The sequence below is a fragment of the Pyxicephalus adspersus genome, chromosome 4 (assembly GCF_032062135.1).
Source record: "Pyxicephalus adspersus chromosome 4, UCB_Pads_2.0, whole genome shotgun sequence".
In the NCBI taxonomy this organism is placed as follows: domain Eukaryota; kingdom Metazoa; phylum Chordata; class Amphibia; order Anura; family Pyxicephalidae; genus Pyxicephalus; species Pyxicephalus adspersus.
The window spans coordinates 41,965,463-42,037,551 of record NC_092861.1 but is presented as its reverse complement, the minus strand read 5'-3'; the positions used below and the strand labels follow the sequence as shown (position 1 = coordinate 42,037,551).

The following is a 72,089-nucleotide window of genomic DNA, read 5'->3' as shown; positions in this document are numbered from 1 at the left end:
ATCATAAATAAATTCATCAATAATAAATAAAAACACACAACTCACTTGACCCAAGGCAGCATGGCTTTATTGAGGGAAGATCATATTAGACTAATCTAGCTGAATTTTCTCACTATGCCACAAATGTTTTGGATCAGGTTGATGTAGACAGCCTATCTTGATTTAGGGGAATTATCTGATGTGGTTACATAAATGATCTCATAAAAAGTTGTACATGCTAGGAGTTAACCTTTCAGTGGTTTAGTGAATACACAGTTGGTTAAAGGATAGAAATCAGAGTGTGGTTGTGAATCTGGTCTATTGAAAACAGAAAGCAGTCAGTGGTGGTGAACCACAAGGCTCTGTACTGGGTTCTATTCTATGTATATCACTGAAGGTTTGTTAGGCATGGTTTATATTTTGTATGATAACACAAAGGTATGTAATGGGAATATTTGATATTGCTGGTCAAAGCAGCCAAAATTTTATTTTAATAATCCAAATAGAATTTTTTCAGTGTATATTAATATAATAGTATTGAGGGATTCCCAAGAATAAAAAAGGAAAAAAGTTGGGGTGTTTATTTCAGATTATTGTAAAATATGAAAACAGTGTGGTCTAGCAGTAGGCAAGAGGAACGAAGATCCTAATTTCCCTACATAGATCAACAGCTAGACATTATTAAAATGCTGTGTCCAGTTTGTAAGATCTGAATAAGTCCAGAGATGGGCAGCAAAAATTTTACAGATGTTTAACACCATTTATTAGAATGTATTGCTTGCATAGCATCACAGGCACCACTGAACTAAATGTTCCCTAGTTTGATCACATCCCTGCTATTTATTGTTTACCTGAATAACATTTTTTTCTAGTGCACATCGTTATCTCACCTTTCTGAACAGAGCTGCACAATGTCTCTTATTATGCAGAATTTCTTGTAATAACATACCAAACACAAAAGAGTGTATTGTGAAATCTCAGATGCATTAAACTTGTAGGAGGTCAAGCTGGGAATTTTAAAACAAATCTCTTTTCATGTTTTATTTTTATCTCAAGATTAGAACTGGCGTACACTGTCAAAACATACTCTGCTGCGAGTCTCATTTTGTAAAACACTAAAAATTTTTGGAGACTTCAACATCCGGAATTCATTCTTTGTCTGCGACCTTTTATGACTTACACACCAATGTTGTATGGTGTAATAAAGACACCTAAACATAGCGAGACATTACAATGATCAAATCCACATGGGGAATGTTATTAGACATCTGTGTTTTTATTTCTATTTAAGGCTCCCCCATATAAAATATATTGGGTGCATAATATGCTAACATTTTCCTTTGTACTAAAACATTTTCCAGACTAGGGGGACACAATTTTTTTTTAAATATATTAGATTATGACCTTAAACAGTAGCTTATACGTGATCTTTAGTTTCAGCATTTGAAGATTGTATTTTTCTTGCAGAGAAATCCAGAACTAACTTTAAAGTTATACCATCATGTCTGATGCAACCTAGCCAGCTGTATTTCTTAATGGGAAACAAATGTTTTTCTGGAGATTAAAGCCTGATTTCAGTCAAAGATAAATAAGCAGTCCAATAGGCATCAGAGTTAGTTCTCTCAATGACATCCTTACCCCCTACAAGTCATAGACATTCATAAAGTACAATTCATATTAGGGGTTGATTTGGGGAAATTATGAGCTGTTCACTTAGCTTACCTCCTAATGAAAATGTTGACTCTTATTTAAAACACTTATTAAACAATTATTAAATTAAAAATACTTAGATTTAATTGCCTTGGTAAAAGCATATGTAAACCTAGAAAACAACTTCAAACCAAATTGTAAGTGTATGTTAACATTTACAAATCCCCCAAATTCCTCTTTTGAGCCACCCACTGAACTCCTAACACCTGTTAATCCTTCCATTTCTGATTTCCTGTATTTCTGTGGTGGGTCTGATACATTACAGGCTGACCCACAAATTGTATAGCCTTGCCGGAAGTGACCACAGCCCCCTACCCTTTGCATCGCCCTGTCAAGAGTGACTACCTTCCCATCAGCAGATATGCAATAATACTAGTATAGTCATGGGCAGGGGTGTAGTCGTAAAAAAAGAAGAGGGGGCACGGTACTGGTCACTGGGCACGCGGTCATGGCAAGCGTGCATGCGCATCATTGTTATGTAAATGTGCCCGCCCCACTACATCCCTGCCTATGTGTCATTCAAAGGGGAAGAAAATTCCCCCAGAGTGACGTCATGATACGAAAACTCGCCCAGAGTGGGTGGGTTGTGTTCAGAGAGACAACCAGCCCACCACCCTGAGCCTGCAATTCCATACGGGAGACATGGCCTGGGGCTCTGGGGCTCGGTGCACCCTCCCCAGCGGGGTCCTTCTACTGACCCCACAGGGAGGCAGATCGGCCAGAGCCACAGACCACTAAAGAATTCTTTGCAAAATAGGAGTGGGCACGCATACCCATTCCCGAAAAAAGTGAGGGCACAGTGTTCCCACGTGTGCCCGCCCCACCAAACCCCTGACCATGGGACCACTGAACAAACAAGTTAAAAAACGGTATGTGAAAAATTAAAAAAACAAGGCAAGTTACTGCTTATATAATGAAACCAATAGGATACCATGTGGTTAATAACTAATAATAATTAATATTTAAACCACAAAGCATTTCAACTAATTAAGACTAAAGTTAGACTGTTATTACATTAGTCAGAACCTGTAATCAATTTTTTAAAGTTTAGTATTTATCCTAAAACCCAACTTCACACCCTACTCCCTAAATACAGCAGTACCTTTCACCTTGCAGATGCTTACTTAGATATTACAAGAGTTTTTTTATTTGCTGAAATAATTCCAGATAGATAGATAGATCGATAGATAGATAGACAATATATTTTTTATTTTACTTTGTAAAATACTAGGCTTCCTAGATTAAAATCAGAGGAAATATCTAACAGCTGCAGTGCTAAGGGTCTGTGATCTGTACTGTTCAGTGTCCAGTCATGAAGGGACTGGATGACAAAGAAGCCTTTTTGGTGAATGTTGCATACACCACACTGTGGGGAACAAACAAAGCTTACTTCCATGATGAAAATAGTTTGGCATGCAAAGGAGAAAAAGCCATATGTGAAACCATAAAAAAGCTTTCTGAAACCACATCAAACACAAGGCAGGACTTTATAACACTGTAACTGTCACTTGTGTAAAAATATTAAAAGCCAAAAAGGATTCTCTAATGCAGGATGAAAGTTTAGGGTTCATTCATTATTCCTCCTAAAATTTTACTGTCCCTACCGAAATTTTTTTATAAAACCCAAGCATATCTAAATGGATGTCTCATATTTATATTTAGCAAGTGTCTTCACCTTTTAAATTCAGCATTACTAAAAGCTGAAACCTGTGTAGCAAAAAGTGCAAAGATTGTAAAGCTGAAACATGATCTGTGAATTGCAGTAACAATATACCTGCCAAAGGATTTCAATTTATTATAAGTCGAATTAATGTTGGCTGGTGTAGGTTATTTTACTGTTACCTATTGAATGTTGTGACATTGATAACATCAGAGGGATTTTGTCAAGCTGATTATGGATATTCTTAAAGTAAACTCATATCCAAAAAATGCACTCCAAAGTGAAAAGCGCTGTAGAGCAACCCCCATTTACATCTGTAGATTCTTTGTGGAGTAATTCATTCTTTGAGAATTAATTACTCCACAGTATCGGCAGCTGGAGAGGTCAGGGATGGCTCATTTTAAATATGCGTTCTTTGAACGTGATTGTAAATTATTGTCATGGACCATATTTGACATAGAGAGGAAATAGGATTACCAGCTTGACTTGTGCATGGTATCCTGTTCACGTATTTGCAAATATCTGAGACTATGTAATATGTTAGACTATATTACAAATATGAACTCCCCTCCTATTGTGTGTTACTTCACCCACCTCTTAGATTGTAAGCTCTTTTAGGCAGGATCCTCTCCTCCTCGTGTCACTGTCTGTATCTGTCTGTCATTTGCACCCCCTATTTATTGTACAGAGCTGCGTAATATGTTGGCGCTACATAAAACCTGTTTATTAATAATACAAATAATAATATTAATATTAATAATAAAAATGGCACTAAATGTCCATTATCTCTTTGGATGATTCTTCAGATATTGCAGGTTTATCACAAGGAAACTGATGAATGGTGTATTAATTACCTGTTAATGTGGCCATCACAACTACAAAATGTGGTTTATTGTGTATTAATGTGAACTTTGCAGTAAACAAAAAGATGTTTTTTCCCACTACAATTTCTCTTGAATTTCACTCGAATTTTCTTTACAGCCATCAAACCATCTTGGATTTAAAAAAAATGCGCCAAGACATGTATGATTCACTGTACAAAAAAAAAGAAAACAAGCCTGATTTCTCAGATGTTCACAGAAATATTGCAAAGTTTTCTCTTGAATCATTCATCCTAATAAAATGATTCCAGAAAAGTATGTCAATAGCAGAGATGTTGGGAATCCTGACCTGTGTAATTTTTGTAGAAATTCCTATTTATGATTTTGGTTGGCTGCAAAAATATTATTTCATTAGGTAGGTAGGTCATTAGTGCATGGTAATAATCTTCTCTCTAGAGTTGTTCTAAGGCTAGCCCTGACCTGAATGCAACAGTTTTTTTTACACTTTTCCGTGTTGATTGCTTAAGAGTGGGGGATTTTGAATGGAAGACAGTAAAGGGAACCTGTTCATGGTACACTGCTCTGTAGGAAGAGAAGGTTATTTAAGTTGGCTTCTGTTGGGTCATCCACTTTATAACATCTGAAGCAATGCTGCAGTTATAAATAGATGTTTAAGATATTGCAGGTATGCAAAGAGGTGTGTTTTTTTTCATTTTTTTTATAATTTATAACACATGGCCTGATTTATTGAGCAAATCCATTTCATATTTGCTGGATTACTCAGGTTCTACCATGAGAGTCTATCTTCTCCAGTCTTGGGGAACATGACCATGACAGTCTTGGGAGAGCAGACCAAAGCATGGCTAAGACTTACACAAGCTGTGGGCTCATAGTAAAAGGGGAAAGCCTTTTAATTTGATAGGCATTTATCTGGATTTAGGGATACTACGAGGCAGTAAATTAAAGGATTTTTGTCTTTCCCATGTTGCCCTTCAGACCACAAAACATGTTTCCTTCTCATTGCTGTACACATTTAATTTTAAATTAACTAAATGTTTGGATACAGGATATCACAAAGTCTAGATTTTTGGACCATTTCAGCTAAACAGTCCTGTTTTATTTTTCAAAGTTTTTGCTATTTTTAATCAAATATAATGCATTTAAAGTGAATAAACAATAATTCAAACCTCCACAGTAATATCCAACAAGAAAACATTTTCCTGGATAGTGCTGATCACAGCAGACTAACAGTTTTGGACTGGCATTGGTCAACCTGTTAGAAGGCTGGACATCCACAGAATTACATTCATTTTAATCCTTTACATTCATTTGTACTGCACAGCACATGAATCTAATGTAATTTACACCAGAGTTGTTTTGTTTGTTATTTAATCTTAGTTATGTAAAAAAAAACATATTTCTGGCAGATGTACTTAAATCTGGAGTACAATACCAGGAGTACTACATTGGAGTTGTACTTTACTACATAACAATAGGCCAATTCTAATATCATCCAGAGTACTGCATACTGCCAAATAGTATAGAAATAGGAACGTAAGCGAGATAACATTTGTCCCTAGATGAAAAACATAAATTTGTGTGACACTTCAATTGTCGAGACAACAGTGTGCCCACTGTTTTATTGTTCCCTTATAAAAGAAATTGTGTTTCTTGTTTTTTTCAACTAATGGGAAAAAATCCTGCTGGGTTACTAGGAGTAAATGATGACATCTAGAACCATCTATTCTTCTGTACTGCACATTGAGTGGCACTTGGATCTGAGATTATATATATATATATATATATATATATATATATATTGTAAATCAAAATTCTATTATTAGTACCGTCCTGAGTGTTTCTCACTGCATTTTCTAAAGATCAGCAGACCAAGGTATATGTGTTTCGCATTTAAATATGTTTTGAGTTTCTGTCTTTTTGTGCTTTGTAAACATCAATTTTCAGTTAAAACTTTATGTATTGATCTACTGTATTAGATTTGTACACAAATTCTATTGTATAATTATGATCTGGCTATTAACAACAAAAAGACATCAACAAATCATGCGTAGGCTCAAACTGTGAAGAGGCCTGCAGAATATTCTAATACTCATAAAACAATAAAAAACTTTTTCCTAAACTGACTAATAGATTAACATACAGTGACACCAACTTATATCCATCAAAACTAGTTTAGAGCCATTTACTAAAAGTTTAAGGCCCATGCACATGGATGTATAGCTGGCTATTTATATACATGGTACTGTTATTAGAGATGAGCGAATTTCTCGAAAAATTGGTTCGTCGAATTTCGTGGAGATGGCAGCAGCAGCATCACAAGACCACAAAGTGACCCAATGACAGAGTGGGGTGGTGGGTGGCAATACCAGTACCCGCTGACGAAGGTGGGTGAAAGAAGGAGCACTTGGCATCTGATGTGTGGCATCAGGTGGGTGGCAGCAGCAGAGTAGTAGCCAGAAGAAACTGGTCTCTTTTGTCAAGGTTTGGGTCAGGCAGCATGGATCATCTAATCAGACGCATCAGGCATTGGTGGGTGGAAATCCTGGCTGATCCACGCCTGATTCATCTTGACAAAGGTCAGTCTCTCCACATTTTGGGTGGACAGGCAAGTTCTTCTTGGGGTAACTATGGCCCCCGCCGCACTAAACACCCGCTCTGATACCACACTACTGGCCCGGCAGGACAGCTTTTCCAGGGCAAACTCGGCCAGTTGCAGCCACAAATCGAGTTTGGCTGCCCTGTAGGCCAGCGGATCTTCAATGACGGCTGGCAGGGTACACTCCAAGTATCCAAGTATGCCACAACCTGCTCTATGTCTAGCACTGGTCAGTAGTTTCTTCACTAAGCGGTTGAATAAAGCTGCTCATCAGCGACTCTAGACTCAGGATGCTGCTGATGGAGCTGTTACTGCTCCTGTCACCACACCCCTCCTCAGTACAAAGGATGTCTCTGTAGTAGTTCAGTTTGTCCTCCTTCTCAGCGGGTGTAAAAAAGGCCCCCATTTTGGATCGGTAGCGAGGGTCCAACAAGGTGGAGAGCCAGAAGTCATCCCTCTGCTGAATGGTGACAATTCGGCTGTCACTGCGCAAGCAAGTGAACATGCAGCGGGCCATTTCTGCAAGTGACTCGGAGGGACTCCCTGCTTCCATCTCCACTGCATACTGCCACATTGTGTCTGGGTCCTCTGCCTCGTCTTTCTCATCTCCCTATTGCTCCTCTGGCTGCTCCTGCTCCTCCTCTCCTGTCACCTAAGTAGAAAAACCACCCATTTCGCTATACATTGCCTTTGCTCCAATGTCTTCCTCCTCCTCCTCCAGTTCAGCCCCCACAGGGCTCTCGTGACCGTGAGATCTAGGCGCCACGTCTCCAGTCCCCTGACCAGCCAGATTTACCAGCATCTGTTCCACTCTTTCACCACAAATAACTGCAACAGTGAAGTGCGTATATATTTTTCTTTTTGTACTGAAATAGGCCACTAAACGCTTTCACCACAACAGTGGACTGCGTATAAATTTTTCTGGATATATAAATTGCTGGAATGACAGAGCTGTATAATGGCTATTTCGATCCCCAAAAAATCTTTCCCTGCACTTGTAAATCACTTTTCTAGCACTGTCCCTAGCGCCTTCTTAAGTCTCTCCCTGCACTAAGATGCTGTGAAATGATTCCTCCCTATCCTTTCCCTGCACCTATAAATTGTTTTTTGAGTTTTTCCTATCCTTTTAGGTTTTTCCTATCACTCTCCCCAGCGCCTGCACACGTCTCTCCTTGCACTCAGAACGCTGTAAACCCAGAACCCAGACAATTTTGTTCGACGTTAGTGTATGTCGTTATTGAAGAGAATTGGGGGGGATGATTCCTGGGTGACATCAGCGCTGCAACAGTCATGTAAGTTCTGCTCTAAAAGAGTCTTCATTGGTGTGCTGGAAAGTTTATCATCATTTATAATAAAATAAAATTGTGTCTTAAATTATAAGAGGTCACACAAAGAGTGAAGGAGGGCCATGCATTACAATTTATTTCAACCATGTGCCTGTCCATGCCTTGAGTGCCAAGGAGAAAAGAGTAATTTATCTTTAAGGTTTTAGAATTCTTTGTACAATCTGAACATAATAAAACAAGTCAAGGAAAGTGTGTATTTCTGCTTTCTGTAGTTATGTTATATAGATTTTACATCATAAACTCTAATGGTTTCACCAGACAGGTAGTGGGTAAACGCACTTAAAAGTAACACACACATAAATAAAATGATTATTTCTTTAGCAGAGTGGGGGAAGCCATGAACCCTTGTTAGATTTTTAATTCTGTACTGGATCATAAAGGAGCGAGAAAGAGGAAGAAAGTAAAGGGGAGAAATTAGAGTGGATAGGGCAGGACAGTGGCTCAGCGGTTAGTGCTAGTCCCAGGTTTGAATCTTGGCCAGTACTCTATGGAGTTTGCAGGTTGTCCCCGTCTTAACATGGGTTTCCTCCCACATTCCAAAAAACATTGCAGTTTTAACTCAGAAAAACTTACCTTAGACTATATTGAAAACATATAAATATGTTAGTAACATTAGATTGTGAACCCTTTTGAGGGACAAATAGTGGTATGACTATGGACTTTGTAAAGTGCTGCGTAATAAGTTGGTGCTACATAAATACTGGATAATATTATTAATTGTGGAGAGAAATGTAAAATTTTGCCGAATTGTATGTGTATATACTTCATAGATTGTTTAATCAACTTTGCTCATTCAGTACCAGGCTCAAGTAAATGTTCTCCAGTTTTAAAGCGCAATAATAATAATATTATTTATATAGTATTTATATAGCACCAACATATTATGCAGTGCTGTACAATCAATAGGGGTTGCAAATGACAGACAGATACAGACAGTGACATGAGTAGGAGAGGATCCTGCCCAAAAGAGCTTACAAATCTAAGAGGTGTGCATTAGTTACAAGCCTGTAGCCATTGGAAATATCTGTCTTGTATACATGTTGTCAAGGTAGACGTCAGTGCGCACACCTATTTGCTCATGGTTGTTGGGGGCTTTCTGAACTTCACTTCAGCTTCAGTTATTGAAGTAACAGTAAACCACTCAGAGCACTCTCCAGAAGTAATCCCCCATTATTGATATTCTTTGCTGTGCTCAACAATAGGACCCCCTGTGCTCCCATACTTTGTAACTGCGCATAGAGCAAACGACTGAAACTAAACAGACCCTCCAAAATTACCCACTCCTGAAGGTACAGAATGCTCTGCTACTAAACTTCTCACACCCGTTGTAATTACAATCATCTGGGTTTAGTCAGCATGCACTGATAAATGACTCATTTTAATGTCAGGTATCTGATCAGAATTGTGGACAGTAATTCAAGGGCAGAGTATCCTGTTCTTCATAAAATCGGTTATGTTAGGGAGGAGGGGAACAATACAGGATTGATTACAGGCACAATCTACTGTAATCAATCCTGTATTAGGACATGAAACTTTGGTAAGCGAATTGTTCTAAAACAATCTATTTGCAAGTATTACATGACTTTTAAAAAGGTACTATCCATTTACCACACATCCAAATAAACAGGGGATTCTCATTTCACATCTTGCTCTGTGACAAAAAACAGGATACGCAATAATACCGAACTTTACTAATGCAAAAAAATTACCACATCAATAATTACAGCACCAAACATATGAACAACGATTAGAAAGCAACACTGTACAAACAATCATGCAAAGGAGAAAGAACAGTACAAGAGCAAAGGGATTTGTACAAACTGCTATTAATCAAGATCAAAGGCTAGGCACTGATTTGTTGTTGCTACAAATCTTTTTCAATATTTTCTCTTATGATGTGCAGCTGGTTACAAGGTTGCAGCTGTAACTGACTACATTGATTGTTTATGCAGTATCAGATCACCTAAGATCACTGGTATTTTAAAGTGCAACTAGTATAAGTGATTACATGTCTGCTGTTTTTAGACCTTCCCTAATAATGGGGGAAAATAAAGCAATTCTCCTGGCCCCACCACTCTAGGAAGGCCCTAAAATATTCTAGACATCGTCACCACCATGCTACAAACAGATCCCTGCTTAGCTCACTTGCAAGGTAGGTGGCTTGTTAGCTACTTAAATGTTAAGTCTGTACTTTGTCTGCACAGAGAATTAAAGACTGTAAAGTAGCTTGCCGACATGTGCAGTAGGTATGTTGTCATTCTCTACCAGCTTACATAAAATGTGAAAAAAATTGGGTGTGTTTAGCTTCCACCCTTGGTGTAGTTGCCCCATAAGTATAGGAAGCCTTTTATTTTCTAATGTTATTGTAAATTTGTTGTGGAAGTGAGACCCATTTAGAACACTTGAGAGGCCAGGAAGAACATTTGATATGAAGCAAGGTTAATCATAATATCAGTAATGGCCGGTATGTGGGCTTTTTATAAAATAGTGCGGGAGGAACATTAGTAGCAAAATAATCAGTAAGAGCCATTCAAAGTGTGTTGGCAAGGTCAGAGTCCAAAACAATCTATATAAATGAAAATGAAATTATTTTGTTTAATGGTAGGTCGATTAATCCCAAAGAGTCAACTTTTGTTGCTACTGCTGTTGTAAGCAATATGATTTTTATTAAGGACAATATCCAATAAACTATGGATATTAATCCAATAATAATTCCTCCTGTAAGTTCTGAGGCGAACGTCAGCGAAGGAGAAAACACACAACAATTATGTATAAAAATGTTATATTGTTTACAGAATCATATATAGGGGGAAAGAGTTACATAACACAAATATAAATACAACACTTACAACAAATAATACCAATATTATAAACAAGGCCTACAAGCAATAGTTACCCTACTTTGATCAGAACCATTTTGTGTCCCTTCCCTGGGTCACACCTGTCTTCTGCTTCTCCCACACCCCTTCTGTGCTCTCCTCACCCCGTGTTCCAAACACTGTATTCTATCCTGGTTTTACAACCCCTCTTTGTTGTGTAATACATCTCCCTATTTTCATTTCTCTATTAATACAAACCATGAGTCCTTCACCTAGGCTACTATGGGTTTGACAACCCTGATGGCCATATCAAGATTCTTTATCCCAGGTATGATAATAAGATACTGGAATTCCAACTGTTCCCTCCAAATGTGGCATTTAACAAACACTGAATTTATTAGTTAGCTACCCATCAAATCATGTTTTTGTCATGATCACTAAGGCTCCGTACACACATTCAATAATTGTCGGATCTTTCATGATCCTTTCCAATGACAAAAGACTGAACAATGCATTAATGAGTGCTGTACATATTACGCCATTCTGCTCTATGGAGAGGGGAGGGGGAGACCAACAGAGCAACAGCCCGCTGCACTCTCTCCCCTTTACTTCCATTATGATGGTGGATCCATAAACGACAAGCCCTGTACACACACCAGATTCTCATTCGATATCAGCCCTAACGTCATTATCGGACGAGAATCACCTGTGTGTACGTAGCCTAAAACAGAAAGGCAGAAAAACCTTTTTGGATGCAAAGTATCTACAAACAAAAGATACAAACGCTGGTCAACACATTGGATACAGTATTACAAGACTGGTTATTCATAAACAAAGGGTATATAAAATTATATTACAAAGGTACATGATTTTTATATTTGGCTATACCCTGGAAATCTTACACTGTGGCAATATTGCCAAGTTTTTAATTCTCACAGAAGTAGTTGTTAAGAGTTCAGTTTCTATTGATGTAGTTATGCTCCCTTAAATTTATCTTGGGAGCTTTTTTTTTTCCTACATACAGTGAATGGCGAGGCTCTTGGGAGTTGAGGTAGTAGTATTGTTTTGCTGTAAAGGAAAGCAATGTGTTTTTAAGTACTTGCAGTGCAATATGATCAGATATATGTTTCAAATATTTTTATGAATAAAAAAACAGGAACAAAAAATAGTTCCAGCAGCTCCATAAGAAGCCTTTGGTTGCATCAAATTTTTATATTTTCAGAAGTATATTTAGTTTTATTTATTAAAGGAGATAATAAAAAACACTTGCTTTCCATCACTCAGCAGATGCAGTGAATTAATTCTGCAATCCTCTGCAATGGTTGTTTACTATTTGCTTCCAGTTTCCATTTAATTGCATATCATGTGTGTTTTATTGTATCTTAATCCTACTATAAACAATTTCTATCGACCCTCAGCTTTTATTTATTTCTAAAATATAAACACTGCAAGATCAAATATAGTAGAACTGGAAATACATGCATAAATTGTCTTGGCAAGAGAAATTTAAAGCAGCCCGTGCACTTAGTCTTGGGCAATTAAAACTAAGCATATTATGGCAAAATTTGTAGGCCAAGGTTACCTCCAGTTAAAACCACATTCTAATGCTCTGTGTGAAAGCCCAGTTTGGCCCCAACAACTCCCTGTATTCCCTGTTGGTCAATGAGGCTTATCAATCACTGTGATTGTCATCACAGTTCATACATTTTTAAAAAGTAAAAAAAGTAAGACATACAATCTTCCTGCATCCTCTATTGAATTACACATCCATTTGTGGTCATCTACCACCCATTTTAATCAAGTCCCACAGCCAGAGGGATCTGACAAAATCAGGACATTTCATAGCATTAACTTACTGTTTGTCCTATTGATTTGTTTTATTACATGTCTTTTCTTAAGATTTTCCAGTAAAACAACCCATACATTTATTTCAAGAGGTAAATTGTAATTTGAGCAATGTAAGACTGTTCCTAAAAATGACAATTTGCTTGTGTTCTCTGTTTTTTGCTTTATTTTCTCTAGGTGATGCTGTTCTCTGTGGTTTCTCACGTTTTTGTACATTACAAAAAGATATAACACATACAAATAGAAAAGTATAGTACTAAATAATGTAAAAGTGTTCCAAAAAGAGAAAAGAACAAAAACACTGGTCTGTATAATGCAAATCTTCCATAATGTAAGAATCACAAACATAAACAAGTGGTTGTCAACCCCACCTCATCCTTTTCTTCTTATTACTACACTGAAAATTAAATTCTTAGTATATAAGAAAGATAAGTTGTACCTCTTCCCTTTATGAAAAAAAATGAGAAAAAAAAACATGAGAGATTCCAGTCACCATTGTATTAGTAGATTAAAATAAATAAACTAAAATTAAATATAAACTCTTCTATTTGTGAAGTTTCTCGAAAATTAAAGGGGGAAGGTAAACTTTATATGGAGAACTCTCTTCCCAGCTGTTCACTTTGAGATCATTACAAAGAACAAGAGGGCCCTCCTTGCGTCTGGAGGAAAAGAAGTTTAAGCTCCCGATAGGGAAGTGATTCTACACTGTAAAGTCTGTGAAAATGTGGATTTGGCTCCCTCAGGAAGTAGTTTCAGCAAGTTCTATAGATTGCTTTAAAGTGAAGATAGCAGAGACTATGTTGATCCAGGGAACATCAGGGAACATTGCCTCATGGAATCAGGAAGGAATTTTTTTACCCTGTTGAAGCAAATTGTACCAGGGTTTTTTTGCCTTCCTCTGGATCAATGATGTCCTTAGGGTTTTATATCTGGGATATGTTTAATTCCCTAGTGGTTGAAATTGATAGACTTTTCTTTTTTCAACCTGACCTACTATGTAACTAAGACTCTCATACCACAATAGCAATTTATAGAGAACCATGTATAATCTCTATTTTTTTTATAGTGCTAGAAAGCATGCATGTGCTATTTTACCTTGGTTCTTGTTATTGACAAGGATCCTTGGTTTTCCAAGGACCTTTTTGCTGGATTTTCATATTTGCCTATGGTCAGTTTTATGGAATGTGGGAAATACTTCATGTATAAGGAGTATCTTCACCTGTTTCCTGTGTAATTAATGTCCAACTGAGAGAATATATAAACAATGCCTTTCAATTTGAGGATGTTTTACATACAAGGTTAAATGTTAGATTAAGGGTCAATCAAAAGGAGATATTTGAACTGGTATGCAGTATAAATACGGTATTTTCTGTCTAAAAACTTATATTTCATCTATATTATTTAAAATTAATATATTTATCTTTTCATCTAATGATAAATATAATAATAATTAGGTAATAGTTCCAAAAAGTTTACTAATGGAAATACAATAGATTACATTTTCTGTTGTGTTTATAACATATATTGAAATTGACAGATGAAAACTCAACTGTTGATGGGAAAAAAGTTACAAAAGATTTTTTTTTATGCATCTGCACGGCATCTGGACTGGATCTGCAGGAACACAGCACTGGACAACAAACAATGGTGCTATTTCTTAAACAGGAACTAGCATTACCATTAAGGGTCAAGCAAGAAACAAGTTTACAGCTGCTTATTATTGCCTGATTCAAAGGAAGGCTTGCTACAAAAAAATAAATAGAGGATAAGTTCCTGAACCAATCTAAAAATGTAAAAATGTTTGCAACATTTAAAGTATTTACACATGCATATATATATATATATATATATATATATATATTTATATTTATAAGCAAATATCTAATCAGTCAATCCCATGGTAGAAAATGAATGTGTTTAAGCATATAGACATTGTCAGGATTACCTGCTAAAGTTCAAACCGACCATCTGAATAGCGAGAAAAGGCATTTAGGTCATTGTGAACATGACATGGTTGATGGTGCTAGGCAGGCTAGACTAAGTATTTCAGAAACTACTGATCGACTTGAATTTTCACAACCATCTCTAGGGTTTATAAAATGGAAAATATTGGTGGTTCTCTGGGCAAAAATGCTTTTTATGATGCAGAAGTCAGAGGCGAATAGCGAGACTGCTTTGTGCTACCAAGGTATGTAGAAGAGTATCTCTGAATGCACAAGTCATTAATTTTTGAAGCTACAACAGCCACACAACAAGAGACCACACTAGGTGTCACTACTGTCAGTTAAGAACAGGCAACTCAGGCTATATTTTTCACGACTTGACCAAAATTGGACAAGAGAAGATTGGAAATGTAGCCTGGTTTAAAAAGTTTCAATCTGCTGCAATATTATGGTAGATGGTAGTGTCAAAATGTGTCATCAGTAACATGAAAGCATGGATCTAATCTGCATTGTGTAAATTGTTCAAGCTGTGGCATATTGCTGTAAGGGATATTTTCTTGCCACACTTTGGGCACCTTGCCACACTTTGGGTACCAAATGAGCCTTGTTTAAATGCCACAACTTATCTTAGTATTTTTTCTGATCACGTTCCTTTATGACCGTAGTGTACCCATCTAACGGTTACTTCCAGCAGCATTACTTGCTTGGGAAGTTCAGAATCATATTGTGTTAATATTCACCTAAAGTGTCCATCAATTCAATATTCCATTCTTGTCCAAATGTACTTGTATGCAAGAGTTATCTTTCCCGAGGTCATGTCATGGTTGCTGCCGTTTAGTGTAATAAGCACAGCATTCAGTCCCCTGACTGTGCATTGCCCGCTCTTGTTACAGCAGATTATATATGAGAGCTGCAGCTAATATTTGGAGACATAGGGCCTGTTTTTTATAAAGCTCTCCAAGGCTGGAAAGGATAGACTTTCATCAGTGAAGCTGAGTGATCCAGCAAACCTGAAATGGATCTGGTCCAGGATTTAAATCATTTCCTAACAAATAGCAAATGACTTTTAGGATATCCATTCTGTTTGCTGGAACACCCATAGAGTCCCCATAGAGGCCCATAGAGTGTCATTAACACATACATATGTGTATACATATGTAGACTTTGTCTACATATAACACATACGCCTTGTATTCTGTAAATACAATACAGCAAAAAGTAAAAGGTAATTCAATGTTTAAAGGGAAAGTGATATGTCCTGAGGTATTGGGTCATTGTTGGATAGGAAGGACCGGCTGAAATCTTCTCCCCAACTTGACTAAAGTGTTGTTATAGCATGCACAAGGTGAAAATGAATTTCCCTTCTCTACAAAGAAAAAACGTATAGTTCACAAACAACAGTGTAGACCTGAGGCATGTAGCAAACCAAAGTTGTGATAAACTCATACGTCATTTTAGTGTACATCTTAAAGAGTACTAGAAGTCTTGGCCTAATTTATTTCACATTGTATCAAACAAGTATAAGAATATTTTTTAAAAATGGAGCATGAGATTTTAAAAACAAGACAGATTTAAAGAAAAGAAAATATGATATTTTTCTTGCACATGATTCGAATGGTGAAGAGGTTCACCCTATTTACTTACCATTGTGAATTGCATTCTTGCAGAATGACTTTGCTAAGTGAACAGCCTAAATCCTAAGCAAAATAAATTCTGCAAAAAACATGTTTTTTTTTTATTCTTGTTAAAAAAAAGCGAAATTAAACTCACTTCTCTGCGCTTCATTACAGGGGTTGGTATCCAGGTTCAGAATCTTCAGCCATCTTCACTGGCCAGGCTGTAATGATGTAATTCCAGGTTAGCCAGCTATGTCTGAATTGTTCACAGAGATGAGCTGCTCAGTGAATGTTCAATAGAAGATTGCGAACAGACAGACAGATAATTTTGTTTTATTGCAGAAGAGACATAGCCTGTCCGTTGTTCAATAAATAGCTGCCTGTTGGGCCTGCTCATTTTTTTTTTTTGGTTTTGAAGTTGGAATTGAAAGAAAAAAAAAATGAAAAATGAAATAAAACATATATAAAATACCAACCTACTTACTTGCTACCTAATAACTTTAACTTTCTTGCTACTAATTAAACCCATTAGTCAATATTTTCAGCTTGTTTGTGCCGAGTCACCTGTTTTCCTCATATGGCTATTATATAACAAAGGCTTGTATCATAGTCTGCTGTCCTAAAAACAGGAATATGTGAAACCACAGATTCCTGACACCCTGCTTTAGGGAAAAGAGTAGTAAAGTTTTAGACATACCCAATTGACCCCTTATGATCTCATGTTTTATGTCCAATAGAATATAGGAAAATAAGAGTTTATTCTGCACAGTGTGCTGGTTCATTCTTGTTTATATTATAGCAGTGTTTCTTAACCAGGGTTCCTCCAGACGTTGCAAGGGGTTCCTTGAGCAATGAGCAATTTGTGATTCTCAGGTCAGCCTAATAAACTCAAATAATATCTTTGGTCATCTGAATGGGTGACTTTCTTCCTCCTGGCCAGTAATGTAAGATACATTCTACCTACAGACCACCACACTAATGTACTGTGAGCTGTGGATTTAGTAATTATAGAAGGGTATCCCTGAAAGTTATTTCAAGGGTTGCCCCATGTAAAATAGGTTAAGAAACCCTGATCTAGAATAATGAAATATGTAAAGAGCTCTTTGGTTGTTTTGGATACCTGGTCCCCTGCTGCTGATGTGGGTAATTCCATCAGTCCCAAAATTAATACTGTTTCTTGTAGTGGCTTGGGGATGTTGGACAGAACAGAGAGCAGTAGGGAAACTTTTGCAGGAGGGTGAATTTGGAAGAACCGGTCTCTTCCTTGCAGTGTATTGGCAGCACTAACAGGTAGGAATGATTTGCTTGCTTTGAAGGATTTCCCCCTTTAAAAAAATCTACAATTGCTATAACAGCAGTAAACCGGATCTATTTTTTTTTAACAAGCCACTTATAAAAAAAGATTGTAAAAGGTCTTCTGTTCTGTGCTGGTAAATGAGAAAATAGCTAGACAGCTGCCAGTGCAGCACTTAGTAGCCATTATCACAGTCAAAATCATTTCATAGCTTTTCAGTGATTTACAACAGCACAAGGAGGTCTGGGACCACCAAGAGGACAGTCAGCTACTTCTGTATTTTCAGACCCTGTTGGGAATGTGGCCATATAGCACAGCACACAAGCTACACACACATCTGAAAACAGCAATATTATGTATATACTATACTCCAATAGTCCTAATGTATATACATATATTCCAGACAAGTACGTTTAAATGGTCGAAAATAGAAGTGGTTTATTTGGAACTTCTGACATTTAGAATGGTGCATACATTGTGTTACCAAAAATACAGTAAGGGTATCGGATGTCAATGACATCAAGTCCTGTACTAAATGTGTTCCTTTCCAGATATGCTGGGAGAAGATGCTGTACAGCAGCCCAGTCTACACCCTTGTTCTCCTTCTCTCCAGTGCTCAGGAAAACTGCAGGGGGCAGACACAGACAGATGAATCAAGAAAGGAATTCCAAAAATATATGAAGAGATAGAAAGCCAGCTACTTCTGCTTTTACTGGGAACAGATGGAAAGAGACCTGTGAGGAGTATAAGTGCAGCTCATGAAAGGACCTTGCAGATCACAAAGGCTCTTTATGGAAAGGAAAGAAGTGATGGGCTCCATACAATAAAATCCTTGATTAGGTCCACACTACACATGGACAGAAATCACTATGAGGATGTTTGAACTTTTCAATGCAAAGAAAGCCAGCTGAATTTTGAAGTGGTGCTATTCAATCTGATTTATATGACTGGGACCATCTACAGTACCTTGCAAGCTATATCAGTCCTTACTCAGAACAATCCAACCACATCCAGGATCACCAGGTACCATGCTGTCTGTGTGTGTGCATGCAGAAACAAAAAAACTCATTAGATTACAGTAGTTCATTGAGCTGATTGGTTACATTTATATTTATAATTGTTTGATATGAATTATTGCACTTTGCATTCCCTTTATGTACTGATTAAAGGTGTACCTAATACCATTTTTGGATTTAGTTGGGTGGAATAAGACCCCCTGTAAGGTTTTAATTTATGTATGTGTCCACACTGGAGAGATCCAATCTTTCATGTGATCCTAGAGCTGCAAGTGAAAAATCTAAAAGTTTTTTTTTATCACTGGAACAATGGTGAAATTTTGCCACTGGGGACTTTTGTGATAATAACTAAGAAAGGATTTCCCTTACTGTAGAAGTTTCCTTTCATTTCCTGATGAGTCTATGGGATTGGCAGTAACAAAAAAATCTTCCTACTGTCACCGATGGCAAAAATAAAAAAATTAAAAAAATCTTTAAAGTGCATTAATCCCTTCTCTTTGTCCTGGTTATTCAGTAATACATAAAGTCAAGGCAAATCCAACATTTTGACTTGCCAGAAGGAAATTCTCCAGTGGGGACATCTGTTTCTGGGATAGACCTTTTTTACTTTGTAGAGATTTCCTCCTATTTCCTGTTGTGTCTTTAGAATTAGAAGTACAAGGAAGCCCTTCTTATGGGGTGCAGGCAGCAAAACATAACCCAATTGGGGTTTTAACTTTTCCTTTTTACATACAAAATGTAAAAAATTAAACATACTTTAACCCTTTCCTATGCAATCGACAGTTTTAGTTTGTGAGGTTTAATTTAATAAATTCCCTCTACATGTGCACTGTGTAAGAAACAGTTTGTAAAAATAAATGAGGATGAAAATGTATTGCATACAATGTAAAATAATCTGGAGCTCCATTCACAAAACAGTAGCAGTGTGGTCGAGTAACTTGAGACAACCAATCACAAATCAATGTTAAAAGTTTTTTGTTGCTTATGGTTATTGGTTGCCTTTGTTCTAAGTGGTGCTAGATATATGCTATATATAGATATTCTGTGCAGTGTAAATTGTTATAGATAACAGTATTACATGGTAATTTTTTCTAATGTGTGAATGTATCAAGGCATTCCAGTGCATACAGCCCCATAGCTGTACATCTGCTGCCTAAGACTCTAATGTCTCAGAGGATTTGGTGAGGTTGCTACTGAACTGCTTAATGTTTTCCTTACTGGAGGCTCTGGAAGAAAAACCCTCCACACAGAGATGGAGTACAGAACAAGGCACAATAGGTGCAAAATATGGAATGATTAACTGCATGGAGAGCACGGGCATGAAATACTTTCTAACTTTTGCAGATTTGGAAGAGGGACACTGTTTAGCTCAAAGTATGTGTTAAAATGAGATACCCCTGCCATGCCCCCATTTTGCTGACTATAAAAAAAAATAATGTTTGCAACAAAATCATTGGGTAAACCAAAAAATGTTTTTTACAGTTATGTTTCCTGAAAGCCACAAACTGCTGTAATTTATGAGGCACAAACCCTCCCACAAATGGGAGTATTTTAGTGTTCCTGTAGTATAACAAATATTTTGCCTTAATATTCAGTGACACAGTAAGACAATGCTTGTGCACGGTGAATGTTACAGTTATACATTTTGATTTCCAGGTATTTTGTAATTACAGAGATATCTTAAAGTCTAACTTTTAAAAAGCGCATTATGTGTATACTACAAGCTGAATTAGGCATCTTAGAGATTAAATCTGTTGCCATAACCATTAACAGCAGATAGAACAACTGGAAAATGTATATAACATACTGTAAATCCTTAACACAGAATGTATGGAAAGCCTAAATATGGCTGTGTGCCATTATTCCACTTAATACACTCCAGCAGGAAGACCTCCGTACATACAGAGGCGTCATGTTTCATCTACAACACTGAAAACAACTAGTGTTACCCACGTTTTGCAGAGGAGGGAAACGGCTTTAATTCAATCATATCAGCAAATTTTTTTTTCCTAGAATTTCACTTTGCAGACACTATCCATCTTATGTAAACCATTCATTGTTTTTGGAAAGGGTATTTGGCATCTAGAGAGGTGACGTGTTTTCTGGAACTGGCCAATTCACAGGCAGTTTAGGAAGGTTGTTTAAGGATGAAATGTGTTTTGTAGGACACAACAATCCATAGTATGATTACTCTGGAGTCATTCAGGTTTAAGAATAATGGCAGACAACAACCAGAGAGATATGAGGTAGAAAAAGTCAATTGTACCAAAAAAGGAAAAATGATTAATAAAACCCTACAGCAGATTAGATAATTACTCAATTTTCATTTCCTGCATTCATTCATAGATGGGACTACAATGACCATCATAAATTCATAGCAACATCTCCTTTTAGGCATTCTATGTTTTCATTTTGATGGTTTTAGACACTTTGGTTATGGTCTTCACATTGACATAACACCTATAGTGTCATTTAAAAGTGGAGCAAGACTAAGCCAACCTCATAAAGCAGCAATGGTTTAAAGAGCCTGTTCACCAATGCTAGAAGTCTAGCAAACAAGATAGGGGAGTTGGAAGCATTATTGAATGAGGAGGATTTTGACTTAGTTGGTATTGCTGAATCCTGGCTTTGTTCTTGGCATGACTGGGCTGTCAATATTCCTGGGTATACTCTCTTTCGTAAAGACAGAGTCAAACGAAAGGGTGGTAGTGTCTGTCTGTGTGTGAGAAAAGTGAATGTGAAAGAAGAAATTGCGGATGGAACAAGCGATGAGGTTGAGGCATTATGGGTTAAGTTGAATAACACACAATTAATTATTGGGGTCTTCTATAGGCCACCCAGTGCTAAGGAAGAAAAAGAAAATCAACTTCTAGCACAGATACAAAAAGTAGCAAAAAGTAGAAGTGTTTTAATCATGGGAGATTTCAACTACCCTGACATTGACTGGAGTAATGCCACTACAGGAACAGCAAAGGGAGGAAATTTGTGAATTTAATACAAGATAATTTTATGGTACAGTTTATAGAAGCCCCAACTAGAAATTATACTCTGCTGGACCTAGTTCTTTCTAACAATGCAGAGCTTATAACACATGTGCAAATAAAAGGGAATCGAGGTAGCAGTGACCATAATATGATTTCATTAATTATAAGCTGTAAACAGAAAACAAAAACAGGAATGATAAAAACATTTAATTTTAAGAGAGCAAATTTCCCATTATTAAGGACAGCTCTCTGTGACTTAGACGGGGAGACAATATTGTCCTCAAAGAACACAGAACAGAAATGGGAATGTTTCAAGTGTGCTCCACAAAGGCAAACCGAAAAATATATTTCAATGGGTAAAAAGTTTAAGAGGCTAAAATTAAAACCTTTAGGGCTCACAGTTGATGTTAAAAAAGCCATAAGTAACATGAAAATGGCATTCCAAAAATATAAAAATGAAGAATCACCTTCATCATTTGAAACCTTTAAAGAATATAACAAAAGATGTAAAGAGGGGATAAAATGTGCAAAACTTTAAAATGAAAGACAGATTGCAAAGGAACGTAAGGCAAACCCCCAAAAATTTTTCAAATATATCAATAGCAAAAAGATTAGATCTGAGCATGTAGGCCCCTTAAAGGATGTCGCTGGGTCGCAGATTTACAAAACACTTTTTTTTATTTCTGTGTAGACAAAGGAAAATGGCAGAGCTCAAGTCCAAATTCATAATAGCAATGTCACTGCCTTAAATGAGTCACAATGGCTCAATGGCTCAGAATTTATATGATAGAGAAACAGCTGGGAAAAATTAAGGTTGACAAAGCACCAGGACCTGATGGATTACATCCACGTGTCGTCAAAGAGCTGAGCTCTGTAATTTCAAAGCCATTATTTCTAATTTTTAGATACTCTTTAGTCACTGGCAAGGTACCGATGGATTGGCCAATGTGGTTCCTATCTTCAAAAGAGGAGCAAAGTCATTACCAGGTAACTACAGACCCGTTAGTTTAACGTCTATATTTGGAAAGGTCTTAGAGAGTTTGATAAAGAACCACATAGAGGAGTTTCTGCTAAAAGATATTATTATAAGTGATAGTCAGCATGGCTTCAAGAAAGACCGAAGTTGTCAAACAAATTTACTCTCTTTTTATGAAGTAAGTAAACAGGTAGACAGTGGAACAGCAGTTGATATAGTGTACTTGGACTTTGCTAAAGCATTTGACACAGTACCCCACAGACTGTTAATATGCAAGTTAGGGTCTATAGGTTTAGAAAAGTGAATCTGTAAATGGATAGAGAACTGGCTTAAAGATCGCATCAAGAGAGTTGTAATTAATGATTCATACTCTCAATGGTCTAAGGCAGGGGTAGGCAAACTCCGGCCTTTAGGCTGGATACGCCCTATCTAGTATTCCAGTCCGGCCTAACGCCCTCCTAGTTATTTATTGTTGGATCCGGCCTAATTGAATTGTCGAGTTATCATGAGTTCCCGCAATATCATCGAGTTCCCGCACAGTAACCCAAATTACTATGCCTAAAGAGCAGAAGCAACGCACAGCTACCAGTCTCCAGAAGGTTGACCTCGAACGTCGTGTTGTCAACCCCAAATAGACTGAGGAATTATTCTTTGTCCCACGTGGCAACAACGCCCTGTGTTTAGTGTGCAACGACACCAACAGCACTTTCAAGCGGTCAAATCTCAAGGAGCATTTCGATGTCAAAACACACGTACAGAGACTACACCGCTGATGAGCAGTAGACTGAGGCTGCTCACTTGCAGTCACGGTTGGAAAAAAACTATCCTTGGACACTTTGTTTCTTTGGCCTAGTGTGCCTTCTTGAACTTCTGAAACATCTTAGTAGTCCAAAAAGTTTGCTGACCCCTGGTCTAAGGTTATTAGTAGTGTACCCCAGGGTTCAGTGTTGGGACCTTTAATGTTTAAAATCTTTATAAATGATATAGAGTTTGGGAGTAAAAGTACTATTTCTGTGTTTGCAGATGACACCAATCTATGTAATGGAATTAAGTCTATACAGGATGTCCATAATCTACAAGCAGACCTGGATGTACTGTTTGATTGGGCAGCCAAGTGGCAAATGACATTTAATATAGATAAAATGTAAAATTATGCACTTGGGAGCTAACAACATACATGCTTCATACTGTCTAGGGGGAATACATTTGGGGGAGTCAGAAATGGAAAAGGATCTGGGGGTTCTGGTAGATCATAAACTTAATAAAAGCATGCAATGCCAAGCTGCAATATCTAAAGCTAGTAAAGTACTTTCTTGTATTAAAAGAGAATAGACTGCAGAGATGGAGACATTATCCTGCCCCTGTACAAAGCATTGGTGAGACCACATCTGCAATATGCAGTCCAGTTTTGGGCACCAGTTCACAAAAAGGACATTGTGGAATTGAAAAGAGTGCAGAGAAGGGCAACTAAATTAATAAAAGGAATAGAGGAGCTCAGCTATGAGGAGAGATTAGCCGAACTGAATCTATTCTCCCTTGAGAAGAGACATTTAAGGCGGAATATGATCAACCTGTATAAATATTATAATGCTCCATATAGTTAACTCTTTTCCCCATTATTCACTTTGAGATCATTACAAAGAACAAGAGCGCACTTTTTGCGTCTGGAGGAAAAGAAGTTTAAGCTCCGGATAAGGAAGGGATTGTTCACTGTGAGGTCTGTGAAAATGTGGAATCGGCTCCCTCAGGAAGTAGTTTCAGCAACTACTATAGATTTCTTTGAGAAAAAGCTGGATGTTTTTCTAGAAGCACAGAATACAACTGGGTATTAAGGCTTTAAAGTAAAAATAACAGAGAGCGTTGATCCAGGGAACATCTGATTGACTCATGGAATCAGGAAAGAATTTTTTTCCCCTGTTGAAGCAAATTCTACCAGAGTTTTTTTGCCTTCCTCTGGAACAACCATGTCCTATAGGGTTTTATATCTGGGATATGTTTATTTCCCGCGTGGTTGAACTTGATGGACTTTTTTCAACCTAACCTAACCTACTATGTAACTAGTGAATCAAGTCAATGTTAACTCACTCTAGGCCCTAGGCCCAATATATCATCTATTCCAGAACCATGTATGGCTGCAAGCCAGCTACCATATCGGAAGAGAAGTTTATCATTGACAGCTCTTCCAGTTCCTTGACACCTCCCGACTGGTGATGCCATCAGTGAAATCCAGCAAGAAGGAGGAGTGGCTTGGATATTCCTCTTGCACAATGGGGCTTATTTACTAAAAAAATGAAGAATGTTCACTCTGCGAGGAAGACTTCATTTAGCTTGGTGATAGTGGTGACAGATCACTTTGCAAGGAAAACCCAATAATGTTCAATGAAATCTAACAGGCAAGGATTTTCCTGTGCACAATCATAAGTGAAATATCTCTTATTAGGGGAATGGGCTGTGCAATGTGAACAGCCTTTATTCCTAAAAAAAAATAGAGCCTATATTTTTTATCCTGTCATCAGTCTGGAGCTTTTATCCTGTGGCAACGGGCCTTCAACTAAATAATAAAACATCCAGTTGACTACTTTTGAGACAAACATTGGAAATCAAACCCCAAAGCCTTAATAGACACTGATAGTTGGCTATTTCGAACTTTATTATTCAATGTGTTTTCCAATAGATATTATCGACTGACACAATTCTGAGTTCTCCCTGAGGAAGCCCTACATGGGCGAAACGTGTTGGAAACTGGGAATAATCATTTGATGTATATCTGTCCATTTGTGCACAGCAATTATTTTGACCACTAAGTTACACTATAGCGTAGGAGGACTACGTTAGCAGAGGTTCTACCAGAGCAGAGCTATGTTTAGTTTAGACCACAACTATTATCACTGAATAAACATTTGTATATTTTTATGCTAAACCTGTGTCTATAAAAGCCTGTCTTTCTTTCTCTACTTTTACCTCTAATATATCAACATTTGCCTATGTGAGACAGGCCTTCAAATGTTTAGAAGTTACCCTGGGTTCCTTTGTAACCTCTCAAACTTTTACACACCTTGCAATTTGAGTTATCTTTGATGTCAACCATTCTGGGAAGGATAACAACAGTGTTGAATTTCCTCTATTTGTACACAGTCTGTCTTACTGTTGATTGGTGGAGTTCATATTCTTTATAGATGGACTTGTATCCTTGTAAACTTTGCCAGTTTTTGTGCCTCAACAACTCTTTCTCGAAGGTCCTTAGATACCTCCTTTGTTGAAGCCATCATACACATCCACAAATGTGTTATACGATTTGGCTTTGCTAGATCCCCATTCTTTTTAAAAACAGAGGATTTCTCACTAACACTGGATTGTCATTCTATTGATTGAAAAGCCCAGACTCTGATTTTACCTTGAACTTATCTGATAATCTAAAGGATTCACTTACTTATGCTTCACATAGATATGATATTGGATAATTTTTTTCCACAAACACATGACCAAATATAACAACTTTTGTTTCATTTGTTTAAGTATTTTTTATAAATCTTTTAGGACATTTAAGACGTTTTGGACTTGGACTTTTTAGGACTTTAGGACTTGTTTGAGAATCAGATGATGGTTAAGATCACATTTATAAAAAAAAAATAAAAAATTCTGAACATTTTAAAGAGTTCACAAACTTTTAAGCACCACTGCACACCTTTGTGTTTCAATACTGCTTAGATCAAGAAAATCTAGGTAGATCCAGGAAAGCTTGGCCTGGAAATGTATCTGTTAGTGCATATGAAAAAAGAATCATGGACCATACTTAATTCTGATCATTGTCTGACTACTGGAAAGTTGTATAAGTCTAAATGTTTTTGGCTGTTTGACACAATTGCATTTTTCTCACAAAAGCAGGCCTGATGTAGTCCAGGTTTTAGAACCCACACTTAGGAATTGGTTAACCTAGACTTCTGGCAATTAGTCTGACACATCTAAATTACATATGAAAACCACATTCTGAATTTTGGCTAAATCTTTGTGGTAACCTGAACCGAAATTCCATTAACCTGTTTACAAAGTGTCAGTCACTTGAGACATAGATTTGGGGTGAAGGCTTAGATGTCATTTTGTGTTCCTTCCTTTATGTTCAGTATAAGTCTTTTGGTATTTAGCCATTACAGTTGTGGTTTTGTCTCATAGAAAACAGATGCTAATAATAAAATTCTATGTGCTTTTTTTTGTTTTCTTAGGGTAATGCTGCTGTAGGATAACCATAATGATGCAGACGACAGGCCAACGTCATTCGTGCTTACCTGGCTATCTTTTCATCTTCTTGATCCTGGTTCTTCCTGGTAGTAGCTGGGGATGCCCTAAACCATGCGCTTGTTATGTAAAGACAGAAGTCCACTGCACTTTTAGGTACCTCCATGCCATTCCTAAACAGATTCAAGCTGATGTGGAGCGCATCAATTTAGGGTAAGTTTAATATTCACATTTTGTTCTGATGTATTCAACAAACATTGTTTTTAATGAAGCTCATAGAGCCTTCCTAAAGCACAGGTTTCCCTTGTATTACAAATCCCCAATAATTAGGTTTATTCTAGGTTTATCATGTTCATGTTTATTTAATGTTCATTGGTCAATTGTGCATCCAAAACAGCTGGTTTGTAGTACAGACTGTGCCTAATATTATAAAGCAACTAATTCCAAACTTCAGATGTTTCACTCTTGTTAGTCATCATGAGTGTCATGTAAACAAATAATGGCTTCCATCAGCAGCAGGTTGAAACCCTAAAGATTTTTCACATACCAAAAGCACCTTGGGAGTCCTAAACCATAGGCCACTCTTTTGTGCAAATCTTTATAATTTTTGGGGGTTTAGAGCTTAGGCATAGCCTTTGTCATTTTTTTGTTTTTACCAGTTGGGAAGTAAGAAAGGCTGGGTGATTGAAGTGATGCCCCATACCTTTGACCTCCTATCCATTTAATTCAATCCATTTTCAAAAGAGTTTTGTCTAATTAAATAGCAATAATTTTGCAACACATAAAATTTCCCTACCAGGGAATTTAATTCTTGCTACAAACCACTATTATAGAAACGTGGAGATCCACCACAGGGATTTCTAACACCACTGTGTGTTCCAAACTGATCTCACATGTTTATTCCCAAACATTATATACTGTTCTAGCTGTGCTTTGTGTGAACTGCTTTTCCCCAGCTACAGTAATCAGTTACAGACAGCAGAGAAATATAGATCAAGAACAATTTACTTGTGCAGGTGTGAAAAGTTTCCTGCTAAGCCTATCCTAATAATAATGGGTCTGTGTTCCTAACCTATGCATACCGTTCATGTATCCCACCATTCTGGCACCACACTTAGCTGGTAGCAATGAACCATAGCAGTTACCTCATCTATTTATTTTCCTTAACAACGCATAAGAAAATATGAGCATATATAATAGGGGGGAATGTTTCTGAAACAGCCATGGTCTTGCTCATACTTTGCAACTTGAAAGACAACCTCCTCTTGAGAAATAAACAAATAAAAGCTGGACAATGAGGCCAATAGAGAAAAATCTAAAAGTAGCTAACGATTTACAGATGTCCGTAGCTTCTTTCCCTAGTGATCTGCCCGTGTAGCAGTTGTGTGTGATAGGTCATATGTATTTTATTTTCTAATTAGTATTAGACATATGAGCTTTGGTGCATTATACAAAGTGAAAAGTGCAGGTGTATTTACCAACACAGTTCAAAGGGTCTTATTGACATGTAAAATTTAGTAGCCAACAGTAACCTGTGTGACCGTCAGATTTCACCTTTTTTTAACCTTTGACCATTGCACTTTTGCTTATTAAATGGTCTTCATGTCTTTCAACAACATTATTTAAAAATACAGAGTGCTATATGTAGTTACCAAAATTAAAAACATATTTTATCTTTGGTCTGCTAAGAACATTTCCCAAGTTTTGTAAACAAGAAAAAAAGGACACTTTTTAACTCAAAGCATGTAAGCAAATCATAAACACATTGAATAGTTGAGAGACTGGATAAAAGGGTAAATATAATAATAACAAAAATATGAATACATTTTATAGAGGCGTATGTACTAACCAAAAAGAAGGACAACTGTGGAGACTGAATGAGTGACAGTCCCTCCAAATCAGCGACAGTTGGGAGATATGGTGTATTCTTGAACATTTCAAGGAAAATCATCATCATAATATTCATTAATAAAGAAGGGTTTAGTATGACAAACATATAAAAAACCAAACCTTTAAAATTACAATTGTTTTGACTTAAAGAATTATTTAAAAGCAGTCTTATTTTTTGCAGCACAATTGGCTCAGTGGTTAGCACTCTGACCTTTGCAATGCTGGGTCCCAGGTTTCTTTCTACACCCCAAAAACATGTAGTTAGGTTTATTGACTTCTCCTTATAACTGCTTTTAGACTGTATTAATGACATGAGCCGCTTTGAAGGACAGCTGGTGACATGACTATGGGCTTTGTAAAGTGCTGTGTAATATATCGGTAAGTGAACAATAATCTTGCTCATGTCTCTGATTATGTACGTTTACAGTAAACAAAGCCTGCAAACAAAACAAAAACAAAAAAAAAGATTTGTTTTGTTTGTAGTTTATTAGTTTATTGACTGGTGTGCACTTTTATTTTATTTTAGCACCTATTATTTTTCATGATAAAGAAATAAGTAAAAAAGAAAAAAGTGAAAGTATTAGATAGTAACTAAGGCTACTTTTATTTTTAGGGGGATGATGTTGGGCATACTGAAAACACTCAATTACAGTTAGATCTAAAAACACTAAATAAAGGTTTTAGTAAAATAAATGCATTAGTAAAGCAGAAACATCATCTTCAGAAGGATTAAACTATGTCTAGTATATTTGTGTAGATGGCAGTTTTCTCCTATACTGTCTAATAATATTTATTTTTAAAATACAAATAAAGGTTCCTTTATGAAAAACTAAACAAGTACCAAATTCAATTTCCATGTAATGTATAGGCGTGAAAGTAAACACAATAGTGGTATACATTCCCACGCTGAGCTAAATCCTTCACAATTTGTACCTCACATCCTCCTCCAGACACTACAACTCACAATTGAATGTTCCGGCAACAGAAGTAGTATAGCAATTGCAGAAAGCAGTGAGTGGATCAAGTTGTGTCTAGGTGATGATTGACAAGATGCAGACTTGTGATTCACCAGAGACAATGCTAATAGCCAGCCGCAGGCAAAATTTTATTTCATACTACTTAATGGAAAGCAGACACAAGCTACATGAAACTGACAATGCTGCTTTGAATTCAGGAGCAGTGCAGCACTGTTGCCACCCCATCACAGGAAGTTGCATTAGGTGGACTTCACTATAGGATGAACAGGAAATTATGGGACTATGTGGTGGCGGTGGTGGTGTTGTTGGGCGTGGCGGGGGGGGGGATTGTTGCAAAGAAAACTGTAAGTGCAGAAGCACCTATATTTGAAGTAATATAATGCCAAAGTTCTACCTAATAACTATTATACCCAGCTTGCTAAGTAATAAAATGCATGTACAAGCAAGCCATAAAAAGGCATTCTATATTGTAAAAAAGGTAAAGTACGTACATGTATTTATTGTATTTTTCTTTGTGGTTTTTATTGTGCGCACCTATGTATGTAATTCTATGTGCCAGCTAGTGTTTGAATTTTTGCTCTTATGCACATGCACAATGCCTCAAGTTCACAAAAGGTTTTATTATATGCTTTTTTTCAGTCTACTTTAATGATAGCCGTACACTCTTAATGTGGTTTTACGCATAGATAGTATAAGCATTTAAAGAAGAACTGCAGTAAAACAAGCCTAATAACTATCAAATAATAAAAAACATTTTTGCTGCAAAACTTACCTTTAATTTTGAGCTGTTACCCACAGAACTTCTTTGTACTGAGTCCAGGTCAACTGTTAAGCAACTTCCAAATGAACTTAGGGTATTTTCCAAAAATATGTTCCTGTAAGGTATTTTCAGCAGGTTCAGCATCACACCAAAGGCAGTGTGCATGCAAATGCAATCCAGACTGATACCCACCCATTTTGATATTTAAATGGTGACTGCCAATAGCCAGCCTGCAGGGGTCATGAAAGGAGTACAAAGGCTGGGTGCAATGATGTTTTCAGGAAGCTATGTACATCACCTATGGGCCTACATTGCATACAGAAGCAGAAAGGTGCAGTGATAAACTCAATACAACTAAAATAAAGTATATCATGAAAATGTATTACTTACAAATGTCATTACCAGGATACACTTCAGCTTTAAATGATGTTCATTCTGTACAGAATAAGGCATAATTCCCCATTTTCCACAAACCTTTTTTTGTTTCATTATTTCATTTAAAAGTAGACTTGTAAGAATTGAAAAAAAAAGGTTGAACATTTATCTGATTTTATGGAAAAAGCTATTGAATCAAAGGCTTTGGCAAGAGAGATAATGGGGCCCAATTTCAGATTGGCACTAGGGAAGAGTGTATGTAAGTATAGTCACTCCGGGTATAACACCTTTTAATACTCTAGCAGACATGTTAGTTACCATGGGCATGTATATTCAATTGTGGCAATGCACGCCTATAGCGTGTGAAAGGATTCATCAGTAATTTGGAACAGAATATAAACTGTGGAGCAATAAAAACTTACAGGCTAAACTCCAAAGAATAAAATGAACTGTAGTAAAAAATGTAGTGTATGAAATTTCCCAGAAATGCTATGATGTGAATTTCTAGGCAGGGGACCTCTCCAAGGTATATTTCATGAATGATCTCATTTCACTAGAGATAAAACATGTTTATTCCTTATGTACTTCAAGTATATAAGTTTTTATCTGTATAAGTATGATCATGAATGTTCTATACGTTTTTTTATCTCCTGTATAAATCACATTATGTATGTATGACTCCTATATTATATTTCTGTCTACAGCTACAACAGCATAATCAGACTAACAGAGACCGACTTCTCTGGCTTGCAAAAGCTGGAGCTGCTGATGTTACATAGCAACGAGATACAGACAATACATGAAGATGCTTTTAATGACTTATCCTCATTACAGGTAAACAAAATAATAATTTAAAGAAAAAAAACAAACCAGTAAGTTACATACTATAAACACATTACTGCAAAGGCTTTATTTAGAAATGTTGGTGCATCTCAGAAGAATAAAGTTCTTTTAAGAAATAACTTATGAGCCAGGTTGTGATGGACCTATGCCTAAGATTTAGTTATGCCTCTTTTCTTTTTTGTCTAGGTATTAAAAATGAGTTATAATAAAGTGAAAACACTACACAGGAACACATTCCGTGGGCTGAAAAGTCTGGTCAGATTACATATGGATCATAAAAAACTGGAATTTCTGGCTCCAGAATCCTTTTACGGCCTCACTTCTCTGAAACTGGTTCACCTGGAGGGAAATGTATTACGGCAGCTGCACACAGACACCTTTGTCACTCTGCGTTATATCCAGATATTTAAAACATCGTCTATAAAGCATATTTCTCTGTCTGACAATCTGTTATCCACACTGCCTAAGGAAATGTTCCTGTACCTGAATGAATTAGAAGGAATTTATCTTCATGGCAACCCGTGGTCATGTGACTGTAACCTGCTATGGCTCGCTGAGTGGGGACCGCAATCCAAAGGTATTACCTTTTCCACTCTGGACATGCATTAGATATATGTTGTTAGTATATATCGAACAAAAAGTCTCTCTTTCTGAGCAAAATATGAGTACTAAAGAGATAGGACCAGATACATTATGAGAAACAGCTGCTAAAAACATCAACAAAGAAATGTATAAAAGTAGTCACACCTGTAAAGAAACTGTAGGGTAGAAGTTTTCTGTGCAGTCTTTTTTGGCATGAGTTATATGTTGGCTTATTTTTTGTTAAAAAAATAGTAAAATGTTAAATAAAGAAACTTTGTATCTAGTGTTATATATGTTTAGAGACAAACTGAACTTTTTTGCTAGTTTTGAGCCAGTTTTTTTTACTTTTTTTAGATTAAATTTGGCAACTTCACTGGGTTTACTAGACAGAATGTCTGTAAAGTTTTGGAAAATTGCTCCATGTTGGACTGTTTAAAAAATGTTTTGTTTGTTTAGTTTCTTCAAAGTCCTATAAAATCATCCATTAATGTTATTGTAAAGCATTCTGATGTGATTTTAATGGAATTGGAATACTTTTGTAATCACATAAAATAATATAGCCACAACTCTGCCAATAGTCATGTATAGAGAGTTAGATAAAAGAGAGTTTAACTTTTAGTGAAAACATGGACAGTCTCTCCATTTTGTGGACGAATGCAGGGTTTATACTTCTTGAGGAATTATAACATGCTTCAGCTGCATTTGAGGCGACACTAAACATAAATCAAAGTAATATGGCTTAAAAAATAACCATTTCTTTTATTTGTGTTTTTATAGAATTGATCAAGTGCAAAAAGGATCGATCAGGCCAGCAGTGCCCACTTTGTTCTACTCCTCAAAAGAATAAGGGAAAATCATTAAATGAACTAACATCTGAAGATCTAACTTGTGCAAAGCCAACTATAGGGAACATTTACAAACTAAAAAATGTGACCACTCCAGAAGATGGAAGTTTTACTGTTATATCAGCCAAAGATTTTGTGGCACCAATGGGATCTCTTATTCTAAATATGACAGATCAATCTGGAAATGAGGCAAATCTGGCTTGCAACGTTCAAAGACCAACCAAAATGTCTCAGATAACATTGGATAGAAAGGAGGAATATACAATAATGAGGACTACATTTTCTTCCTTTTTGGTGTGCAACATAGACTACGATCATATCCAAAAGCTATGGGGGATATTAGCAATGTACAGTGACTCCCCAATGAAACTTAAGAGAGATCTTTTGCTTACAAAGACTCCTTTCATTAGCTATAAATACAAACAACTCGGGTCTGGTGATGATGTGTTCACAGACATCGAGGCAGACCTTCGAGCAGAGCCAAATTGGTTAATGCAAGACATAGTGACATTACAGTTAGACAGGTCAGCTACGACCCTCAGCATGCTCCATATTCAGTACTTAACTGATGTCTATGTCACCCTTCCAAATTCTGTTCACAATCCAGTGAAAAACAGCTGGGTCATGATTAATAAAAGCAATACGACACAAACAGAGTATGTTGCAATAATTGGTGGAACTGTAGAGTTGAACTGTCAAGTTGATGGTGAACCTACGCCAAACATTGAATGGGTTCTTCCTGATGGAAGTAAGATCAGAGCCCCATATTTAAGTGAAGAGGGTAGGATAACAATAACAAGAGATGGAAAGTTTACCCTAAAACCCGCAGACAGCTTTGACACAGGTGTTTATCACTGTATAGCAACAAACTATGCAGAGGCAGATGTACTTACCTTTAGAATCACAGTTGTAAGTGCAGACGTGGAGGAGGAAGCTGTTAATGGAGTTGAGCTTTCAGTTACTAATGGGGACGTGATGTATCTTCCCTGTGGATCAAATGGAGTTCCTGATGCATCAGTGAGTTGGATTTTACCTGACCATTCTGTGCTACAAGAGACATCCAGGAACAAAGTTATTTTCCCCAATGGGACACTTAAAATTGAACGCATGACTCAAAGAGACAGAGGACATTTTAGATGTATAGCAGCTAATCAGTATGGTCTTGACATTTTGACACACAAAGTTTTTGTGAACGAGAAGAAACTTGAGTTTACCAATAAAAAAATACAGTTGGACCAAACTGAAAATGAGACTGATGAAGGATCAGGCACTGAAGAAGTTAAAGAAAATAACTACTTGGCCACAGGAAAAGTAATAACACACCGAAGATTCCCAACCAGACGCATCAATACCAAGCCAAATGGGCAAGGAAATTTAAACAGTAAAGTTCACAGCAGGAATAGAATAAACCAACGCTTTAGAGGATATCGAAGGCAATTTACACAAAACACAAGGAGGATCGATCCTCAACGCTGGACAGAGATCTTAGCAAAGACAAAAAAGGGTTCACTGAACAGTCAAACACCAATGAAAGTCACAGAAAGTTTAGCTAAAGAAGAAAATATCACAGAAATTGTATCCGGTGAGCCAGATGAAGCATCTGGTGAAGAATTCCTTCCAGTGGCTGAAAAGTTTCTCATAGTACCCGAAAAACACTCAACACAGTACAGCACAACTACAGTGCCAGCAGATACACAACCAAACACATCTTCATGGTTTACAGAAAAAACAATGGCAACATCAAAGTATGCAACAATTCATCAAGACAATTTAGACACAGCAACAATAAACTGGAAAATCACAGCCACACCACTATCCACAAAGGATTCTACTATGTTAGAATATTTACCTAAAAGTACTGGAAGTCCTGAATATATTGATACATTTACAAAATCTACAGTCAGCTTTAACAATGAGCATATGACCACTGTAAGCATCTTAAACACCACATTAGTGGCAGCAATGACTGCACCAGAAGTTACTACAGGAGTACCACATATGACATCAAAAGAAGCCACAACCAGCCCTTTACTAAAATCTTTCCCTCTTACCAGTGCGGAGAATCTTGAAGGAGAAAGACAAGACATTTCTACTGCATTCTACTCATTAACTGAAACACCAAAAATAATGATTACTAGACCACCAACTACTAGCAGCTTTTCTTACACTACAACGCATGAGGCGATAACAGCATCACCAATTGCAGCCAGTGACCTCCATACTGCAACTCAACACAATATAATAAAACCAACTATTAGGGATAATGAACTACAAGTTACAACTCATGATATCAGCAGCTCCATTACTACATCTGGCTATTTAAATAACCTTTCAAATGATGTTGTTACTAGCCCACCACTAGAAATCAGCTATATTACAACAAAATCTCCAGATACTATTACTAACCCAGCCATGTTATCCTATGCCCTCCCCACGGGCAATGCTGTCAGGGATGAAACAACCACTTCTAGTTTTTTGCTTAACTCTTTTGAAAATGTTCTTGTTACATCCCAAAGCATTGATAACTCCTCCTATATAGCTATGAGTACTACTCAGAGTCCACTGGGTGCTACAAATATGAAAATAGTTACAGAACCAGGACCATCCAGTATGCACACATCAACCACCACAAATATACAAACCACTTCTAAACAAGACAGTTCTAATTTACATATATCAGTTACCACCCAAAACACTAAAAGTAATATTGCCCAACAAACTATCACTTTCACACCAAAAACAGAAAATGCTGCATCTGAGCAAGGGTCTGAAAAGTTGACCAATTCTAAAGACAGCAAGTCATTTCAACCAAGTGTTTACAGCACAAGGATTTCACAATATCCTGAAAGAAAAAATGAGTTAGAAAAAGAAAATGTTTTTAGCATTGATTCTTCAACAAAGTCAACCACAAAACTCCTTATATCTCAAACAGATATTGGGCCCATTTACATTCACAGCACTCAGAAAATAATTACACCAAAACTGTCAGCTGGTTCCACAATCATTTCCCATCAGCAGATTCAAATAGTTAAAGACGTTACTCCACTAATGCCAACACAAAGACGTTATGGTCGCAAGAGGATTCCTGGAAGGAGACGTATTGTAAGACCAGGTCGTTATCAAAACATTAAAATCCATCAGTTTGGGAAGTTTGGCAGGCCAGGTTTAAAGGAACTTTCTACAGCTACAACACCTCACGCCATAGTTTCTGATACCAGTGAACAAAATCAGTTGCCATACAGCCTTGAATCTTCAAGTACATATGTTTCTTTACCAACTGAACAGTCTAATATAAGAGCTTTAGAGGCTGATCATGAAGAAGAAACCACTACTCAAGCTAATTCAGGAATAAAATACAGTGATCTTTCAAAAAGTATTGACACAATGTCTTCACATACCATTACTAATACAGTTTCCAAGGAAATTACTTTAAGTATGTTGACTCCTGACAGTACACACATGGCTATAACACATACGCAAGCTGTAACTACAGATATTCCAACAAGATTGTCCTTCACAGAAAGTGAGGTCTTGCTAAAAACTACTTCTGCTCAAGTCACTACCAGACCTAGAGTTACCTCTAAAGTAATCAGAAGGAAAATTCCCTGGCATAGATTTTTTGGTAACAGCCAGATAAATCAAAGAGAGATACTGAGGAAGCTAAGAAAAAATTATAATGTTATATCTGTAAATACAACCCATACTCCAGCATCCAGTATCCCATTACCCAAAAAGGCTACAACTGTCACATCAGCTCAGCCTACTGCAAGCAGTTCAAGCACATTTCCAGCTACATCTTTGGTAATAACAGAAAGCAAAAGACCACAGTACTCCAAAAGTGTAAATGCTATAAAATCTGTAGTTTATTCAAATATTCCTGGCATAGTAACATCCAGCACAGTTCAGTCAACTGCTCCTACGGCATCTACAAGTGCGATAAATTTTGTTACAAGCCATACAACGCCAACCTCAGTTTTCTCAACTAGCTCACAAACCAAAGCCATTTCTGAGCCAACCATCTCCACACCAGTAACAACTCCACTTCATCTTTCTAGTCTGTCTCCTGAACTTGCTAATGTTTATTCAAGCAGCATAAAATCAGTTACCGACGTTGTTTATCAAGCAAAGCCAGGTCATACAAAAATAGTCATTCCAACAACTAGTTTCAGTAAATCATGGTCCAAGTCTTATTCTACCAGTACGCTTGCAAATACCACACCTAAAGATGTGAAGTTTTTTTCTCCTAAAGGCGATATGTCTACTACAATAACCCCAGTAACATCTGCCTTTGTTGATAGTACAACAAAACGATTACTGAGACGAAAAAGACCACGGAAAAAACACCCTTATAGCATCTTTACACACCACAATCACCAGAAGTCATCAACAAGCTCAAAGAAGCCAGCCACTTCTCAAGAAGAAACCACCAAATCTTACAAAATAACTTCCCCTTCAGACTTTTCATCTAAAACTGTTACTGAAGCACATATGCTTACTACAAACAACGATAGTCCTCTAACTTCTGTTAGGAGACATTTCTTGACCAGTACTTCAAAGGCTCCTAGATTATTCCTGCAGCCATCACCTATGCTAAATGACACCAAGACATCACCAAATCAAAATGTGGAACCATCTGATAATAATTTTGCTTCAACATTTGACCAAGTGTTAAATCACAAAAAAAGTAAATATACAACTGTAAACACATCAAAACCAAAAGTCACAACATTAAACCAAAAAGATATGATAACCAGCACTGTTTATCCACTCTCAGTGACAGCTAGAATTATTAGCAGTCTAACTGATCCATCACCCATACTAGGTCCAACCATAACCCAACCAACAGTCGTATCTGGAAAGAAGGTCTCTACCACTAATGTAATAATCAAACCTGATTTAAAAACTTCAGAGAGGAAAGTACACATAATAGCACATATTCCTGGTGTCTTGAAAAAACCTGTGCAGCTTAACCCCTCCTCCCCCACAGCAGAAGAAACAGATAAGAAAACATCTATCAACAAGATGGAAGGAGGTCCATCAAGTAATGACCACTCTAAGCCACGCATTACAGGAGGCAAAACTGCAAGCTTCACTGTTCTTGCACACTCTGATGCTTTCATTCCATGTGAAGCTACTGGAAATCCAACACCCACCATTCTGTGGACTAAAGTGTCTTCAGGTGAGCTATTTCAGTTCTTACTGCATTTGTGGAAATAACTGCATAATATTTTTGTAGATGGGCAGCATGGTGGCTCAGCGCTTAGCACTCTGGTCTTTGCAATGCTAGGTCCCAAGTTCAAATCTCAGCCAGGACACCATCTGCATGGAGTTTTCAGGTTCTCCCCGTGTCTGCGTGAGTTTCTTCCCACATTCCAAAAAACATGCAGTTAGGTTAATTGGCTTTCCCCTAAATTGACCTTAGACTGTATTAAAGGCATATGACTATGGTAGGGACATTAGATTGTGAGCCATATAAAATATGTATAGCAAAATAGTAAGTAAAATATGTATTAAAATGGTAAGAAAATGTAAAATAAAATCCCTCCTAAAATTCAAAAATAATTTTTTTTTTTTTTTTTAAGGAACCTTTGTATCAAAGACAAGACGTGGAAACAGGATGGAAGTTTTTCCAAATGGCACATTGGCTATTTCTAGTGTGGGCGTTCAGGACCGAGGTCAATATCTTTGTGTAGCTACAAATCAGTATGGCTCAGACCGGTTACTCATCACACTGTCTGTTATAACATATCCTCCCAGGATTCTACAAGGCAAATCAAGGGAGATTACAGTGCACTCTGGTAGTGCGATTACCTTAAAATGCCAGGCAGAAGGAAGACCTTTCCCCACAATTACCTGGATACTGGCCAATGAAACTATTGCGTCTGAGAAGTCTGCCCACAATCACAAGGTTTTTGTACAATCTGATGGGACCCTAATTATTACAGAAGTGTCCATTTATGATCGAGGGATTTATAAGTGCTTAGCTACTAATATAGCTGGGGCAGATACCTTTACAGCAAAAGTACAAGTGATTGCGGCTCCACCTGTTATTCTGGAAGATAAAAGACAGACAGTTTTAGCACTTTCAGGTGAGAATGTGAAACTTCATTGCTCTGCAAAAGGAAATCCTCAGCCTAGTGTTCACTGGGTAGCATTTGATGGCACAAAAGTAAAACCATTACAGTATGTTAATCCAAAACTATTCCTTTTTTCCAATGGAACACTCTACATGAGAAATGTAGAACCCACCGATAGTGGCAATTATGAGTGTATAGCTACAAGCTCCACTGGATCTGAGAGAAGAGTGGTCAGTCTCCGTGTGGAGCAAACTGAGAGAATTCCAAAGATTTTTCATGCATCTCCAAAATCCACAGAAATTATTTATGGGGACAAACTGATGCTAAACTGTTCAGCAACTGGAGAACCAACCCCAAGGATATTATGGAGACTGCCATCAAAAGCAGTGGTAGACCAGTGGCACAGGTAAGAAACAAAATATACTTTTTTTGTAATTTTAAATGTTTGTGTGTGTTTTTCAGGCCTAAATTACCCATTAGGTACAGTAGACCTGTGACCTTGGGAGACAAAATTAAAGAGGCAGCTTTTCTTTGTTTTCTTATTGGCTATATTATTATTAGAAAGCCATTATCAAAAGACAAAATGGGATTCTATGTAAACACCTGAACAAATTGCATATTGGGCCTGATTTATTAAGGCTCGCCAAGACCCTAAATTCAATAGTCTATTCTTTCAAAAGGATCATAAAGGTTTCATCCACATCAACCAAACATTCAGATTATTTTACTGAACATAATTAATATTACGTGTTTTACAAAGCAACATCTGCTTCCTTAGACATAACATTCTATAAAGTCTCTATAAATAAAAGTAGCAGAAATACATTCTAATGGCATATTTGCACATTGTCACAATACTATAAACCAGGTTATGACTAGTAAAACAACTAAGTGTTCTGTATAAAAAGTTCTAATAAATTAAACATTTTTCAGAAGAATTGGCTTACATTTACAGCCAATAAACACTGCTGATTACTTTGATATATATACAGTTAAAGGAGGGGGAGAACCTTGTCCTAAACACTGCTTACTGGAAGATACAGAGACAAAACTCCCATGTTAACTCTTTGCTATGCTTCATGAGACCTTGCAAGAAGGAAATTAGTTTAACAGTAGCAAGAGTAGGTACAGTATACTTTCAGGACAAATCAGTTTGGGGGGTGCACATTATCTGCCTGCAGTCTGTTTGGATGGCCATCCCCTCCCCCCTGGCTTGCATTGTTAGGCATCACCTTAACTCAGGACCAGTGAATCACATGATCCATTCTTCCTATTTAATAGCAATGTTGGGGTGTATTCCTTTCACAAAGGGCTTTTTCCCACTGACTATCAATTAAGTGTTTTGTTACACTAATCAACCTCAGTAATCAACTTCCATGCATTGCCCACCATTGTAAGATGTCCCTCTATCATTGGCCACTTCCTTAAGATGCCCATCTACCACTGAATGCCAATGTCAAGGGGTGCTTTCTCCCACTGTTAAAGGGGAGTTTCTGCCACTGGTACCAATATAAAAGGACACCCCGCATCAACACAGTGTAAAGGAAAACTTCTCCCAGTGACTAGCAAAATATGGAAGTTCTTTTCCCTTTCTCTCACTGACTACCAATGTTGGCTAAACAATCCCCAGCATGTTACATACATACATCACAATTGATTTAGCAAACATTTTTTGAGCAAACTCATACCTTTATCCTTTCTAATCCTTCTGAACATCAGCTTTTATTATCATCACCTAGTGCAATAATATTATTGAGACAGGCTCTGATGTCTACATCCCTTTAGGCAAGGAATATTCTTAAAAATGATTACAGTAAAAATAAAACTTTTGAAAGGGACAACTGAATCTGACTTGGAAGGCTTCTAGGAAAAACAGCAAAGCAATTACACAAGTAGGATTTCTGGTGTACTGTACACAATTACTGTAATGATATTTCCTAGTTTCCCATATTACTAGGAAATTTTTTAATTTATCAATTTTATTAAAAAAAAACAGCATACGGAAACACAAAGTACTGTAATATGTAAAATGTAATGTAAACATTATTTCATATTGCATCATTTTTACAGTGAAATTGGTATTTTGCCCTTCCCTTGCTATGTAGAGCAGGAGTCCTGGTAGCAAACCTTCAAATTGCCATAACAGAAGTAGCAGTTGGAGCAGAGTCATTAGTGAACAAAAATATATTCAAAGCAGGTGCTGACTGCAATATCTCCAAAGTAAGGATGATGTTCGTAGATAATCTGCTGTGTGCAAACTATATTTTGGTCTGGAATTTGGACTAAACAAAACAAATCTACTTTTTTTAGGTAAAGGCTTGGCACTCTAAAAGTACTACAAACTATTTCAAATCCAATTACCTTAAGCTAGAAGTTTGACATTTCTGTGATAGTAGGAGAAATGTTATCCAGCACAGCTGTCATGTTTGGTTTTATTGCTAGACTAACATGGGCTAAATCAAATTCTCAAGCACTGGCTGGTGTAGTCAGCAAAATGAAACCCACAAGAACATGTAAAAAATAGACCGCATGTGGTATATTACTCTCCATACAAGAAGGCTTTCATTCTATGTGATAAGTTTCAGCACTGTGTACTCAACAAATCTACAAACCTTTACCCAGTAGTTTTTTTTCTGCAGGACATTCCTCTGTTGCACAGTATTGGAAATATTTAACTTAAACAGTTTTTTTGCTGCCTTTAGGTAAAAACTCTAAATGATCTAAATTTTTTTAATCAGTTTAGTGAAATTGGTTTAGATTTAATCACTAGTAACAACAGTACCCAGACCCTAGCTGTTGTTAACCAGTCCTTAGCTGCCCAAAGCACATTTAATGCAGCATCTTATTGCAGTCTGCCTATCAAACCTCTTCTTTAGAATTCCGACTTCTTCAACAAATGAATGCAAATGCTTTAAGAACTTTAGTTTGCAGGTAGCTTGGTAATTGTCAGTCCCACCTGTCAGATACCCAAATATGTAACCTTGAGAAGCCCTTCAAATGTTATAGAGCCATACAAATGTTCATCTACTGTACCTGGGTCATTATCAGAATCTGAATGTCCAGTTTGAAAAGTGCTGATCCAACAATCACATTTCTGTCCTACTATACCAATGACTTTACACACTGAAAACATTCTAATTTGAATTCTAACATATTCTGCATCTGAAACCTATTGATTTTTTTAGCAAATGTTCTGTAGGTTTGATTTCCACATTAATCCACTTATTTTGTTTTCCTTTTTATGTTTATCATACAAGTAAACCTCCTTGTTTTTGTTTTTATGACTACTGGCATACAATTTATTGCTGTTACATTTTATCACAACTATAATTGTTACTTGTTTTCTCAATGCTTCCATTTCTGTCTCTTGGCTTAAAATTAAAGTAAAATAAATTTGACATGCAATGAGTTCTTCAATGAACGAGCTCTTTGTGATGCACAAGTATATGCTCAAAAGTTTCCACAAATCCACAGGACTTGAAATGCTTGAAATGAAAATTGTTTTGCGGAGGAGGCAATTTTCCTTTGCACCTCTCAGCATGAAGTCATGGAGCTGAAGCTATCTCTGCAGACCTTTTCATGTCTGTGATGTGAAAAATCAAAATATTTTCCTACTGGTAGAATACTTAATTGAAGACATATAACCAAGTGCAAGAATAAACATTTCATATATAAATCAGAATATTTACCTACTGGTGGAATACTTAGTTGAAGACGTAACCCTGTGCATGGATAAACATTTCATACATGATTACAGAGATTTATTGTGCTTATTAAAGATTTGATTGACTCATCAGCACTCTGCAGACTAAAAAGTTGCTTCTAAGTTCAGGTCTCCTTAATTTCCCTTCTGTTCTCTCCCCATCTCCTTTCCTATATGCTTCCTTAGGCTTTGTACACGTTAGATAATTGTTGCTCAAAACAAATACTAATGATCATCTCTTCTGATGAGTATACAGCGGTCAGCCAATGTTGTTTAATGGCAGGTCATTAAACAACCGACCGATGTACTCTTCTTGTGAGTACAGTGCTTGTTCGTGTGTACATAGCCTTACTCTTTCTCTCTATTTCCTCATTCCTTTGTATCCTTTGAAACTCATATGTCTTTTGGGTGATAGTGCCATATAGTAGATTTTAGGGAGCTTTTATACACTTCCTCCCTAGGCTAGAGACACACATATAGACTGTGACTAGCAATGTTAGCCGATAAATTCAAAGTATTAAACAAGTGCCTTGGTTTCCAGAGCCACATAATGACATTAGATGACCTGAATACTACTATTGACTTAAATCCTAATATGTCCAACAAACAGTAGTAGTAAAACAATCATTTTCCTTGCATGGGAAAAAAGTAAAAAAACATAGCTTGCAAATATCACTACAGCAACATAACATTGCTTTTAACTTTAGTGATAATAATCAATTTTTTTTTTACAAAGCTAGTTTAAAAGTAAAATTCATTTTCATAGAAAAAATTAGTTTACTAGTAATTGATTTTAGGCCCATGACCAAAATCATAGTCATTTGGTTAGGTGATCATCAGTAAAACTTCGTTAAGACTGCTTCATTCTCTTCGTCTATTTCTATAACACTGGGGAACTCATTTTTTACTAAGTTAGAATTTACACTTTTTTGTGTGGTGAATCCAGTTTTTTGCTATCACATCCAGTTTTTTGGATACAGGGTACCCTCCATTTTTGTAAAAAAACATACAAATTTTACATACAATGAAAAAATACTGAAATAGTAAGTTGAATGTACTGTTTATTTCTTTTGTTCATACAAAGGATTTATTGTTACTCTATGATATTTTTACAGTAAAACATTTGAAAATAATCGGGTAAGCGGTTAAGGTAAAAATCTATACTTATAGCTTTTCTAGGAGTGTTCAGTGTTAGGACAATCCCCCTGTATGCTCCAACAATAGTCAGCCATCATATGTACATCCCATCCACCCTGATACCTTCCTTCCATGACCTTCAAAATTTGGTGAAATCGTTCACCTTGCTCATCACTGACTGCACCAAATTTTTTAGGGAAGTTAGAAAGATGGCTTTGCAGAAAATGCACCTTGATGCTCATATTGCAACCAAGCATTTTGTAGCTCTCCAAGAGTTTCTGGACAATTTCTGTGTAAATATTTGCTCGTGTGTTTCCAAGAAAGTCCTTGACAATGGCTTTGAATGATAACCAAGCATTCTTTTCGACTTCTGACATTGTCCTGATGAAATGTTCATCTTTGATGAGCTGCCGAATCTGTGGACTATCCAACACACTGGCCTTTATTTTTTCAAATGACAGGCTAGGAAATGCCAAAATGAGGTACTTGAAACAGTCTCCTTCAGTTGGCAAAGCTTTAACGAACTGCTTCATCAGACCCAGTTTCATGTGCAGAGGCGGTAATATAATATTCTTTCTATCAACAAGTGGCTCATGTAGAATGTTTGGATCACCTGGGTTTAGGGCAGATCTTGGAGGCCAATTCCTTTCCACCCAATGCCTCTCACGAGCTCTGCTGTCCCACATGCACAGATAACAGGGATACTTGGTGTATCCGCGTTGCTGACCAAGAAGGAAGCATACAATTTTAAGGTCAACACAGATGACCGAATTGTGTTGATGATATTGCAACATTTCGAAGACTCTCTTTATGTCTGCATATTCTTCACAAAGAGAAACTGAATGGCCAATTGGGACTGACCCAAATATATTGCTATCATGAAGGAGGACACACTTCAAGCTCCACTTTGAGCTATCGATGAATAGTCGCCATTCAGTTGAGTTATAGATTGAAATCCCCAATTCCTCCATTAAACCAGGTATGTTATGGCAATACACAAAGCCACTGTCAGTTCTAAAGAACTGCAGAAATGCAATTTCTCTGGTTTGAAAGTACAATACCTTTGTTCCTTTTTCAAGTAAGTTTTTCTCATGCAGTCTTGATGCTAGGAGTTCTGAAGCCTTCTTTGATAGTGCCAAATCACGTGCCAAATCACTCAACTCATGCTGATCAAATCCCTTACAAACAGAGTCCTCCTTAATTTCAAACTCTTCATCATTGTTGTCACCTAGTTCATCACCATAATCATGTTTTCAAGAGAGGGTAGTGTAACGAACACTGGCTTTGGGATTTCATCCTAATGAGCCACTAGGCATATAGCTGATGGTAGATTAGGATACTCTATGTTAAATTTATATTTCTTGTTAAATCCTTTAGTATTCACTATACAAAAGTAACAGTCACTGAAACCATCTCATGGCTCTCACCAAACCATAGGTATACCAAATGGCATCTTATCACGTGTTCCCTTTGTCCACATCTGTAAATCCTCAACACACTGTTTGCACACCTTATGTGGGGCCCAAGATTTATCTTGATCACCAAGTTTAACTTTGAAAAATGCCAAATGGGCTTGCTCTACAAATGTGCTGATGTGCGCCCTTTGACTGGGAATGGTGAAACTTCCACAGATATAACAAAATGAATCAGGGTTGTTTAGGCACTTACGATGTGAAACAGCAGAGCCAGACATGATCTGAAAGAAAGGAAATACATGTGTAAGTAGAAAAATAAATTTTGCTTGTTCATTGTGTAGAGCAGTGCACAACCTCCGACCACACTGTTTAGTGTGTAAATGAATAGCCTATACAAATCCACGCTACAGTAATCCCATTAATATAAGCCGTAGAGAAAAATCCTGACATAATAGCAGAAAACTAACTGCACTTTCAGAATCAGTTAACCTATTTTAGTGTAAATAAGCTTAAAAAATGAAGTCAAACATTTGTTCAAATTTGTTCCCCAGTGTAATATTTGTATGAATGTAATGTTTGAATATAGGTCACTTTAATTGATAAAAATAAAAGTATTATTACTAATTTAGTATTTTAACTATTTATTTTTATCTACAGAATGGGAAGCCGTATTCAAGTGCACCCTAATGGCTCACTCATCGTCCAGTATGTAAATGAAAAGGATGCCGGTGACTACGTGTGTGTAGCAAGAAATAAGATGGGGGATGATGTCATTCTTATGAAAGTCAGCATTACTATGAAACCTGCAAAGATAATACAAAAACAGCATTTCACCAAGGAAGTTCCCTATGGAAAAGACTTCAAAGTGGACTGCAAGGCTTTAGGTTCTCCATCTCCAGAAATATCCTGGACTTTACCCGATGGCACAGTAATAAACAATGTTCTTCAAGCTGATGACAGTGGCAGGAGAGTACGGAGATATGTTCTCTTTGATAACGGTACTTTGTATCTCAACAAAGTAGGAATGGCGGAAGAGGGAGATTATACATGTTATGCTGAAAACACATTAGGGCGAGATGAAATGAAAGTTCATATTACTGTGGTCACTGCTGCTCCACGCATCAAGGTAAACACTGGAACAAAGTTTAGGGCAAGAGCTGGTGGACAAGTGGTTCTGGATTGTGAGGCTATTGGAGAACCAAAACCTAAAATATTCTGGTTGCTTCCATCAAGTGATATGATAGCCACATCCCATGACAGATATCTGTTGCATGAAAATGGATCTTTGACAATCAACCATGTGAAATTGCTGGATGCAGGCGAGTACATGTGTGTGGCACGCAATCCTGCAGGAGATGACACAAAACTCCTCAAATTAGATGTTCTTTCAACACCTCCTGTTATTAATGGTTTATATACAAATAAGACAATAATTAAAGATTCAGCTTTAAAACACTCTAGAAAATTAATCCACTGCAGTGCCGAAGGGGCACCTCCACTTCAAATAATGTGGATCATGCCTGATAATATTTATCTAACAGCACCCTACCATGGCAGCAGGATTACAGTACACCGGAATGGAACATTGGAAATTCGGAATGTAAGACCCTCCGATACAGCAGAATTCACTTGTGTTGCTCGTAATGATGGTGGAGAAAGTATGTTGGTGGTCCAGCTGGAAGTCATGGAAGTACTTCGGAGGCCAGTCTTCAAAAATCCATTTAATGAGAAGTTGATTGCCAAACCAGGAAAAATGGCTATTCTTAACTGTTTTGCAGATGGAATCCCGACCCCAGAAATAATGTGGCTTCTTCCAAATGGCTCTAGATTTGTAAGTGGACAAAAGTTTTCAAAATATCATGCAGGGACTAATGGAACATTAATTATTTATAGTCCAACCAAAGATGATGCAGGCAAGTACCGATGTGCAGCCAGAAATAAAGTAGGCTATATTGAAAAACTCATAATTTTGGAGGTGGGTCAAAAACCCAATATTTTAACACATCCAAGAGGACCAATAAAGGCCATCATCGGAGACACACTGTCTTTACATTGTTTGTCTGATGGAATACCAAGACCTAGTGTTATTTGGACTCTTCCAAGTGGATATGTGATAGACAGACCACAGTTTAGTGGGAAATACATGCTACTGGAAAATGGCACGCTTGTCATTCAAGAAACCAACATACACGATCGAGGAAACTATTTGTGTAAGGTTAAAAATAATGCTGGTGAATCATCCATAAGTGTGCCTGTTATGATTATAGCATATCCTCCAAGGATTACAAGTAAAGCCCCCCAAAACATTCATACAAGAGCTGGCTCATCTGTACATCTAAATTGTGTGGCCATTGGAATACCAAAACCGGAGATAACTTGGGAACTTCCAGACTCATCAGTGTTAACCACAGCTAGTAAAGGACGGCCTATGGGGACTGAGCTTCTCCACCCCCAAGGAACATTAGTTGTGCAGAATCCTAGACGTTCAGACTCTGGAATGTATAAATGTGTTGCTAGGAATGCCCTTGGAATGGATAGCAGTTCAACATATTTAAAAGTGATTTAAAGAGACAATGAAGTAAACTTTTCAAACAATGAATTTGGAGAAAGTCAGAAAATGAGGGAGGTGGAGAAAATTGACTCTAATGTTTGGCTTGCAGATGTAGGATCTTATCAATGCCTACCCAAAACAAATGATCCACTTAAGGCACTTTTCTAAAACCTCCTTTATAAGGAAACTGTGAAAATAAAGAAACAATTATTATATATGAAAAAACATTTTTATTCAAAAGTTATAGCACGGACATTCATTATTTTTCCATTATACTTCTTTAGAAATTAAAACAAGTAAAACTAATTTTTTAAAGAAAGATCTCATGGTCAATATAATTAATAAAAAAATAAAAAATGGATTAGTCTGTGTTTTTTTAAATCACAGTATAAAAGATTTACGTTTTAACCAAGACAGAATAAGGCAGCTGTATTTATTGCTTTAATTAACAGTATATATTTGACAGTTTGACAAATGAAGGATTTGGGTTTGTTTATAGCCAGCTTGTGATATAGAAAACAATCAAAAGAACCACACAGTGACATTTCATAAACCATTGTTCCAAAGCTGTTGCAAGCCCAACATTCCTTTTGACATTTTAATAATTATTAAAAAAAAGGGGACTGAAATGGTGGATGCTTTGCCAGTGTATCTGGTCATTATACTGTATAACTATTTTTATTTATCAGTCTCCCAACAATTGTTGCTTCATACCTCAGTATTTGTGGCTCAGTATGGACACCATATCGTGAAGGTGTTTTTTTGTTTTTTGTATATTGACCTAAAATTTTAAGTTTTACTCCAGCTATTTATCCGCTCCATACCCATGTCTAGCACAATACTAGTGTTTGTGACTCCTTTACATATACCCCTGTACACCAGAAAACAGGTGCAAACATGAACACGACCAACTTGTATGAATACTTGGATAAGTAAAAAACAACTGTTCGTGATACAGTTTGCGTATAGCTTACAAAAGACATAACCAATCATTGATCTTTAATTTATTGCTCTGCAAAACAGCTGGGAAGAGCTAAATTCTTTTCAATCCATAGGAAAGCTTTCAATGGATGTAGTATATAAGCGTACGACTTTCCTAATGCACTACTAGACACCCTGGTGTCAACCTACACCAGCATCCTACATTTAAATAAACCGGTAGGTCCAAAGAAAAAATAAAAATGTCAGCAATGGTCTAGTATAAAAAATAGACACTTAAGCTTGTTATTAAATCTACGCTTTTACTATCTTATCTAAATGTAAGGTTATGAAGATAAGCTTTTATTTAGATTTTTTACCAGATAATCTTTTGCTGTCATCTGCATGCCCACTCAGTAGTTTCACTTGCTATATTTGTCCTGGTGACTAATCCAGAATTTTACAGTATTCACCAAAACAAATAGTGGTGTAAGATAGTTAACACAGATGATCATAAACAGAATGCTTACCAGTTCCTGACTTCTACATATTGTAACCGCTGGGTGGTTTGTGGCCGACCTCTTATCAAAACACCAGAATGCATGTACATGTTTTAACCAGCATGATCATCTGTGTTAACTATCTTACACCACTATTTGTTTTGGTGAATACTTGGTCATATATATATTTGGCCTTATGACTGCTTAGCAGCTACTTGCTGCTCTATACACTAGCAGTTTCATCTAACAAATGACTGTTAACCTGAATCCTGCAACATAAAGCTGAACTACAACTTGCATTGGTAAGGGTGACTTTCAGCCAGTAATTATCAAAACACCAGAATGCTTGTACATGTTTTAACCAGTATGGTGATGGTGTATGTTTGCCAGTTGTCTGTGAACCTCGCCCTAAATCATCCATTGATGTAGTGAGAACTGTATAGGCGAGACATTTAACTTAGCCTTGTAGAGTTTTTTCATCACTTCCTGTTGCAAGTGAAAGAGAATATCCCCAAGGCACATTGCAGACAAGGACAGGTACTTGCCTGGAATAGATCTAGATATAACACACTGTAAAGCATGCACATGAGGTACATATTCAGTAGCCAAGCAATGGCCAAGGGGGATTGTGGTGCACCCAGAAGACTTAGTGCCAAAGATGTAACGTTACATGATTCTGGACATGTCATCACTGCAGGGTGCTTAGTAAAATAAATGTGTGCCAGAATTATTGGCTGAAAGTCACCCTTACCAATGCAATGGTAAGGAAGCCAATACCAATGCAATGGTAAGGAAGCCAATACCAATGGTAGGGGTGCTTACCAATGCATGGTGATGGTGTATGTTTGCCAGCTGTCTGTGAACCTCACCTTAAATCATCTATTGTTGTAGTGAGCACTGAATAAGGGGGCCATTTACCTTTTTCCATCACTTCCTATTGCAAGTGAAAGAGAATATCCCCAAGGGACATTGCAGACAAGGACAGGTACTTGCCTTCTATGCATTCCCATCCTACACATCGTGCTTTGGCAATGTTTCCCACATCCAGTTTGACAGGATTGTGCCATCAGTCCCCCAAAAAAAAAGGATTGCGGGAAGTCAGTGTTTTCCATATTCTACATGCAGTAGCTCTGGGTACTTTTTTTCAGTTTATCGATCAGCCGGAGAAAAAAATGTTACTTCATCTTAAAATTTGTTTATTTTGGGATTGTTTTCTATGCTAAGAATATTTATATTTAAATACTTGTATTTGTTGTTAAACTATACCTATCTGAAACTATGGGCCTGATTTAATAGATTTCTCCAAGGCTGGAGAGGAAACACTTTCATCAGTAATGATGGGTGATTCAGCAAACCTGTAATGGATCTGGTCCAGGATTCAAAACATTTGCTAGCAAATAGAAAACGACTTTGAAGAAATCTATTCCAGGTTCCACCCAGCTTCACTGATGAAAGTGTATCTTTTCCAGTCTTGGAGAGCTTTAATAAATCAGACCCTTTTGCCAGGCATAAATAACACTCTGCTCTCATGACCTCTTTCACACAATACATTATTTTCCAGTGGCTGCCTGAACAGTCAAAGATCCACACATTATTCTTGGCCATCAGTCCTCTTCCATTCTATTATCAATATTTGGGTCCATTGTAGGGTAATCACATGAAACAGACTGACAACACCATTGAACATTTCATTTTTGTGATGGTATGGCATCACAAAGCAACAGGATATCTTAGTTATCATCATCAACTTCCTTGCATGGTCCAATCTAATGGTTCTGATTTAGCTGGGTAGATGTTGTGCCCCAAAAAAAGTCTTCAACATTAATTATTATATAACATTTGTCTTCTCTTGAATATTAGGGTACACCTACAGTGTGTATTGCAACATTTCGCCAATGCTCACCTTTTAAACAGCTGTTACTTTTGATGCACAGTATAGGACATTTGTGAAAGAATATATTTCTTCCCATTGAATTTATATTTGATTTTATTAATTAGCAAAATGGTAAAACAAGTGTGCTTTTCACAGAACAAGGCACAAATGCAGCTATTATTTCATAAAAGATTGTGACATAGAGGTGTGTAAAATAAACCTTAACTTCACAAATAGATGTGAACTGCTTAAACTAACATTGTGACAAGCTGTAAATGTATTAGCATGAAGAGTTACTATTAACACAGTTTTTTCTTAGTTATCACTAATATGGTGAGTTTATTGCAACAAGTAAAGAATTCAGCAATAATTTAGTGCACTACTATGTTGTCTAAGACTAATGGAATGATCTATTAAGGACTGTATGGCATGTTTATTCCACAACCCTAATTTATATCGACTACAAATCAGTTTCTTTTTTTGCATAATTTTATATATATGTTCACATGGATATATAGACAAGGGAGCTGAATATATTTGAAGTGTACAGGGTTTTATTTTAACATTCCAGTCACTTTTAATCTCTTGTATGTAGATCTAATAGAAAAGGGTGTGTTTGGGGTAGCTGGTGTTGCTGCAAAGCTAGTACCTAGTGCCAGTTGTTTGTTTTCTCTATATCTGTTCATTAGGGATCCACAAATACATTAATACATTTAAAACTTTTTAAAGCTTAACTAAATCAAAAACACCGGAAGGGAAAGGTTTTTGGTGAAGAGACATGCACAGTCTTTTTGCCTAGAAAACCCTTCTTCCTCTGCTTCTGGTGTTTTTTTGTTTTTTGGGTGCACATCATATGCACCATGAAGTGAAGAGCATGAATGTGCCTGGAATAGATCTAGATATAACACACTGTAAAGCATGCACAGGAGTTACATATTCAGTGGACAAGCAATGGCCAAAGAGTATTGTGGTGCACCAAGAAGACTTGTTGGCAAAGATGTAACGTTACATGATTCTGGACATGTTATCACTGCAGGGTGCTTAGTAAAAAGTAAATGTGTGCCATAATTATTGGCTGAAAGTCACCCTTACCAATGCAAGTTGTAGTTCAGCTTTATGTTGCAGGATTCAGGTTAACAGTTCTTTGTTAGATGAAACTGCTAGTGTCTACAGCAGCAAGCAGCAGCTAAGCAGTCATGAGGCAATTGAGAAGCCATGGGACATCTCTTGGTTGTCAGCTGTACAAAAAAAATTGTATTTGAATGCTGCATTATACTGCATCTTTAGCTTATCATCACATAAGAGAAGGATGGCAAAGTTGATGAAGTCTGCACAAAAGGAAGCCTTATACACAGTTACCTTTGCCTGTGTTCTCATGAACTAAAGCTGACAGAGTAGTTAGGAAGTCATCTTCAACCTGCTGTGTCTGCTTTGTATATTTACATAATTATCACCAGTATTGGAACAGCTGCTATATAAGCCAAGCAGTTTCTATGTGTCCTAAGAAAAATTCCCTAGGATCCCTATTTCTCCTGAAGACTCCTCAATAAAAAAATTCAATTGGACGTCAGTGGGCTGTGAAGCCTGGGCACAGATCTGCACAAATTGTCTATAACCAAGGAAACCTTTTGCCTGGCTGCATAACAACCACCAATAGTTCATTAGTTTTCAAATTGAGGGAACTGCGGGGCTTCCTCTGCCCCAGCACATAGCTTTTCACATATTCTATGGGTGTTGTCTACACTGAAGTAGCCATGCTTTAGACAAATTACCATGCTTCCTTTCATGATGGATGTGCAATTAGTAAACAATTCATCTGCACCATGGAATCAACCTGTCAGATTAAAAAATAAACCTGAGTGGAGTTTTCTGGCATTATATAAGAGCTGTTCAAGCCACCTTCTCTGACCCCTTTATGACTACAAGACCCATTAGGATCGGAGAATGGAGCTACGGTGTATAGTGAGAAACTTTTATTGGATTGCAGTGCTGGAATGGAGTAAAGTATGAAGATAGGGAATGTAGATTAAGTTTGTATTTGTATTTTTTGCAGGAAAGAACCATTGCAAAATTTGAATGTGACTGACCTAAAACACTGGCTGATTTTTTTGTATAATTAGGCACTTCATGTATAGGCAGTTTTCAATAAAAGAAGTTAGGTAAACTATGTATTTTTATATATTGTTACAAAGAGAAAGGGATCATTTCAAATGAATGTGTGTACAGTACCTGCTCACAACAATTGCTGTATCCAGCCAAGTACAGGCAGCAGAAAACATCCTAGATAAAATGCAGCATATATATTAATTTGCTTATTGAGAGGATTTTTGACATCCAGACACATTCCTAATCACAAATTCCCAGAGCCAGATGTTTGTCCATCTGGGATAACAAACAAAAATTACTTTCAAACAGATTTTTTTGTTAAGAAGCATGTAATCTGCATATATCCGCTGTAGAACAGTACAAGTGAATGCATTTATTAAAGGATTCTCTATTACTGAAAACAGGAAACCAAGTAAGTACAAAATGCAGAACATATTTTACATTACAACCTTGGCATGACAAGATAGCACTTGCCACCTAAATACAATACCATTTTTACAAACTGAACAAGACAAATTTTGTCATATTGGTTTCCAAAAGAACACTGTTGACACTCAGCAGAAAATATTACAATATCTTTTTGTACCCTTTCGTCCAGAATGATATATTCTTATTCTTAAGATTTCTCTTACCTGTTTGGCAGCATTTTCTTCTAAAACTCCAGACTTACTTTCAAGTATTAAACCTGCTTGAGGATAGGTGAAATGTGGTACAGTAGGTCATTCATACCAATATTAAACCATACTGTATCTCAGGAAGCAGGCATTTTCATTGCATCAAAAGAACAGGAGACATATGAATAGGATAAAAGGAGCAAACACACATCTACTGCACCATGGATACAGCATTGCTGTTGTTAGGAGACGCTCATCTGTCTGCGATTCTGTGCTGTGCGCCATTGCAGTATAAAACACTGTTTTTTTCTGTTTTTGCTGTCATTTGCAGCAGCCAGGAGAACTAAGATAGCAACAGCCCCTGTTTCCCTTTAGTTGTGCAGCCTGATTTATTTTATGGCATCCCCAGCATATATTGTTAGGTTGTACACAGCTAAAGGGCATTCCAGAGGCTGATCAGCTCCTGACTTAGTCCTGCACTGCTTTTGGCTTCTGGGACTTTATAGCCTCTCTGCTCCCAGGCACCAGTGATTGTTGTAGCGTATAGCTGGGCTATCTGTACTGAAGTGTGTTTCGACTGATTTACTGTTGCTGACGCTGCCTGTTTCTGACTTAGCGAGTTTTTGCAGCCTGGACCTTTGCCTGTGACCTAGACTCTGCTTGTGTTTTGCCCTTGTGTACTTTGGTGGACGGATATTCTGTGTATGATCTCTGCTCTGTATTCTGGAGTTGTCTCTGTTGGAATCTTGGTACTGCTACCTGTGGGCTCCTGGCTTGCTGCCAGCCTATCCCCAGACACCATCCTTTGCGCAGTAAGTCCTGGGGGCAACCGAGTGCTGGGAGACACAACCCGTCTCCCGAGGCTGATCGGGGGCTGCTATAGGTGAAGATTGCCATGTTAGATTGGGGTACTGATGTCTGGTGAGGACTGGTACTGACCAGGGCCTTACAGCTGTACTGTGAAATATATATAACCTGTTAAGATTCCCATTCACAATAATGGATGTCGTATAAGTCGTCACCATGATTATTGAATAGGTGCAGTTCAAAGTGTCATTTCCTTCAGTGAAGAACATCTATTTCTTATTTGAGATTTACTGAATGTAAACTTTTTAATTAACTCATTTGATTCTGTTATGGTCACCAAAGCCAATTCCTATACAAAAAGGTCATATTTTGGGGTGTTCAGTAGCTAGGTATGGCAATTTTTGGTGAACTTTTGTTCTTGATTGCTGTCCTATTTATAAAAGCATTTTAATAGTTTTGTTTACCAGGGGAAATCTTTGAGTTTGTTATTTTTTCACAGAACGTATATACAAATATCCCCCATGTCACCATGATTACAAGGAAGCAATCTTTAAATTTTGTTACAGTTTAACAGACTAAAACAGAAATTATTTATTATCATTTAAATTCAATTTTTTTATGTAATATAGATGCTGTAAGAACAATAATTATGCTCAGACAATTATTATCTTTTATTTTGGATTAAACAGTGAAGAATTTCCAAATAACAAAAACATCTCCATATTTCTAGTATAGGTACTTTGATGGTAAAAGAGAGGGGGAAGTCCAAGCCAATGGGGTCAACAGACAAAAATAAAAAAACCTGACAGAAAAGTTTTTCTCACACTTTTCAAGATGTTAAAATTGTTGGAGGTAAACGTTATCATTATCATTATTATGAAGGAGACTTAAAAAGGAAAAACAGGATGTGGAACTAATTGGAGACATGTATGTCAAAATCTCTGGCTCCTGGTGGCTCTTTGTTTAGGCTCTACACTATGCAGTGCAGCTGCCAGAGACAATGTTACCTGTTTGTTATCAGTGGCCATCTAATGACTGAAAAGGATTGCGGTCTTCATGTACAACTGCCAAAGACCTGGTGGAAGAGATGGGACCTCTCGAGGATACAAAGATGACACATCCTTGTTTTGGATAAGGTAGGAAATGAATAAAACCTGTCAGGTTATTTTTGTTCTTGGCATCTATGTACCATTGGGCAGTTTCCATTCACTTTTTGTACCAACAAAAAATACAACAGAAACTTCCAGACCAAAGGATTTTCCATCTTAGACTGGTCCTTGTGCTATTGGGTGATTGCTCTTTACCTATTTACTTACAACTCTCATTATTCCATCTTATTTTCCTTCTTAGCAACATTGGTCATCAGTATGAATAGAAGGGTCAATCCCCACAATACAGATAGCAAAAAAAATTTAACACAGTGTCTAACTCTCTCCCACTCTGTATTAACTAAATAAATGGATTTGTCTAGAAATAAACAGTAATCCTCTATATTACTGCAAGAGTTTAATGTACATGTTCATGTTTGTTGTGAATTGCATTCATTAAGATACTAAAATATGTCTCACCATTTGAGGTTATGGACTTCTAATGTAATAAATTATATAGTGTCAGACAGAAATAATATCAGTAGTTATCAACATTATACTTACCTATCCTTTATCCGTTATGCATCATTTTTAGTTAGATTTTTCTCAAGAATTGGAGATTGTCTTTAGCTTACCACATTTGTGCTTGCTGTTTGATTTAAATTACAATGGTAATGATAATCTATTTTGAAACTGTTTAAACCAATGTTCACATCAATTTTTATTTGCTAAATGTAAAAAACATTATTCACTTATTCTATACACATAGCAACCTCATTAAAATAAACATGTTTCCTTACAAATTTGTTTCATTTTAACCATAAAACATCAACTGAAAGTAGTGGAAAAATGACAAAAAATGAATAAATGTAAAATGTTGAATTGATCAGATTATGATTTTTGTGCAAGTAAATTAAGAGATACAAATAAGCCTTCCAAATTTGTTGTTGATTTGTTAAATCTAACACAGATCCACAAGTGAACACTATGGACACGGCAAATAATGATCTTTCAGATTGTTAGACTCCTGCTCTAACTTGTATACTTCAATATGTCTCAAGACCTGAATAACCCCTAAGGATTGCCGACTGTCCCCAACTGCAGTTTTTCCACTGTAATTTATTCCTGGGTCCCAACATTTTCTATGACATACAGAAGATTGTTTCACAGTTGATGCTTTGTTTTTTTGTTTTTTATTTATTTATTTTTTATAGTTTACAGTGTTATTTTTAACATTGTTGTTTGCCCTTTCCTGAATGAAATATTCTGAATAATGTTGGTAAAAGCAACAGTTTAGACATTTGTTCCATTGAAAGCTGTGTTGTTTGCTTTCCCCTTTCCTTTTGTTCTTGCTTTCTGTCGTGTCTCCAGAACTTAGGAGAGGTCTCCTTAATGTGGAAACAAGCAATGTTAGGAGTCTACACTATATCCTAAGGATAACTGTGCTTTCACAGTCAGTTACATTCATCCAATGTCACCAACTATACTCAAGAAATGTAAATGGCACTCACTATCTGGAATGTGGCTCTAGGTAGACATAGTAATTGGGTGCTACTGTGCCCTTACTTAAAGACTTATTAGGCTTTTAATGTTTTCCATTTTTTATCTACTAGTAGTGCATCTCTAGTATTTAAAGTGGGGTATGAGGACAGTTGGGTGAAAGGGGTATTAAGTATAACTGTACTTTACTGTAAAAGTGCTGTTATACTTTTAATTAAATGGCTTAAGTTCCATTCTAAACATAACAGCTACCACTGTTACATAGACTGCTGGTGTCCTTCTGCAAAGAGACTGTATAGTACTTCAACTAACAATGTGTGACTGCATGATCAAGATGTCACGTTGACAGAGAGTCTGTCTTCAACTTATGGGCCAACTTCAGCATTTTGTGCTAGGGGTCCACCTTGTCCTGCAGTGAATGAGTCTTCAAAAACTCTGGCTGTAGAGTCAATGTGTACAATATTCAGTAGTAGTGTTTATGGTATGTAATCTATCCAACTACTGAACAAAGCTCTCACTCTGCAGCATGAACAGTAGTTTGTACATAGCAATTGGAGTTACATTACAGGAAAACACACTACTGTTTTATATTAGTGAATCACAACAAGTCAAGTCTAGTCAAATTCTAACCAAAATCAACACAAGATGCCTATAAGCATTTACTATTAAATAAAACAGAAACAAAGTTTAATTTAGGTAGGCAAACACCAGCAATAAAGCTAGACACATTTATGCAAGATTATTTTAAGTTAAATAACAAAGAATTATTCATTTCAGAAGTTTGGTCCAGTGCATGTGAATGTCCATCTGCACACCGACAATGTTTAGGTATTAAAAATAATAAAACACAGACCTTGCTTTTTAATGTTTTCCAGCCAGCAAAAAATTGTTTTCCAAAAACATTTTCTTTGAAGGGAAAAGCAACACTATCCAAAAGTATTCACACTACCTAGAAAAAGTATAACTTGCTCATAAGTGGTTGTCAAATATGTACAGTGCCATGGAAAAAAAAACACTTTAGGATCATGTTCAGACTTCAGAAATTTGAAGGGTCGCCATATAAATTACCAGCTTGCTGTGCCTGGTTACCTGTGTGATAAAAGAAAGAATGTATAAGCATGTGCAGCAAAATTATAAACACATTATATGTTTGTAAGCAATATAAAATACTGACCTAAGACCATTATAGTTGTTTTTTTAAAGTATTTGATGTGCAACATCTAAGTGCAAACCTCAGAAACTGAAAGTAACTGATCAAAAACTATTTTAACAGATGGAAATTACAAGAATCTAAAATCTGATTGGTTGCTACTGTATTTTATTTGATGTTGCAAAACTTAAGTGGAATGTAGTATTTGCAATTATTTGGTCGCTTGTCTTCAGCTTCAGTGCAAGTCACTGTTCTGGAACAAGTGTGCGCTAATAAACTCAGTACTAAACTCTACATTGTTTAAGGTCAATAACTCAGAGTACTAAAGCCAAACCATCAATATGACAGCAGGGCAGCAAGTATTTTCAGGAGCTCTCAGTAATGGAAATAATGGTAGGTATACTTTTAGTGCTGATTAGTAAAGGTAAAGGTAATAACCTATAACAACCAATCAGAATTCACACTGCTGAACTGAAGCCAGCAAAACAACAAATATTGGTATTTATTTTACTCAACATTGTATTAGCACTAAGGAATAAAAACTTCTAAGAATAGAAATACCACAAATGTTATTATTGTTCCATGGGTGGTAATTAATTTTTATTTTATTGTTCATGGACATATTGTACTACAGCAGAAGAAGAGGTCTGTTCCTTTAGGTAATATTAAGAACAGATCGAGCAATCAATGTGATGCATTCTAGCAAACTAGCACAGACTTGTTATATATACTGATGACTGCTCACAGTGTGAAACACAAATACAGTAACTTCTTCTAAGACTTTTACGTTTTCATATTGGATTGTACTGTACTGTTTATAAACGGGGTTAACTCTAAATATCCACCTCGTGGATTTTTCCTGTACTCCCCTTTATTTTTTTTAGGCCTACTGCCTATACAGTAATCCTTGCATAGCAATGTAGACTTTACAATGATATTTAATATTTTTAAGTGTTACAGGATATTTTTCATTGTCTGATCCATTAAGTCTGTAAAATACACCAGTGATGTCAAACTTGTTGCTCAGTGGGAAAAAGATTATTTTCTTCTAAAACTTACTTCCTCTTTGGGTTCAAAGAAACTTTATTATCTAATGCAGAGCTTAGCAAAAGAATTGTAAGAGATTTCCTCTGGCTGCCTGCAAGTGACAGTAGTTAGCAGGTAAGCTGCTGTCACATCATGTGCCATATATGTGTATGTGTGTATATATATATATATATATATATAAATATATATATTTATTTATACAAAACAGCTAATGCATGATGGAAATTTTAGCTTGGTGTTGATTTTTGACATCAAAGTCTGCTTTTGTATTGCGAAGAACCTGCAGATGAAACTGTGGGAAAATATCAGATGAATTTCACACAACACTCAAAATCATATTTAGCATTTATAAAAACTCACTTAGCGACCAGCAATTCTGAAATTTTGCCAGTATGTGTGAGACAAGATGGTCAGCAGGGTGTTTTTATGCTGATAATGACAGCCTATTTAAAAAGGTACCCTTGTATGTGTTCTACATGCCTGCATGCCAAACATATATCAACTTGAAGTAACTCTTGACTTGGTGTGTGGATTTTTAAACTAGTCCCCTGCATCACATAGCGACCCTATCTTCTATCTACAATTATCAAGAACATTTTTAGAAATTTACAGTAAAACACAAAAACACATTCCTAATTCATATTTTTCAGCTGTTATACAGTACATACTGTAGTTCATTTTGTTATACCCTGATGCTGGATAAGCACAAAATCTTTATCCAGTGGAGACTTTCCAATAACCGTCTGCATATTTATGCCAAAACACACAAGGGAATTTTGAGACAAACCTCATGTCCTAGGTCTTTGAAGTTAAATTAATTATCTCTTCTAACACAAATATGTAAAACTGAAATAGTAAAAAAGCAAAACTATGGTTTTGCTTTACAATAATTCATATTTACTGATAAGGTGATGATAAACAAATGTACTATATAAATGTGAAAAGCTTCACCTGCAAATAATGTTGATCACATTTAAATTTACATTTTAGATTTTAAAAGATAATATCGCTAACCATAGGAAGGTTTTCTAAATTACCTGTAAATTTATTTAATCCATTTTAATTCTGAATGGTGTAGGATTGGCAGGCCACTTCACAAAGCATGTCCTCATTTTAGAAGTAGTGAACATAACCTACTAATCTTATTGCCTCAGAAGGGCTTAGGCTAAAAGGACAGCAATAACAGATTCAAAACTTACTGTTTGCAATACAAATTACCACATATTTTTAAATGTTTATTTATATAAATCTTCATATATTATAAAGAAGGAAATTTTCACTGGAAATGATAACTATGCAATACAAACCAAAACCAGGGATATTATAGGGATTGAGGAACAAAATGGCAAAGTAAGGAAGAAAAAAATTAACAGGAATATTGAGATGGCTGTTACATCAGACAGATTGTGTAAGTAAAGAAAATGCTCAGAGAGACCCTGGTTTTTACACAAAGTTTAATAAATTATATTTATATGCTTACTTGAAAGTTGTTTTTGCAGCTGTCTGACCAAGGCTGCCGTTTGCTGTTGTTGTTGAGTTTGTTGTAATCCTTGTCTAGAGAACTGTAAGACATGATTTACAAATGGCACATGTAATAAACTATGTATATCAGGTATCAGATGTAAAGTGACCTTTCGTGTATATTGTATTTTAGCAACCCCACTTTTATTTAGTCATTGACTTTTATCGGAAGTGCTCAGTACTGTTTGGAATATTGTTAAGGTTATATTGTTAGTCACAATTCTTTTAATAAAAAACATCTTTGTGTTGGTTACATAAAAAAACAATCGTCACTCATTTTTCACTCATCCATCTTCAGCAGTGTGATCAGACTGGACCATTCTGTTTATCAGAAATTTCTAAGATTCTTTCCAATCACATGGGAGCCAGACAAACCTATTTACTTTAAACTGCTCTCGTTTATATAAATAGTGGACATGAATGGCTGTAGTCTTCTTCATGGGTAAATAAGGCATCCCCCTGAAAATAAGCCCTAGAGCATATTTTGGCCTTCAAAAAAAAATAAGACAGTGTCTTATCATCGGGGAAACAGGGTAGCAGTTGCAGTGTGTTCATACAAGTATCGGATGTTTTTGCTGCCGAAAAAAAATATTTGAAATAGTTTTTATTAAGGTTTTAGAATTACAAACATACAATATATTAAACATAGAACAATTAAGAGCACTTTAAAGAAAACGTAGGGGTAAGGTAAGAAAATGTGAGGCAGAAATGGAAAAAAGTGAGAGAGGAAGTAAAAATAACCAACATGACTCTAAGCACCATCAAAACCCTATACTAAATTACATTGAAGATATGCTCTCAAGAAGGAGGGATGGGTTAAGGTAGTGGAACCATGGGTCCCAAACCTGGCTAAAGTTATCCTGTTGATCCAGCAAAATATTGGTCAGTTTGTGTAGTCATCTTGTCTCAACACTAAAGTTTACAAAATTTCAGTATTAATTTGTTTAGAAGCAAACAGTATATAGGTGTGTAGTTTATATTAAAATTTTTTGGTTATTGGGGTTGGGAATAGAATACGGCCAGAGGAGAAACCTTTGGAGTACAGGTCTGACATAAGTGTTCCAGTAGCCAAAAATCTCTGGCCCAAAATCTGGCTATTATTGGGTAAATCCACCAGATTTGCATAACATCTGTAAATTGTCAGATGTTAGAATGGGAGGAATGAAGATGAGCTAATTTTGAGGGAACCATGTACCAATGCATTAAAACTCTCAAGGTAGATATTTCTTCTTTACAGGCATTTATTAAGCAAGAGATGGCTATGTTATGGTATATGGAATTATGATATGTTATGCTGGATTTTTAAAACAGATGTACGGAGAGCAGGTTCACTCCAATTGCTCTTAAAGACCAATGAACATTTTCTGGAAATACACCTTCTACCACACCCCAGCATGGATAACATTAAATGTAACAGATTAGATACCTGTCTGTCCAGGTATCAGCCCCTGTCTATTTTTAATGTGGCTAAACACAGAAATAGAAGCTGGAATAAAAGGAATGAAATTCCGGTGCAGAAGTGTCTTTAAAAAATACTCAATACACGTGAGTTGCAGTTTTATTAAATTCAGATGACCATTCTGTTTATCAGAAATTTCTAAGATTCTTTCCAATCACATGGGAGCCAGACAAACCTATTTACTTTAAACTGCTCTCGTTTATATAAATACCTAAGTGTATGCTCCAAAGCAAACTCTACAAAAAAAATTAAATGAAGATTTAGGACTGCAAGAACTGACTGGCTAGCTTATAAACAACACATCATGAGAATGGAAGGCTATTTTATTCAGGGAATCTGACATTTATTATAAAATATTGCTTCCACCTTTGAAATTCAACAATCATTGGTGGCTGTAAAGACAGTTTCCATTAAAAACATATATAATTCTTTGTGTTGCTTAAAAAAAGATCAATTGAAAAACTATAACCAGTCCCTGGCACAAGTAAAAATATTTGTCTGTTTCTGCCAGTAAATTGTATATTAGTACTTGTAACTAGGAAAACCATTTCTACTGCCACAAGCGGAAAGTTAATGCCATTACTGATCTATTAAAATAAACAGAGCAACTGATGTTTGCATTAGAAAGTGAAAAGTTTAAAATTTGGTGTACCTATGGTATGGTGAGAGCCCAAAAATCATCATGCCGATTGTTATTTTTGTCCTGTGAATGTAAAAGGTTTCAATCTTTGCAAGAAAAACAAGTGGGAGTACCCTGATTTATGAATCAGTAAGACGATCCGATGCCGCATGGTGCTGATGTTCCCATATCAGTGTTCAGTACATTTCCTGATATTCCTGTATCCAATATGGAGGATATACAGGGTTTGGAGTGTATTCCAGGAGTTAGAAGTGGAAGTGAATATGAAGGAAGTGTTACATCAAACCAGCAGTTCTCCCAAGAAGAGCTCAATAATTTAATACGTGAACCAAGTCTGTCAAAACAAGCAACTGAACTTTTAGCATCCAGACTAAAAGAAAAGAACTGTCTGACACCAGAAGTTAAAAAAAAAAACGGTTAAATCCAAATATCCAAATGGTCTTACAAAAGCTTTGCTATCATGAACACCAATGGTCCATATGTGTTGATTTAAAAATGGGGAACTTCCTACTTGGACAGCAAAGTGGATACCCATGTTTCATCTGCTTGTGGGACAGTAGAGCAAAGCAGGATCACAGGAAAAAAAGTGACATGGCCTCCAAGGGAAAACATGAAAAAAGGTGCCATGAACATCATTAACAAGCCATTGGTTGACAAAAAAAAATCATTCTCCCTCTACTACACATAAAGTTGGGATTAATGAAGCAATTTGTTAGAGCTCTGAAGAAGGTTGGTAATTGCTTCAAAAACGTTTGTAGATTCTTCCCAGGATTGAGTACTGAATATTTAAAAGCAGGAATCTTTGATGGACCCCAGATTTGTAAACTGATAAATGATTCAAATTTCACAAGTTACATAACTGATACTGAAGCTTCTGCCTGGCACACCTATGTCATGGTTGTCAAGAACTTCTTGGGTAACCATAAAGCACAAAGTTATGAATAACTGGTACAAAACTTGCTCTTAAACTTTGCAAAAATTTCCAGAAAACCCTGGTGATTTCAGTGATGAACAAGGGGAGAGGTTCCATCAAGATTTAAAGGTGATGGAAGAAAGGTATCAGGGCAGATGGGATAGACACGTGATGGCAGACTACTGCTGGAGCCCTTAACGTGAGTGTCCTGATCATCAGCATAAAATGAAATCATATAAACTGAGTTTTTCAATGACTTCTTTGTGATTAGTTCTGTAAATAAACTAAATATAGAAAATATTGACAATAAGTATTTTAAAAATGTAACTTTGTATACGTAGGCATATCTAGTTTAATTTTGCCTAATTTTCATGTTTTATTAGTTTTCTATGAGTGTACTATTGAGATAATTGTTTCAAGAACTAGAGTCAATCTAGCAAAGCCAATACCGATTACCATATTACAAACATAACCTAAAGTGACTTTATTTGTTTGGCAAGAAAATGTTTATTGACTAGCGTTATCATTGTCAGATACAAAATACTGGTGTTTCTGGGCCATGTGCAGCCTTTTCAGATTTCAAAGCCCTCAGGGCCCCCAAGCCGTACAGGACCTACACCAGTCTGGGAATAGGCAGTGAAAGCAGAACCTGCATAGTGATGAGCTCATTGCTCTATCATTCTATTTTCTCATTCCATAGGCATGTGATATGTCAACACAAAAACTGATTGCCTCCTTGTACTGCTTCTTCCCTTCATACTCCAGACCTGATGAACAGGGACTGTAAGAGTCTGATACTAGGTCAAATTCACATACTTTCACTGCTTGCATTCAAAAAAAAAAGTATGTATTAATGATAACATAGACTCAATAATTTTAAATCTGATATATTTGCTTAAACATCTGCTTTACGAATTTGTTTTTTGTTTCTTTCTAGTTTTCATCTGCTGTACACAGTAATACTTATTAGTTTTCAGTGTGACAACATATCTAATACAAAGCGATAACTACAAGGAATTTGGCATTATAACAGTTTTGCTTTAGCCATGAAAACATCTAACCACTTAGTTCATTGACCCAGGTCAAGCACTTTGCTATGTTTTTCCCATAATGTGAAAGGATGTCAGAGAAGAGGAGCACAGAGTGGAAAGCAAATCTACAAATCAACAAATTTCACCAACCTTTGCTTTGCTCTAAATTTCACATCAAGTCATTAGATATCACATGCACATCTAATTACACACTGGGGAAGATTCATTCTACTTGCACAAACATACCATTGGCATGCAGTCTAGCCCTTTTCAAACTCTAAATCACTGTACCTGCAAGGAATGTTTCATAAAATACATTTGTTTCTTTCTTACATAAGGAGAAACTTTATTTTCTTAGTTTTATCTTCCATATATAATGGCTGGAGCGCTCTTTAAGGGGCCCATGAGAACTACTTATGTGACATAACTACAAATGTATACTATGCAATGCAATAGAAGTGAAATCATTGAGAAGTCTGTATGACTTAAATTTTCAGACAGAATGGAAACAAAAATGAAAAATGTAAGCATATAAATGACAGCTCCACTGCTGGTTTTGTGTGGCCTGATTGGAATGATGAATTACTGGGAACTCTGTCGTAAAACGCTAAAATGTAGAGAAAGCAGGAGGAAGTGAAATATGGTAATTAAGTTTTGTACGCTATGACACCAAAAAAAGATTTATGGTTGTTTAATAATTTGCAGACATCCAAACTAAGTTGAAAAAATAACACAGAACAAACTCTTAGTCCAAATAAATGAAGTACTATAGGAAAGGTTATTAAATGTGTGCCAGTTATACTTCAGCTTAGTGTATAAAAAGGTCACACATTTTTTTTAATAAACTATATTTTGAGAAGAAAGGAATAAAAAAGAAACAGAAGTACTTAGGTTGTAAAAAAAAAAGGGGGGCTAAGCTGAAGAAAGCCCAGCTACAGTTATTATGAAAAACATATAACACATTTTCCTGAGGTAATAGGAAGCAAAAAACAATTATTAGAAGAATAGTCTTCTCCCTGTGTTTAGTAGCTCTCAAACATTTGGTAGTGTAGAAACTGTATTTTTAGAAGAACTGAAATTGCTGGCCTTGTATTAGATGATCTGGACAAGGGAAGTTGTTTTTAAGAAAAATATGGTGGTGGAGCCCCAGCAGATTGGAATGTGTCCTTGTTGTTGGAATGTTGAGGTTTTAGGGTCAATACCACCACAGACGTGATCTATATTAAGTCTGTGGGTTTACTTTTAAAAACATGGAAGTTAAATTGGAATATGATCAAATAGGCAGTAATTAGTGATAGAGGCTGCAGCTTAAAATCTTCTTTGATACTCACCTTATCGTCATTATGCATATTAGCAGCCTGTACACCTGTCCTTGTGCATGTGGAAAACATTGCCCTATAGGGTAATCCATCCATAGTCTCCACTCTAATTCAAAAGTGAAAGCCCTTAGATTACCAACATACTGAAAAGAACTTCAGGACCATTCACACATAATTTGTACAATAATTAAACGATTGCTAAAAAATATGACTGAAGCATTATTTCATATTCCAATTCCATGTAAACATTAAAAAATACACCGTACTCACCAAAGGTTGTTGTGCTTGCATGGCTTGAAGACCGATGGTTTGCTGACTCTGCTGTTGCTGTAGCTGAAATATATGCATCAACTCATCTTTAGACACCAACATCTTTTTTCATGCACATATAATACATATTGGCAGCATTCAATTATTATATCCACAATGTTAAAAAGAGCTGTTATGTCATCAGTATGTAGCATTCAGCATCAACTTATCATGTATATTTATTATTAAATAAAATAATAGTAAGTCTTTCTACACCTTTATTTCTCTAGATGGCCTGCACTGCCAGTATTATCTTTGTGTAAATAAAATGAGTAAAGCCACATACACACTTGCATTTATTGTCATTGGAAAGGATCTTTCATGATCCTTTCCAACGACTAAGCACTCCACGATGCATGAATGAGTGCTGTACATACAGCAGCGTTCTGCTCTATCCAGAGGGGAGGGGGAGAGCGATGGAGCAACTCTCCTTCTTCACTTGCATTAGGATCGTTCATCAGTCATCGGCCGTGGATCCGCCAGAATTGGTCGTTCGAACAATGAACTACGCGCGATTTACACACTTCAGATTCTAGTCCAATATCGGCCCTGAGCTGATTATCGGGCGAGAACCATTGGAATTGTGTACGTAGCCTAAGGCATATCTATGAGAGTTATCAACGGCTCTCTGTCCTACACATAACCTGATCTCCTCTAACAAAGCTAACATGGCCTCAAAAGTGAAGAGAGTATAGCTATATAGTATAGGAATGTTCTATGCTAAAAGGCTTTAATCTTTCTCAGGAGGTTGCGAGGTATGAATTTTTATTCAGCTTTACACCAATCATTCATCTGGTTGTATAACTGATTTTGTCATCTGGTTAATGTTGTGTATTATGTGTAGATTTAGGAATATATTACCCCCTATGGACAAGCTGTGTGTAGATTTAAAAAAAAATGTACAAAAACTGAACAAAGATTTACATTAAACACTAATTCTTTACACAGTTGGTTTTAATGAAGCTGCAATTCTTGCTGGCAGTGGTGAGTCACATTGGGAACTCCTAATGTGTTAACAGTCTGCTCTTCCTACCTGTACGATCCTCTGTTGCCGCATTTGCTGCTGTCTTTGTCTCATTTGTTCTTGGTTAAGTTGCACTGAGTTAGCGTTTGTGTGAGTTACTTGGGTGGTTCCTTGTTCCAGACCTCCTCCAATCAAAGCATTCTGCAAAGCTGGATGAGTAAACCTGGATGAGAAAAAAATGCGATGAATATAAATGTTGAATCTTCCAGCACACTTCCTGTGCCTAAGCATGTAACATGCCTTGGGAGAGTAGTGTTAGCCATTTTCAGAACAGCTGCCACTCTCACTTTCTGAGCAGAGATCAAGGGAAATGTCTACATGTTTCTTCCTTCTAGAACATAATACCTTAATAAATAAAACATGTCTTACAAATTCCTAGTGGGATGTGGACTGTATAATCCTAATAATAGCTAGGTTCTTCAGGAAACAGTTAAACCGCACCTGTAGTAAGGAAACTTGCAGTGTATCAAGATAAATCCCCGATACCAAAAAAAAAAGCCTTCCAGTCTGGGTAAAATCTGCTTGGCTGTGTCATGCACGTAATCACCTCTCTTAGTATTACCAAATTACATAAACCCAAATGACTTTTGATTTTGCTTCAACTCAAGCAGTCAGGTATGTATACTATGAAAGTTCCCATCTGCTGTCCTGATACTAAGTTTTATTTTACAGCATATTCTCCTACAAATAAATTAAAATACATTGCCATACACATGGGGTAACCAAGCAGATTAGTTGATTAAGACAGAGAAACAATGCACATTATTTTTGCACCTCAGTTTCCATTATTTTATTAACTTGGGGTGTTCTGAAAAAATGTATACAGCATAAAAAAAGTTAGTTAAGATATATATAGGCTAAGATGGTAAAAGGACACTTAAATGCATAGTCGAGTTATCTGCACATACAAATAAAAAACTTTCACTTGTGAATATGTTTGTAAGTCAAATACTTATCTTATGTTGTCCTATCACTAGTATATTTACATTTTTAATTTATATACCAAAATTCAGATTGGTCAAGACAGTCAAGTGCCATGTAATGTACATGTGAGGACCTCACCAGCCTGCTGTGCCTCTTCGATTATTCAGACAGATTGTTGGGGAACAAAGCTGACCTAACTGTGTTGCCTAACTTAGGCAGTAGAAAGTAAGGTCACTAGGCTGGCCCTCCTATCAGTCAGGGGTGTGTATTTATTCAGACTAGATAGATGGGAAAACAAACCCTTGGAGGAAACTCCCATCTAATTATATATTTCCACTGTGTATTTAGCTTTTTACCTGAAATTCAACTTTATGATTTGGGTGCTAAAAACCAAAGGAGCCATTGGTCACAGGAGAAATATGGAGGGTGAGGCCTGCAGTCCATCCTTCTTTTCCTAATGATGAAGACAGGGAAATGTACCATGGTATACCTTCGTGAATTGCTGGCCTTTCCTTTTGAAAAGGCTAGTTGCTGGGCTGTCACACGTGTTTCAAAATGTTGTTGCTAACCTGGAAAATGTGTGCAGAAAAGAGTTTTTGACTTTTCTGATTTACACACTATACTTGGGTCAGCGATTTAAAAAAGTACTTAAGGTAGAGGGTCAGTATAACAGCAAGGCAAATAGTTTTTCCGAAAAGCAGCCAAAAATCATATCCCTTACATTTCCTTCATACAGAACTACAAGCCTTAGAAAAGGCAATACCCTTCTGTAAATAAAAAGAAAAATATTGTTTCGACCAGCAGTTTGTCAATATTGCATCTTGGTTTAACTCTTACCGTTGATTACTTGTCATGGATTGTATATAGGCAGCTCCCTGCTGCTGCAAGTATCCACCGGTCTGTTGCTGCATCTGTCGCAGCCGTTCTACTAGGTCAGAGCTTGGAAGAGACGTGGTATTGGTCCGTTGATTATAACTAGGTGAAAGTAATATATTGCCACTTTGATGTTGCTGCACTGGTACTTGGGTGCCATACATTGTATAGCCATGTGGAAAAGGCTGAAATACAAGAAGTGTTAAAACAAAGAACAGCAATGAAGTTTGCAAAGCACCATGCCCAATACCCAGAATAAAAGTCATGGCACATTGAAGCACACACAGAACACAATATACCAAGCACAATCGTCATGGCACATACTGTAGCAGCACACACTATATCCAGCACACTAGACATAGCACATAGTAACACACCAAATTGTTGAAACACTGGAATGGATCATAGCAGCACAAAACATACCCAGCACAAGATACATAACACATGACAGCACACACTATACTTAGAACACTAGACATGCCACATAACAGCACAAACCATAGTCAGCACACTACTCATGGTGCATTGTAGTAGGCCCTATATCTAACACATTAGACATAACATCTCCAGAATGCTAGACATGGCACATAGCAGCACACAATATACCCAGCACACTAGACCAGGTACAATGCAGCTTACACCACTATGTCTGTGTATGTCAAGTCAGGTTTGGTATGTACAGTGTATGTGTGTTACCAATAAAATCAAGATATTGGCACATCTATTAAAAAAAAGTTGATGTATGGAGCAATTGTCACTTCCAGTTTTAGCAGCTAGACAATGGCAAACTCATGCGCTTGTTATATCTAAAGGAAAGGGCATCCAATACATTTATTAAAGGAATGACACCACTCATTCCACAAAAATGTGGTGTCAGCCCACAACAAAACACAACCTAGCTTAGGTACATGTATAAAGCTGCATAGAATACTCCATGATTGTGGGAGAGGATTACTATATTTTTTGACAGGTCATGCAACAAGGCTTTCCTTTTCCTTGCAATATATGGTGATACCTTATGCTTCATTATGTTTTTAAAGCATCTCTTTTCTCAGTCATCCAGATTTTTTTTCTTTTACATTATAAAGCAAGGTATACTTACCTAAATTTGAAGCCCATGTTTCTTGATAGTGACATTTTTTAAGTTAGGGGTGCTAATCTAATATTACAGGTGTGCCTGTGCAGGCTAGTCCCAAATAGACTTGCATTCATGTCATTGGTAGTAGACTCACTTTCTGGATTCGGAGTGGACCTCGCCACTGTACAGCCAAAATTAGTGTCCACAGATAGAAGGCCCCACAACTTGAAGGCAGAGACAAAATTTATTCTGGACTGTAAGACAGGATAGATTTAAAAACTAAAAAAAGGGCCAGCGCTAATCAACAAACATGTTACATCAGGATAACAGGCCAAAAAGTAGATAAAAAAGTAGTAAAAGTTCAAAGGAGTACTGCAGAGGGTCACAAATGACCCGAAATGTTACCCTGGAACTTTAGGCTTTCATCCACATCTCCATTCTGTGCTTACATAACATGAATATTGTTGCAAAAATAATTTAAACTTATTGCTAAACATTTTTGTCCTGCCAAACGAATACAGATAGAGTGCTTGTTAAACTCGGTGAATTTAGCTGTGAATGGTCAGTTGTATTGTATTGTATTCCACACCGATGACATACCACTGTGTGAACACACTCAGCTTCATGGGTGAGAAAACCTTTTGGAGGTTTCTCATCCTAAAACAGGAGGTGACATGTTGAGTGTGGTTGAATTGTCCTGAGGACACATGGTTTGGGAATGCAGACCACAACTGAGATAATACGCTGGACCTGCTGCTTCAATAAGTGGACAAATGACTGCTATGTTTATTTGTCAGCTACGTTGGTGGCTAGTATCCTTTCTTTCCCCTGGTAACACATGCTTGGCTGTATAATCTTGCTGTGAATTCCTCATGTGATCTTTTCCTAAAGACGAAAGTGCATGCTCGACAGTGTTATTTTCACTAAAACACCTACTGAGATTTATTTAAATAATAGAAGCAGTCTCTCCATTCATACCATCTGACACATTGTCATTGTACAAATAAAAGTTCCATGCTGAAAATCGCCAGTGGAATCAATATTTCCTGTTTAAGGCCATGACCCAAGTTATGATAATATTTTAAAATAACTAGTTGGGAAAAGGGCTATTGAATTATTCCAGAACTTCTTCTAGATAACAGAAGTCTGTTTCATTGACATGATGAAATGTTTTCATAGTTTCTATTGCTTGTCATGACATCTGGAATAAATGTCCTTGAAAATACCACAAGAGAGATGTAGGTTCCCGAGCAATACAAACGTTGTGATTATTATTGTTTATAAAGCAGTAAAATGCAGAGGGGTCAGTTCACATCGCATTCTATATGTTTGTGTAGGGATCTCCTCTTGTCTAGAACCCGCAGCTAAGGGTGTGAACAGT

General features: G+C 36.7%; 2 protein-coding genes across 2 annotated transcripts in view; one reads left to right on the top strand and one right to left on the bottom strand.

The window, feature by feature from the left end:
• The first annotated feature begins 18,352 nt into the window (after positions 1–18,352).
• IGSF10 (immunoglobulin superfamily member 10) lies at positions 18,353–48,386 on the top strand. The gene is made up of 7 exons (XM_072407953.1): positions 18,353–18,673; positions 26,847–27,072; positions 31,566–31,695; positions 31,891–32,281; positions 33,064–38,310; positions 38,714–39,614; positions 46,121–48,386. Exons 2-7 carry the CDS (start codon positions 26,873–26,875, stop codon positions 48,027–48,029), a joined length of 8,778 nt encoding a protein of 2,925 aa, XP_072264054.1. The 5' UTR covers positions 18,353–18,673; positions 26,847–26,872; the 3' UTR covers positions 48,030–48,386.
• Positions 48,387–56,623: 8,237 nt separating this feature from the next.
• The window catches only part of MED12L (mediator complex subunit 12L), a 203,543-nt gene continuing 188,077 nt past the window's right edge, over positions 56,624–72,089 (bottom strand). The window contains exons 42-46 of the mRNA XM_072410136.1: positions 69,595–69,815; positions 67,843–67,996; positions 66,771–66,833; positions 61,098–61,179; positions 56,624–58,509 (exon numbers count right to left, since the gene is read on the bottom strand). Coding sequence (XP_072266237.1) covers positions 58,457–58,509; positions 61,098–61,179; positions 66,771–66,833; positions 67,843–67,996; positions 69,595–69,815 — 573 coding nt within the window. The 3' untranslated portion in view covers positions 56,624–58,456. The remainder of the gene's footprint in view (positions 58,510–61,097; positions 61,180–66,770; positions 66,834–67,842; positions 67,997–69,594; positions 69,816–72,089) is intronic.

What these genes read in the sequence shown, in the direction of transcription:
- IGSF10 (XM_072407953.1), top strand. Translation starts at nt 26,873, where the DNA reads ATGATGCAGACGACAGGCCAACGTCATTCGTGCTTACCTGGCTATCTT. An exon ending in GTGGGGACCGCAATCCAAAG is followed by an intron (nt 32,282 to 33,063) that starts GTATTACCTTTT and finishes GTGTTTTTATAG; the next exon opens with AATTGATCAAGTGCAAAAAG. An exon ending in GTGGACTAAAGTGTCTTCAG is followed by an intron (nt 38,311 to 38,713) that starts GTGAGCTATTTC and finishes TTTTTTTTTAAG; the next exon opens with GAACCTTTGTATCAAAGACA.